At 45.9% G+C, this 71,657-nt stretch overlaps 4 protein-coding genes across 6 annotated transcripts; all 4 read left to right on the plus strand.

The window, feature by feature from the left end:
- The first annotated feature begins 19,761 nt into the window (after window positions 1-19,761).
- LOC123419062 (putative clathrin assembly protein At4g40080) lies at window positions 19,762-21,674 on the plus strand. Of its 2 annotated transcripts, XM_045107124.1 has the most exons (3): window positions 19,762-20,551; window positions 20,806-21,363; window positions 21,526-21,674. In XM_045107124.1, exon 1 carries the CDS (start codon window positions 19,762-19,764, stop codon window positions 20,368-20,370), a length of 609 nt encoding a protein of 202 aa, XP_044963059.1. In that variant the 3' UTR covers window positions 20,371-20,551; window positions 20,806-21,363; window positions 21,526-21,674. The 2 variants fall into 2 exon arrangements, with proteins under 2 accessions (XP_044963059.1, XP_044963054.1); XM_045107119.1 differs by having other exon boundaries at window positions 20,806-21,674.
- LOC123402045 (UDP-sugar pyrophosphorylase-like) lies at window positions 21,587-23,497 on the plus strand (the record flags this gene model as incomplete). Its single annotated transcript, XM_045095907.1, has 3 exons — window positions 21,587-21,814; window positions 22,590-22,686; window positions 23,331-23,497. Coding segments are annotated over 3 exons (492 nt in total), but the record flags the coding sequence as incomplete, so codon positions are not given.
- On the plus strand, window positions 23,380-25,267 carry LOC123419082 (UDP-sugar pyrophosphorylase-like). Of its 2 annotated transcripts, XM_045107132.1 has the most exons (6): window positions 23,414-23,458; window positions 23,548-23,609; window positions 23,713-23,777; window positions 24,142-24,259; window positions 24,594-24,718; window positions 25,038-25,267. In XM_045107132.1, exons 3-6 carry the CDS (start codon window positions 23,775-23,777, stop codon window positions 25,074-25,076), a joined length of 285 nt encoding a protein of 94 aa, XP_044963067.1. In that variant the 5' UTR covers window positions 23,414-23,458; window positions 23,548-23,609; window positions 23,713-23,774; the 3' UTR covers window positions 25,077-25,267. The 2 variants fall into 2 exon arrangements, with proteins under 2 accessions (XP_044963068.1, XP_044963067.1); XM_045107133.1 differs by lacking the exon at window positions 24,142-24,259 and having other exon boundaries at window positions 23,380-23,458.
- Window positions 25,268-42,347: 17,080 nt separating this feature from the next.
- LOC123419107 (endoglucanase 15-like) lies at window positions 42,348-44,945 on the plus strand. Its single transcript, XM_045107134.1, has 4 exons — window positions 42,348-42,618; window positions 42,873-43,286; window positions 43,403-43,492; window positions 43,596-44,945. The coding sequence occupies exons 1-4, from the start codon at window positions 42,397-42,399 to the stop codon at window positions 44,742-44,744; spliced, it is 1,875 nt and encodes a 624-aa protein (XP_044963069.1). The 5' UTR covers window positions 42,348-42,396; the 3' UTR covers window positions 44,745-44,945.
- The last annotated feature ends 26,712 nt before the right edge of the window (window positions 44,946-71,657 follow it).

The raw sequence follows: 71,657 nt of genomic DNA on the forward strand, positions 1-71,657 counted from the left end.
GGTTTTGGGTTCTGCCATGTGGTGACCTTTCCCAGTGACAGTAGGGGCAGCACGGCACACATCAAGTAGTTGCCATCAAGGGTAAAAAGATGGGGGTTTTATCATTGGTTTGAGATTATCCCTCTACATCATGGCATCTTGCCTAAGGCGTTACTCTGTTCTTATGGACTTAATACACTAGATGCATGCTGGATAGCGGTCGACGTGTGGAGTAATAGTAGTAGATGCAGAAAGTATCGGTCTACTTGTTTTGGATGTGATGCCTATAGATATAATCATTGCATAGATATCGTCACGACTTTGCGCGGTTCTATCAATTGCTCGACAGTAATTTGTTCACCCACCGTCTACTTGCTTTCATGAGAGAAGCCACTAGTAAACACTACGGTCCCCGGGTCTATTCACATCCATCGTTTACACCTCCGCTTTTACTTTGCTTTGTTACTTTGTTGCTTTCACTTCTCACTTGGCAAACAATCTATAAGGGATTGACAACCCCTTCATAGCTTTGGGAGCAAGTTTTTGTGTTTGTGCAGGATCTTGAGATACTCCTCCACTGGATTGATACCTTGGTTCTCAAACTGAGGGAAATACTTACCACCGCTGTGCTACATCACCCTTTCCGCTTCGAGGGAACACCAACGCAAGGCTCCAAGGCCACGGGGGAAATCCTTTGCATACTTGCCTAGGATGTCCCTTAAGGCGTAGCCGCAGCTGAAGGATTCATGGTGCCGTCGACACGACAATTTCTGGCGCCGTTGCAAGGGAAGCACAGCTGACATCAGAAGTATTTCTGGCGCTGTCGCCGGGGATCTTTTTGTGGTAGCAGAAGTATTTCTCGCGCCGTTGCCGGCGAGGAGAAATCAAGATCTATACAAGTAGGTCTCACAAACTCTTCTCTTGCATTTAATTTTGTTGCCAGTTGCCTCTCGTTTTCCTCTCCCTCACTTCACATTTGCCGTTTTCATTTGCCTTTCTCCTTCGCCATTTTCTTTTGCCTTTTTGCTGTTTTCTTTTGCTCGTTTCACTCTCTCTTTCTACTCGTTTGTGTGTGAGATAGTCCATCAATGGCTAGACCCACCACTCCAAACGACACCCCTGAAAATGAAGTTCTCAATTTCAGGCAGAATGAGGAAGAAAATTTGAAGGACGCTTGGTACAGGATTTGCAATGCTCAAAGTAGATCTACTCGTAAGCAATCAACTATCGTCCTCCTTCGCGGTTTCTATGTTGGAATTTCTCCTTGGAATAGGTATATCCTTGATACCATTTTAGGCGGGAACTTTTTGGGGAGCCATACTGCTGACTCCTATAGAGCTATCATTAATTTGGTAGGCTCACCCCCGCTCATGGTTAATGGAACTATCTTGACCTTGGAACACGTGATTCAAAGGCTTGACGCTACTCTCAAAAAGTCCGTCAAGCCTGTTTTTGTTCCTAAAGCTAGTGGTGAGTCATCTAATAAAGACGAAAACCTTAAGATGATAAATGATCACACTACCTATGGTTTGAGCACCAAAGATGACTATACGTGATTCCATCACTTTCGCCTAGCTAAGGGTGTTAAACAAAAGCGTTTGTTGGGAGGCAACCCAACGAATCTATCCTTTTTCTTTATTTTTTGTGTTTTCCACACTTTCATAATTCTGTTATGATTGTGTTTTTTGTGTTTCTTTTTGCGTTTGTGCCAAGCAAAACCGTTATGATTAGTCTTGGGGATGATCGTTTGGACATGCTGGAAAAGACAGAAACTTTCTGCTCACGAAAAGAATTTTCATTTTTTTTAGTAAGAGCTTTTGAGTTGATTCTTTTTGCTGCTGATTTCTATGCAAATACTTCAGTCTATCGTAATTGTTTAGAATTTTTGAAGTACCATAGGTATACAAAATATACAGATTGCTACAGACTGGTCTGTTGTTAACAGATTATGTTTTTGTTGTGTTGGTTGCTTATTTTGATGAAACTATGGATAGTATCGGGGGGTATTAGCCATGGAAGATTGAAAGTACAGTAACCCAACATCAGCACAAGTAGAATTTAAGTTTGCTACAGTACCTAAGGAAGTGGTGGTTTGGTTTCTTGTACTAATGTTATCACGAGTTTCTGCTTAAGTTTCGTGTTGTGAAGTTTTCAAGTTTTGGGTGAAGTTCTTATGGACAAAGAGATAAAGAGTGGCAAGAGCTCAAGCTTGGGGATGCCCAAGGCACCCCAAGATATTCAAGGATGCCGTAAAAGCCTAAGCTTGGGGATGCCCCGGGAAGGCATCCCCTCTCTCGTCTTCAATCCATCGGTAACGTTACTTGGGGCTATATTTTTATTCACCACATGTTATGTGTTTTTGCTTGGAGCGTCTTGTATCGTAGGAGTCTTTTATTTTTGTTGTGTCACAATCATCCTTGCTGCACACCTAGAGAGAGAGACATGCACTCACCATGATTTTGTCGAGCTTCACTTATATCTTTTGCTAGACAATTCAGCTCACATGTGCTTCACTTATATCTTTTGAGCTAGATACTTTTGCTCTATGTGCTTCACTTATATCTTCTAGAGCACAGCGGTGCGTGGCTTCGTAGTTGATCTATGCTTTGAAAGTAGTCTCAAAAGGGGTAGTTATCCAAAGGGATACAAAAACTTCCACCTTCATGTGCATTGAATAGTTAGAGAAGTTTGATTCATCTCAATTAGTTTTGAGTTGTGGTTATGGTAATATTAAAGTCATGCTAGTAAGGTGTTGTGGATCTAATAATACTTGTGTTGAAGTTAGTGATTCCCGTAGCATGCACGTATGGTGAACCGCTATGTGATGAAATCTGAGCATGATTGGTATATTGATTGTCATCCTTTGCGTGGCAGTCGGGATCGCGCGATGGTTTATACCTACCAACCCTTCCCCTAGGAGTATGCGTTGAATGCTTTGTTTCGATTACTAATAAAACTTTTGCAACAAGTATATGAGTTCTTCATGACTAATGTTGAGTCCATGGTTTAGATGCACTTTCACCTTCCACCATCACTATTTTCTTAGTGTCGTGCAACTTTCGCCGGTGCACAAAACCCACCATTAGCCTCCCTCAAAACAGCCACCATACCTACCTACTATGGCTTTTTCAAAGTCACTCCGAGATATATTGCCATGCAACTACCACCATGACATGTGCCACCACGTCTACATTGCCATTGCATGATCTTAAGATAGCTAGCATGATGTTTCCATTGATGTCTATGCCATGCTAGATCATTGCCACGGTACACTACCGAAGGCATTCCATATAGAGTCATAGTTGCTCTAGGTTTTGAGTTTAAAGTGTGATGATCATCATTAATGGAGCATTGTCCCATGTGAGGAAATTAAAGAAGCCAAAGAAGCCCACCAAAATAAAGAGGCCAAAGAGCCCACCAAAAAAATGAGAGAAAAAGAGAGAAGGGACAATGCTACCACTTTTTCACACTTGTGCATATTAAGCACCATGATCTTCATGATTGAGAGTATCTCGTTTTGTCACCACCATATAGCTAGTGGGAAATCTTCATTATATAACTTGGCTTGTATATTCCAATGATAGGCTTCCTCAAAATTGCCTTAGGTCTTCGTGAGAAAGCAAGTTGGATGCACACCCACTAGTTTTCTTTAAGAGCTTTCACATACTCATAGCTCTAGTGCATCAATTGTATGGAAATCCCTACTCATTCACATTGATATCTATTGATGAGCATCTCCACAGCTCATTGATATGCCTAGTTAATGTGACTATCTTCTCCTTTTTTGTCTTGCAACCTCCACCACATTCCACACCATCTATAGTGCTATAACCATGGCTCACGCTCATGTATTGCCTGAGAGTTGAAAATGTTTGAGAAAGTAAAGGTGTGAAACAATTACTTGACCAATACCGGGGTTGTGCATGATTTAAATTCGTTGTGCAATGATGATAGAGCATAGCGAGACTATATGCTTTTGTAGGGATAACTTTCTTTTGGCCTTGTTATTTTGAAAGTTCATGATTACTTTGCTAGTGCTTAAATTATTATTGTTTCCACGTCAATAGCAAACTATTGTTTTGAATCTAACGGATCTGAACATTCATGTCACATAAGAAGAATTACAAAGGACACCTATGCTAGGTAGCGTGAAAGCATCAAAAATTCATTCTTATCACTTCCCTACTCGAGGATGAGCAGGAGTTAAGCTTGGGGATGCTTGATACGTCTCAAACGTGTCTATAATTTTTGATGGTTTCACGCTGTTATCTTACCTTCTTAGTATGTTTTATGTACCTTTTTATATCTTTTTGGGACTAACTTATTAATTCATTGCCAAGTGCCAGTTCCTGTTTTTTCCGTGTTTTTGACTCTTTTCATATCTGATTTTGGAACGGAGTCAAACGGAATAAAAACCCTGAAATGATTTTTTCCCGAACAAAAGAAGATTAGGGAGCCTTTGGGCCAAGCCAGGTGGGCCCCAGGAGCCCACAAGCTCCCACCACGCCACCAGGGGGGAGGCGGCGGTGGGCAAGTTTGTGGCTTCCCTGGCCGCCCCCTGACCTAGGTCTTGCACCTATATATTCCCAAATATTCTGCAAAAAATCAGGGAAGCCTCGAAAATACTTTTCCGCCGCCGCAAGCTTCCCTTTCCGTGAGATCTCATCTGGAGACCCTTCCCGGCGCCCTGCCGGAGGGGACTTTGGAGGTGGAGGGCTTCTTCATCATCATCATCGCCCCTCCAATGACTCATGAGTAGTTCACTTCAGACCTACGGGTCCGTAGTTAGTAGCTAGATGGCTTCTTCTCTCTCTTGGATCTTCAATACAAAGTTCTCCATGATCTTCATGGAGATCTATCCGATGTAATCTTCTTTGGCTGTGTGTTTGTCGAGATCCGATGAATTGTGGACTTGTGATCAGATTATCTATGATATATATTTGAGTCTTTGCTGATTTCTTATATGCATGATTTGATATCCTTGTAAGTCTCTCCGAGTCTTGGGTTTTGTTTGGCCAACTAGATCTATGATTCTTGCAATGGGAGAAGTGCTTGGTTTTAGGTTCTGCCATGTGGTGACCTTTCCCAGTGACAGTAGGGGCAGCAAGGCACACATCAAGCAGTTGCCATCAAGGGTAAAAAGATGGGGATTTTATCATTGGTTTGATATTATCCCTCTACATCATGTCATTTTGCTTAAGGTGTTACTCTGTTCTTATGGACTTAATACACTAGATGCATGCTGGATAGCGGTCGACGTGTGGAGTAATAGTAGTAGATGCAGAAAGTATCGGTCTACTTGTTTCGGACGTGATGCCTATAGAAATAATCATTGCATAGATATCGTCACGACTCTGCATATTTCTATCAATTGCTCAACAGTAATTTGTTCACCCACCGTCTACTTGCTTTTATGAGAGAAGCCACTAGTAAACACTTTGGCCCCCGGGTCTATTCACATCCATCGTTTACATCTCCGCTTTTACTTTGCTTTGTTACTTTGTTGCTTTCAGTTCTCACTTGGCAAACAATCTATAAGGGATTGACAACCCCTTCATAGCGTTGGGTGCAAGCTTATGTGTTTGTGCAGGATCTTGAGATACTCTTCCGCCGGATTGATACCTTGGTTCTCAAACTGAGGGAAATACTTACCGTCGCTGTGCTACATCACCCTTTCCGCTTCGAGGGAACACCAACGCAATGCTCCAAGGCCACGGGGGGAATCCTTTGCATACTTGCCTAGGAAGTCCCTTAAGGCGTAGCCGTTGCTGAAGGATTCCTGGTGTCGTCGAGGTAACTACTTCCTGGCGCCGTTGCAAGGGATACAGAGCAAAACAATCACCTACCTATGTGCGGTATCTACCTGCCGTTCCAAGTGAATTTGGATGTGCCACTCTCTAAATCTTCAAGAAATAATCTGTTTTGCATGCCCGAACCGCTCATGTGGTGACAGGGGGCTATTGGTATCTTCCATGCTAGGCGGGTTATCCTCGATATGTGTTTATTCAATATCATTCACGAGAAAGGGGCCGGTAATTGGAATTCCTAGTTCCATGCTCAAATCGAAAAGATAATTGCAAACAAAACTCCCCCAGGATTGTTGTTGGTATGGACGGTACTCGAGGATTCGGCTAGCCGTGGAGTGTGATTGATTGGTTGTGGGGTAGTCAAAACTTTACTTTTCTATGTGGGAACCGCCTATAGCATGTGTAGCGTGAAAGATATTGAGAACTCTTAATCATTGCGTTGACAGTGAAAGCATGCCACCCAAAATTATTATCTCTGTTTTCAAAGCTTGAGCTCTGGCACCTCTGCAAATGAATGCTTCCCTCTGCGAAGGGCCTGTCTATTTATGTTCCTGTTGAGTCATCCTCCTCTTACAAAAGCACCAATTAGAGAGCACCTCTGTCATTTTTATGCTTTGCATTTAACTGTGTTGAGTATGACTATGACTAGATCTTCATTGCCATGAATTACAATGTTTAGTCAGCCCTTGGTCTTTGAAGGTGCTCTGCATTTACGTTTTGCAGTCTCAGCAAGATCTAGCGAGATACCATCTATTCGTGCTGCTTCATGTTCTTTTGATTGAAGTGTTGACACTTGAGGCTTATTATTATTTGCTCGCTAGTTGATTATGCCATTGATATGAGTTTACCGTGAGACCTAGATATCATTTGCTTAAGTGGTTTGCTTGTGATCTTGCTGAAATTCTGGTTATGAGTTAGACATAGTAGAAACAACAAGATCAAAAAGAGTTCGTCAAAGTTTTTCTTTTGTCTCCCTCAGTTTGTCAACTGAGTTGCTTGAGGACAAGCAAGGCTTTAAGCTTGGGGGAATTGATACCCGTCGTATCTACTTTTCTGAACTCTTTTGCCCTTGTTTTGGACTCTAATCTGCATGATTTGAATGGAACTAACTCGGACTGACGTTGTTTTCAGCAGAATTGCCATGGTGTTGTTTTTGTGCACAAATAAAAGTTCTCGGAATGTCCTAAAAATTCACGAAGGTTTTTTACTGGAACAAATGAAAAATACCTGCGCAAAGATCCACCGAAGGGGGCGTGCCAGTGGGACAGAAGCCCACATGTCGCGGCCACCCCCTACGGTCGCGCCACGCAGGCTTGTGGGGCCCACGTGGAACTCTTAGTAACGTAGCAAGGATCAGTAGTAAAAGACTCGTAGGCAGTGGATCGGTGATGGATGATTATGCCGGATGTGATTCATCATGTAACAGCTACAACACGGAGAGATAAGTAGCTAGCTCCCGTTCGTCAATCTAATGTAGGCATGTATTCCGTATGTAGTATTACGTGCTTAGGGAAAAGAACTTGCATGACATCTATTGTCCATCCCTCCCGTGGCAGCGGGGTCCTAATGGAAACTACGAGATATTAAGGTTCTCCTTTTAATAAAGAACCGGACCAACGCATTAACACTTGGTGAATACATGAACTCCTCATACTATAGTCATCTCCGGGAGTGGTTCCGGCTATTGTCACTCCGGGGTTGTCGGTTCATAACACATAGTAGGTGACTACAACTTGCAAGATAGGATCAAAAACACACATATATTGGCGACAACATAATAGGTTCAGATCTGAAATCATGGCACTCGGGGCCTAGTGACAAGCATTAAGCATGGCAAAGTAGTAGCAACATCAATCTCAGAACATAGTGGATACTAGGGATCAATCCCCGTCAAAACTAACTCGATTACATGATAGATCTCATCCAACTCATCACCGTCCAGTAAGCCTACGATGAGATTACTCACGAACGGTGAAGAGCATCATGGAATTGGCGATGGAGGAAGGTTGAAGATGACTATGGCGACGATTTCCCCTCTCCGGAGCCCAGAATTGACTCCAGATCTGCCCTCCAGATGAAGAACAGGAGGTGGCGGCGCCTCCGTATCATAAAATGCGATGAATCCTTCTCCCTGATATTTTCGGGCAAAACAGAATATATAGAGCTGAGTTTGGAGGCGGTGGAGCTCTGTGGGCCCCACAAGCCTGGTTGGTGCGGCCTGGGGGGTGGCTGCGGCCAGTGGGCTTGTGGCCCACTGGCTCACCCCCTCTGGTAGATCTTTGCGCAGGTATTTTTCATTAATTCCAGAAAAATTCTACGTAAATTTTCAGGTCATTCCGAGAACTTTTATTTCTGCACAAAAACAACACCATGGCAATTCTGCTGAAAACAGTGTTAGTCCGGGTTAGTACCATTCAAATCATGCAAATTAGAGTCCAAAACAAGGGCAAAAGAGTTTGGAAAAGTAGATGTGACGGAGACATATCAATGACCGGCAGTTTTCTTTTATTTTTTACGGCCAGGTGGCGATGGAGCACAGGGAGCACCGACGGGCCGCAGGCGGCAGTGAAGGCGACGACGATGGAGGAGGGACATGCGTGTTGTTCCTATTTGATAGGAGAGATGAGTCGACGGCGGAGGCGTCTGTGCTGGCAGCCAGCAACACCAGCACCAGAGGCGTCCCCATCAGCAGTCCTAGACTGAGGCGTCGGGGGCATGCTTCTGCCCCGCTACGAACCAAAAAATCGGAGGGCGGCAAGCCATGGTCGGCCGACGTCGGGGGCGTATGCAGCCTCTGCTCACCGCGGCCTCGCCATTGCATTCGATGTGGCACCTCCTCGGTGTCGAGGAGCGGGGTGCTCGGCGGGCGTGGCCGGGTAAATCGTGTGGCGGAGTGAAGGGGCAGCGGGGTGGGGGTTCGGGCGGAGCACTCTGCGGCAAGATGGGGCGATGGGGCTGAGTAGCGGGTGCGAGGGAGAGAAGGAGCGAGCGGGGCTGAGCAATTAGTGACAGCGACAGCGACAGAGGACGTGCGGGAGGGGATTAATGTTTCGTAGGGACATGCGGGAGGGGATCAGGGTTTCGTAAGTGCGATCACTTTCGTTAACGGAGATCTTAGACCACTGATTGTGTGATTAGACGACTGAGATTGCGATTTGGATATGCCCGCTCTTCCTTTTTTAATGCTAGTAGGTAGTAGATGAGAGGAGTTAAGATAGATGCGGAACAGACTTGGGTCACGACTCAGACTTTTTTCTGTGTTAGACTGAGCCGTCTCCGTACCACTCATCAGAGCAATTTCAACCGAACAATTGATTTTGTTTACGCGTGTCTGTATGGATCACATGGACACAAATCTCAGCTCAACTCGTCGATCTAATATGAACGTGTGTTCGTTTTTTATCTGCACGCGGCCCATTTTAGGTTTAAATTCGGGCTAGATTTGTGTTCGTGCGGACACAGGACGAACGTGCATGACGCTCGACCTTCTCCTCCTCCAGGCCTGCTCGTCGATGGCACAACGTCACCATTTCCCTCTAATTTTCCCAAACACCTCCGGCCCACTCGCGCGAGCGCCATGGATGAGGACGCGCCGACCCTCGATGCCGTTGTCGGCCTTGCCTCCATCGGTCCCATCTTCGCCAAAGTAGCCAATCCCCACGGCGCACACAAAGGGTCGGGGCCGACCAAGCAGAAGAAGGTTGTGACGTCTGAGCAGCGCGTCATCCAATTGTTGAGAAGGAAGAACCGTCGGCATGAGCAAGAAGCCAGGAACGAGGCCGCGCCCGCGTCCACCCTCGCCGCCACTGCACATCGAGAGGCCGAAGCCGCAAAGACCAGCCGACTCATCCGCAAGGCCACGAGACACACCCTATTGATTATAGGGTCAAACCTAGGCCAACAATGGCACATTGCTACCATTGTGGCCACGACCAGCACCGACTCATCGCGGTCATTGTCAATGTGCAAGTCCACCATGTCGCAGGCGCACGGCTTCTAGCGGCAGCACTCGCAAACCTCCCGTTTGTCCAGATCTTCAGACTCTGGTTCATCAGAGGTGAGCGTGGTCTCGCGTGCCATGCCAGCGCCAATGGGCATCGATCTCAAAGCGATACCTATGGGCGATGGATAGTCCTACGAGGGTGCACACAAACGGCATTGCGAGCTCCCAGTCGACACCATAGGGAATGCCTGCAACATTTTCGACAGAATGTCGACTATCACTACTAAGGTACCTTAGTAGTAGCGTGGGTAAAAGACATAACAATAGCGTGGGGTGCCGTTCTACCGCTATCTTGCTACAGCTAACTTTTAGTAGTGGCGCGGGTTGACCCATGCTACTTCTATATGTAGCTAGCAGGAGTGGGTTTTAAGCTAGCAGGAGTGGGTTTTACGAAACCGCATTGCTGCTAATAGCTGCAGCGCCCCAATTTGAGGCGCGCTACTAATAAGAGCTCGTTGTTGCTAAAACATACCCCGCGCTATTGTTATTAGTTTCAGAATTTATTTTTGCTCCTGCACATTTCCTTTTTTATTTGAACAGGTTTTATACAATAATCTCATAAAATCTAATCATACACATACAAATCTAATAATATCATACACATACAAATAGTCTCATAAAATCTTGTCATCATCCAACACAAATGATGTCTCCCGCCATCATCTTGAAATAGTGATACAAAATATGACATGTCTCGAATACTTGCAACTACATCGTCATCCAGCTAAACAATGATGTAAAAGAGAAGAGCTATCACTAGGAGCGGATGCAGATTATTGTCTGCATCGATGACATCTGGAAGACGGAACGTGTTCTGGGTTCGTGGTTCGTGGATGGCAGGTATGGTTTCCTACTTCGACGTCATAGTTGTGGTGGGATGCTAGATTTGGAGTTCGATGGAGTGTCTGGGTGCTGCCCCGGTCTGATTCGTTCAATGAAAAGGGCTTCACTTTTGGTGAGCCACCTTGGAGGTCCACAAAGCTGCATATCAGCGATGGAGCCGCGTCGAGCTTAGATGAGAAGGTTATTCGTTATTCTTTTATTTGGTGGCTGCTTTGAGGGTGCCGGAGATAGGTGACGGACGTTGGTGTCAAACTCAGAGATGTTCTTCTATCTTTTCAGTTTTGCCATGTCGATCTTTACTCGACTTGTACTTTGACATTTATGATATAAACGAGACACATATTACCAAGCAGAAAAAATATCACTATGAGTGAGAGCGGAACTATGCAGTACATGAGGTGGCGTTTTTGATTCCTCTCTTGCGCTAGCGTCCACCTCAAGTAACTAACTTCTGCTTGTTGTCTGCTATCGAATCCTTTATGGCTGGCGCCCGAGAACCCATCCACTTGAGCCTGACACTCGGGCCATTCATTGTACACCCCGGAACCCTCCCTATGTGCACGACATAGCACTTCTTCGCCATCAAGGATCTATGTACATGTCATAGATGCATCTTCATCAAGGGAATCAACGAAATATGCAACATAATATAATTGAGCAACACAAAAAATAAAGGGTGTTAGCAAATAGATGCAATATATAGTAAACATAATTAATCAACGCAAGTTCATCGTACCCAAACTAATTAACTAGAGGTAGGTAGGTCACCGTGTATCCAAACTAACAAACTATATAGTGTTACGCAAGTTCGGCAGGTGCTACAACAACAAAAGACCTTCCCCGGCAACGGCGTCAGAGGTCCTTCTACTGCTGGCTACTCCTACAGGGACTTCCTTGGAAAATATGCAAAGGATTCCCCCGCAGCCTTGGAGCCTTGCGTTGGTGTTCCCTTGAAGAGGAAAGGGTGATGTAGCACTACGACAGTAGGTATTTCCCTCAGTTTGAGAACCAAGGTATCGATCTAGTAGGAGGATCGCGTCAAGTCACAAGTACTTGCACAAACACAAAGAGCTTGCACCCAACGCTATGAAGGGGTTGTCAATCCCTTATAGATTGTTTGCAAAGTGAGAACTGGAAGCAAAAAGTAAACAAAGCAAAGTAAAAGTAAAAGTGGAGACGATAGTTGTGAATAGACCCGGGGGCCGTAGTGTTCACTAGTGGCTTCTCTCATGAAAGCAAGTAGACGGAGGGTGAACTAATTACTGTCGAGCAATTGATAGAACCGCGCAAAGTCATGACGTTATCTATGGCAATGATCATCATATAGGCATCACGTCCAAAACAAGTAGACCGATACTTTCTTCATCTACTACTATTACTCCACACGTCGACCGCTATCCAGCATGCATCTAGTGTATTGAGTTCATAAGAACAGAGTAACGTCTTAAGCAAGATGACATGATGTAGATGGACAATCTCAAATCTATGATGAAAGCCCATCTTGTTACCCTTGATGGCAACAACACGATGCGTGCCTTGCCGCCCCTTCTGTCACTGGGAAAGGTCATCGCACGGTATGAACCCAAAACCAAGCACTTCTCCCATTGCAAGAATCATAGATCTAGTTGGCCTAACAGAACCCAAGACTCGAAGAGACTTACAAGGATATCAAATCATGCATATAAGAAATCAGCAAAGACTCAAATATAATTCATAGATAATCTGATCACAAATCCACAATTCATCGGATCTCGACAAACACACCGCCAAAGAGGATTACATCGGATAGATCTCCATGAAGATCATGGAGAACTTTGTATTGAAGATCCAAGAGAGAGAATAAGCCATCTAGCTACTAACTACGGAACCGTAGGTCTGAAGTAGACTACTCACGAGTCATTGGAGAGGCGATGATGTTGATGTAGAAGCCCTACAGCTCCAAAGTCCCCTCCGGCAAGGCACCGGGAAGGGTCTCCAGATGAGAACTCGCGGAAATGGAAGCTTGCGGTGGCGGAAAAGTGGTTTCATGGACGCCCTGATTTTTTCTGGGATTTTAGGAAATATATAGGCGAAAGAGCTAGGGTAGGGGAGCGCCAGGGAGGCCACAAGCCTGGTCGCCGCGGCCCCCCTGGTCGCCGCGGCCCCCCTGGCCGCGGCGTCAGGGCTTGTGGGCTCCCTGTGGGCCTCCTGCCTTGGCCCTCAAGTCCCCCGATCTTCTTCTGTTCTGGAAAAAATTATTTCGGGGATTTTATTCCGTTTGGACTCTGTTCCAAAATCAGATCTAAAAAGAGTCAAAAACACAGAAAAAACAGGAACTAGCACTTGGCACTGAATTAATAAGTTAGTCCCAAAAAAGGTATAAAAGGTAAATAAAACATCCAAAGTTGACAAGATAACAGCATGAAACCATCAAAAATTATAGATACGTTTGAGACGTATCAAGCATCCCCAAGCTTAACTCCTGCTCGTCCTCGAGTAGGGAAGTGATAAAGAATGATTTTTTGATGCTTTCATGCTACCTAGCATAGATCTCCTTTGTAACTCCTCTCATGTGACGTGAATGTTCAGATCCATTAGATTCAAAAAAATAGTTTGCTACTGACGTGGAGACAATAATACTTCAAGCAAACTAGCAAGGTAATCATGAACTTTCAAAATAACAAGGCCAAAAGAAAGTTATCCCTACAAAATCATATAGTCTGGCTATGCTCTATCATCCTTGCACAACGAATTTAAATCATGCACAACCTCGGTATTGGCCAAGTAATTGTTTTCACACCTTTACTTTCTCAAACCTTTTCAACTCTCACACAGTACATGAGCGTGAGCCATGGTTTTAGCACTATAAGTGGAATGGAGTGTGGTGGAGGTTGTAAGGCAAACAAGGAGAAGATGGTCACATTGACTAGGCATATCAATGAGCTATGGAGATGCTCATAAATAGATATCAATGTGAATGAGTAGGGATTGCCATACAAATGATGCACTAGAGCTAAGAGTATGTGAAAGCTCTTAAACTAGTGGGTGTGCATCCAACTTGCTTGCTCACGAAGACCTAAGGCAATTTTGAGGAAGCCTATCATTGGAATATACAAGCCAAGTCATATAATGAAAATTTCCCACTAGCTATATGGTGGTGACAAAACGAGAGACTCTCAATCATGAAGATCATGGTGCTTAATATGAAGCACAAGTGTGGAAAGGAGATAGTAGCATTGTCCCTTCTCTCTTTTTCTCTCATTTTTTTGGTGAGCTCTTTGGCCTCTCTTTTTTTGTGGGCATCTTTGGCCTCTTTTTGTAAATGGGCTTCACTGGCCTCTTTTATTTCCTCACATGGTACAATGCTCCATCAATGATGATCATCACACTTACAACTCAAAACTTAGAGCAATGATGAGTATATGAAATGCCTTCGGTAGTGTACCGTGACAATGATCTAGCATGGCATAGACATCAATGGAAACATCATGCTAGCTATCTTATGGTCATGCAATGGCAATGTAGAAGTGGTGGCACATGTCATGGTGGTAGTTGCATGGCAATATATCTCGGAATGGCTTTGAAAAAGCCATAGTAGGTAGGTATGGTGGCTGTTTTGAGGGAGGCTAATGGTGGGTTGTATGCACCGGCGAAAGTTGCACGGCACTAAAGAAGATAGTGATGGTGGAAGGTGAAAGTGCATCTAAACCATGAACTCAACATTAGTCATGAAGAACTCATATACTTGTTGCAAAAGTTTTAGTAGTAATCGAAACAAAGCATTCAACGCATACTCCTAGGGGAAGGGTTGGTAGGTATAAACCATCGCGTGATCCCGACCGCCACACAAAGGATGACAATCAATAGACTAATCGTGCTCAGACTTCATCACATAGCGGTTCACCATACGTGCATGCTATGGGAATCACTAACTTCAACACAAGTATTTCTAGATCCACAACACCTTACTAGTATAACTTCAATATTACCACAACCACAACTCAAAACTAATTGAGATGAATCAAACTTCTCTAACTACTCAATGCACATGAAGGTGGAAGTTTTCATATCCCTTTGGATAACTACCCCTTTTGAGACTACTTTCATGGCATAGATCAACTACCACGCCACATGCTTCCATGCTATAAAAGATAGAAGTGAAACACATAGAGCAAAATCAACTAGCTCAAAAGATATAAGTGAAACACATGTGAGCTGAATTGTCTAACCAAAAGATATATGTGAACCTCGACAAAATCACGGTGAGTGCATGTCTCTCTCTCCAGGTGTGCAGCAAGGAAGATTGTGACACAACAAAAAATAAAAGACTCCTATGATACAAGACGCTCCAAGCAAAACACATAACATGTGGTGAATAAAAATATAGCCCCAAGTAACGTTACCGATGGATTGAAGACGAAAGAGGGGATGCCTTCCCGGGGCATCCCCAAGATTAGGATTTTTCGGCATCCTTGAATCAACTTGGGGTGCCTTTGGCATCCCCAAGCTTGAGCTCTTGCCACTCTTTATCTCTTTGTCCATAAGAACTTCACCCAAAACTTCAAAACTTCACAACACGAAACTTAAACAGAAACTCGTGATATCATTAGTATAAGAAAGCAAATCACCACTTTCTTAGGTACTATAGCAAACTTAAATTCTACTTATGTTGATGTTGGGTTACTGTATTTTCAATCTTCCATGGCTAATACCCCCGATACTATCCATAGTTTCATCAAAATAAGCAACCAACTCAACAAAAACAGAATCTGTTAACAGCAGACCAGTCTGTACAATCTGTATACTTCGTATACTTCTGGTACTTAAAACATTCTGAAAATTATGACAGTCTGAAGAATTTGCGTAGCAATCATAAACAAAAATAATCAACTCAAAAGTTCTCACAGAAAAAAAATGAAAATTCGTTTCGTGAGCAGAAAGTTTCTGTCTTTTCCAGCATGATCAAACGATCATACCCAAGGCTAATCATAACGGTTTTACTTGGCACAAAGGCAAAAGAAACACAAAAAACACAATCATAACAGAATTATGAAAGTGTTGACGCAACAAAACAGAAAGAAAAAGATAAATTCATTGGGTTGCCTCCCAACAAGCGCTATTGTTTAACGCCCTTAGCTAGGCATTGATAATTCAATGATGCTCACACAAAAGACAAGAATTGAAGCACAACGAGAGCATCATAAAGCATGTGAAAATCACATCTAAGTCTAACATACTTCCTATGCATAGGCATTTTATAGAAGAACAAATTGGCAAGACAACCAATAGTTATCAAATGCAAGGAAGAAGAAAGAGACAATAGCAATCTCCACATAATGAGAGGTGACTTAGTGATATGAAAGTTTCTACCATCATATTTTCCTCTCTCGTAATAATTACATGTGGGATCATATTCGAATTCAACAATATAACTATCACATAGGATATTCTTTTCATGATCCACATGCATGCAAAGTTGAAGCTCTTCAAAAATAGTGGGATTATCATCAACTAAAGTCATGACTTCTCCAAACCCACTTTCAATAATATTGCAAATATCATATTCATCATGAGGCTTAAACAAATTTTCAAGATCATAAGAAAAATCATAGCCCCACTCATGATCATTGCAACAAGTAGCGGACAAAGCAAAAATAGCATCCCCAAGCTTAGGGTTTTGCATATTTTTAGCATGATTGTCACTAATAGAATTTATAGTGAAACCATTGCAATCATGCTTTTCATCCAAGGAGCCCTCGTGAATCAATTCATAAATTTCTTCCTCACAATTTTCAGATTCACGCATCTCAAGCAAAACTCCATAAAGATAGTCAAGTGCACTCAATTCACTAGCAATTGGATCAACATAATTGGATCTCTTAAAGAGATTAGCAAGTGGATGAGGATCCATATCACTAGATTTTCAGCAAGCGCAGATGCAAGCATATTGAAGGCACATGTCACACAAGCAAACAGAAAGCAAGCGAGAGGAAAGGGCGAACGAAAAAGGCAAACAAAAAAGGCAAATGAAAACGGCAAAGGAGAAAGGCAAATGAAAACGGCAAATGTGAAGTGGGGGAGAGGAAAACGAGAGGCAACTGGCAAAAAAGGTAAATGCAAGAGATGAGTTTGTGACACTTACTTGGATAGATCTTGACTTGATCTCTCCTCCCCGGCAACAGCGCCAGAAATCCTTCTGCTACGGCAACACAAGACCTTCCCCGGCAACGGCGTCAGAGGTCCTTCTGCTGCTGGCTACGCCTACAGGGACTTCCTTGGCAAATATGCAAAGGATTCCCCCGCGGCCTTGGAGCCTTGCGTTGGTGTTCCCTTGAAGAGGAAAGGGTGATGTAGCACTGCGGCAGTAAGTATTTCCCTTAGTTTGAGACCAAGGTATCGATCCAGTAGGAGGATCGCGTCAAGTCACAAGTACCTGCACAAACACAAAGAGCTTGAACCCAACGCTATGAAGGGGTTGTCAATCCCTTATAGATTGTTTGCAAAGTGAGAACTGAAAGCAAAAAGTAAACAAAGCAAAGTAAAAGTAAAAGTGGAGACGATAGTTGTGAATAGACCCGGGGGCCGTAGTGTTCACTAGTGGCTTCTCTCATGAAAGCAAGTAGACGGAGGGTGAACGAATTACTGTCGAGCAATTGATAGAACCGTGCAAAGTCATGATGTTATCTATGGCAATGATCATCATAGAGGCATCATGTCCAAAACAAGTAGACCGATACTTTCTTCATCTACTACTATTACTCCACACGTCGACCGCTATCCAGCATGCATCTAGTGTATTAAGTTCATAAGAATAGAGTAACGCCTTAAGCAAGATGACATGATGTAGATGGACAATCTCAAATCTATGATGAAAGCCCATCTTGTTATCCTTGATGGCAACAACATGATGCGTGCCTTGTTGCCCCTTCTATCACTGGGAAGGTCACCGCACGGTATGAACCCAAAACCAAGCACTTCTCCCATTGCAAGAATCATAGATCTAGTTGGCCAAACAAAACCCAAGACTCGGAGAGACTTACAAGGATATGAAATCATGCATATAAGAAATCAGCAAAGACTCAAATATAATTCATAGATAATTTGATCACAAATCCACAATTCATCGGATCTCGACAAACACACCGCCAAACAGGATTACATCGGATAGATCTCCATGAAGATCTTGGAGAACTTTGTATTGAAGATCCAAGAGAGAGAAGAAGCCATATAGCTACTAACTACGGACCCGTAGGTCGGAAGTAGACTACTCACGGGTCATTGGAGAGGCGATGATGTTGATGTAGAAGCCCTCTAGCTCCAAAGTCCCCTCCGACAGGGCAGCGGGAAGGGTCTCCAGATGAGATCTCGCGGAAACGGAAGCTTGCGGCGGCGGAAAAGTGGTTTCGTGGACGCCCTGATTTTTTTGGGGATTTTAGGGAATATATAGGCGAAAGAGCTGGGGCAGGGGAGCGCCAGGGAGGCCGCAAGCCTGGTCGCCGCGGGCCCCACCTGGCCGCGGTGTCAGGGCTTGTGGGCTCCCTGTGGGCCTCCTTCCTTGGCCCTCAAGTCCCCCGATCTTCTTCTGTTCTGGAAAAAATTATTTCGGGGATTTTATTCCGTTTGGACTCCGTTCCAAAATCAGATCTGAAAAAAGTCAAAAACATAGAAAAAACAGGAACTGGCACTTGGCACTGAATTAATAATTTAGTCCCAAAAAAGGTATAAAAGGTAAATAAAACATCCAAAGTTGACAAGATAACAACATGAAAGCATCAAAAATTATAGATACGTTTGAGACGCATCAGCAGGACCGTTGACATCACAAAGAGTTTCATCACTACATAAAGTACGAGTTCAACCAACACATCATCATCATCGACATCGACAGTCATTATTGCAGGTTGTAATACAGACAAACGTGCAGACGCTCGGAACAAATACAGTTCAACAGCAGGAGGATTTGGGTTCTGACCTATTTGTCCAACCAGGGCCTCGGGGTTGACTGTGCCGACCGGATCAGAGAAGCATCTGGACGCCGGTGCACTCCCCCTTATCAAGGCCATTGCCGCCGATCTGTTGCCCGCAACCAGACCCGACATTTGAGTCCACAGGGACAACACGGTTGGCTTCGCTTCTTGGCAACAAGGCCAGAGGAACCGGATCTGTCCACGAAATCCTCGTGGACACCGAATCAGAGAGGCTCCTAGTCAACGCCCTGGACGCGGCCTGAGCAGGGGCGGGGCATAGAGCGCGGCGGCCGCAGCCAGAGCCTCCGCGTCATGTCGAGCAGCCCGTCGCGATCGATGGCGCGTGCTCGAGCAGGCCAACGGGGGTGGGTCGATGTGGCGGTGCGGGGGCGAGCGGCGGCTGCGCGAGGCGGGGGTAGGCCGAGCGGCCGAGCGAGCGATGCTGGAGGAGCCGCGTCATGTTGAGCAGCCCGTCGCGGTCGATGGCGCGCGCTCGAGCAGGACGACGGGGGCGGGCCGATGTGGCGGTGCGGGGGCGAGCGGCGGCTGCGCGAGGCGGGGGCAGGCCGAGCGACTGAGCGAGCGATGCGGGAGGAGGCGAGTGGCGACGGGCCGAGCGGGGGTGCGGACGAGGGCGCGTGTAGGCGGATGCGAGCGGTGAGGGCAAGGGCGGTTGCGCGAGGCCGAGGCGGGCCGAGCGGCCGAGTTCGCGTGTGTGGGAGTGGTTCGCGTGCGTGCGTGGATGTTGTTAGCGACGGATTAGGGTGGGGTTTCGTTAACGAGGCCAACAATTTCGTTAACGAAGATTTTAAGCCCTTGATTACGTGATTAGACGGCTTAGATTATAAGTTGGATCTGTCCTCTCATGCTTTTAATAGTACAGATAAAAGCACGAGAGGGCAGATCCAAATCACAATCTCAGTCGTGTAATCACTTAATCAACGGCCTGATTATGTTGTTAACGAAACTTCGTCGCTAACGAAAACTCCTGGTCGCTAACAAAAACTCCCGATCGATCTCTCTCGAACTGCTCCCGCAAACCCCCGCTCACCCGATCGCCCGCCGGCCCCGCGCCACTCCTGCCCGCGCGCCGCTGCCGCTCCCACTCGCCCCGCTCGGCTGGCGCTCGCCCCCGCGCGCCGCTCCCAGCACCTCCTCGCGCGGCGCGCCGGCGCCAATCGCCATGGGCCTCAAGCTCCTACGGCTCGCGGCGACGCTCCTTTCCCCGGGGGCCTCCGGCGCTGACGCGCAGAGCGCGGTCCTGCGGGCGACGACGCACCACCCGTCGACGGCCCCGCTGTACGCGCACCACCTGAACGCGCTCCTCGCCTTCGGCCGCGGCTCGCGCCTCTCCGCCGCAGCGCTCGAGGAGGCGTTCACGGACCGCCTGCGCGCCGCCGCCTCCGGCAGCGGCGACGCCGCCGTGGCCCTCAAGTGCCTCGTGGCGCTCAGGGTCCTGCTCGCCCACGGCGCCTTCATCCTCCGCGACCAGCTCCTCGTCGCCCTCCTCCGCCACCCGGCCTCCGGACGCAACCCGCTCGCGCTCACCGCCTTCCCGCTGGGCCGCTCCTTCGCCGCGGCCTCCTGGGTCAGGTTCTCCGCGCGCCTGCTCGAGGTCCTCCTCCTCCTGCCGGACGCCTCCTGCGACGCCGAGTACCTCACCGCGCTCCCCAACCCGCACCTCGTCTCCGAGCTCGCCGCCTTCGCCTCCGTCGCCTGGGCCCCCGCGCGTCGCTCCCGCTCGCCCCTCACGCGGCGTGGGGCGCGCTCAAGTACTTCGTGCCGGCGCTAGAGTGGGTGCCCCACTACGGCCTCGACAAGTTCAAGTTCGACCTCCTCTCCGGCCTCACCATCGCCAGCCTCACCTCCCCCCGCCACCGCGCCTCCTCCCGCCGCTCAACGGACCTCCTCCTCCACCCTAAACGAAGGGACAGCGGCGACGGCGGTTCCAGACCGAACGGCGTCGCGGTCAGGTATGTCCTGCTCCCTCTCCCCTCACTTCTCACCATCATAAGAGTCTGGGACAGGGAGTTATCTTCTGCAATGGGTATTACCTCAACTAGCGATTTCATTAGTAAATTTAGATATCCCAGAGGCAATTTTAAGGAAACAGAAAAGTTAAATGTTATGTGCCAATTTTAGGCGTTTACACCACCATTCCCCCAGAGTATATCGCACTGTTGCAAGCTAAAGACAAAAACTGACATGAGATTTATTTAACATGCAGAGATTGGATGGTACTTCAAATGCAGAGTCTGAAGCTCTGCTCAAATCTCTATCGATGTTTGGAAGAGCAGCTGAATATATATGTATGTTTTCTGTACGAAAACAAGCCATGATCCACTCTCTCAAGTTCTTCACAATTCAATACTCAACATGGGTGTGCCGACAGGAGCATGTAAAGTCGTCAAAATGCGCTCTAAAAGATGCCATCTGTTTGCACATTGACAAGATAGTTGTGTCTTCAGCAGACTCCTTGTGCAGTGGGTTGATGCTATAAAGATCCATCGTGCAAGACATCAGGAATGCAAACGCAAGGAGCCATCATAACTGGATAATCGAAAACGAGTAATTCCTACTGCTAATCTGAGGCCTCTTTGCGATTCCGGTTGCATTTTACCAGCCTATTGTTCCTTTGATGCTGGAAAAGCAAGGGAGAGAGACAGAGCGCCTGACATATCAGTAGGCGGTGTATCTCCTTTATTCCACTTTTCTTCAACCATCGGTTTTCTAGAAGATGTGTTGTCCCCCAGTGCTGGCTTGAGATCCTGTGTGTTCTGTTCAGGTAAATCTTCAGACTGAACGGTCATGCTATTTCCAGTCGCTGCATCATCCACCGAGTTTATATCTGCATCATCCACCACGTTTAGATCTAGCGGAAATGTGCACTTTCCATTACTCTTTGAGATTCCTGCCATGGTCTTATTGTCAGTGCAATCATGAACAGGTAAAGCTGCTAGAGGGTGTACCTTGGATGATAGCCTTCCATCTCTGATCCTCCACCCTAAACGAAGGGACAGCGGCGACGGCGGTTCCAGACCGGACGGCGTCGCGGTCAGGTATGTCCTGCTCCCTCTCCCCTCACTTATCCCGACCGGACAGCATCAGATTCTAGGAGAGTACAATCAGCGTCATTGACATTCAGAAAAGCAGTTGGGGTAAAAGAAGCACACAATGCTGCATTTGTTCTTGTAGCTGGTGGTCTCGGTGAAAGACTTGGTTACAAAGGAATTAAGGTAATGTGGTTTGAGTTCCTAATAGTGTATTTACAACCAAGAATTGGAAAGACTGTCGTGTTGACGTATCACAGTTAAAATTTTGTATTCATAATTTGCAATGGTAACAGGTATATACATCAATTTGCTCGACAAAATCATGCTTTAGAGCATCCATATCCCTAGGTGGTAAGCAGACGCTAAGGGCGGAGGAACTGGCTAGCACCAGTGCTAAGGGATGTGAGAATAGGTGCTAGGAATTTTTTTTAGCATCAATGCTACGCCAAATAAATTACTTTTAATTAGCTTATGTATATGAAATTGCAATTTAAATGACAAAACTGAAGAACATAGCATCTATAGTTGGTGCTAAGGGATGTGGTAGAAAATACTTAAAGAAGTGTATATATAGAAATCGGATTTATCCACCTTGGCACTCGATTTTTAGAGACAATTGGGATGTGGATGCTCTTGGCAGATTTATTTATTTTTTTGCTGTCATGCAGCTGTGGTACTGTTTTGTGTTATTTTATTAGAATATTTTTACTTTCACACACTGTGCTACAATACATTTTCAACACTTGTTGGATAGCAGTATTGCACATCATGCCAAACACAGAACTTTTTAGACTGCACCGCAGGAAATTTGTGTAGGTCTTATTTCATATGTAATTCACAATATAAACACGGAACTTATTCCCCACGGAAATCTATTGTTCTCTTGGGTGACCTTGATATCTAGCAAAACTTCTGAAAGTATCATGTCACAGATTTTGTTAACTATTTCATCGCGCAGGTAGCACTCCCCATGGAGACAGCCACTGGGAAATGTTTTCTTCAACATTACATAAAGTCTATTCTGTCTTTACAAGAGGCGAGCTACAAAATGGAGGGTATGTAGACTATGATGCTTGTCATTATTGATTAGTTTTCTCACCAGTATGACAGTATTTGTATACTTCCTATGATACCTGCCACTTTTGATCATTTCAGTTTAGTTTAAAATTTTCTTGAAATGAACTACCATTCTGTACAATGATGTTCTTGGTACAGTTTCTGTTGGTTGGTGTGGCTGCCCGAATGAGCTACCGTCAGCCCGTAGAAGTACCTTGAATGGCTATCATTAGTATGTAAAAAAAAGATGTCGTTCAAATATATATCACTTAGTATGTGAGGTTGAGGTACACCATTGGATTAGTACTGTTAATTTGATATTATTTACTTATATAGACTAGACCAACATGATTTTAGGCCAAATTAAAGACCTGAATCAGATAAGTTAAACCAGTTCTGTTTGGTCTCCAGTTTCTGAATTCAGTCTGCACATTGATAGAGTGCAATTCTACCTCTCCTTTTCCCAACCTGATAGAACTTTAGAGAACATGTTGAATATAGAAACGTAATTTTTTGTTTCCTGTGAATGGCTCATCCAGCATGATTTTAACTGTTTATCTTCATTATGTCAAAATCCTCTTATCCAGGGCCTCAAGAAAATCCAGGCATTGCTTTAATTGATCAAATTTTCATTCTTTGGTAGGTGAATGCCATACGAAGATCACATTTGCTATTATGACTTCTGATGATACAAATGCACTGACCATCAAGCTTTTGGAATCAAACTCCTATTTTGGAATGGAACCATCACAAGTGAAAATTCTAAAGCAGGTGGCTTTTTATTTTGCCTTTTTTCCATGTGTTTCTTAAGGCGCCAAAAACATACACAGCTGTTGCTTTTTGTGCTGACTAATGCTTAGCATGTCTAGCTGACAACGATGCAAGGCTTGCATTAGATCCAAATGACAAGTACAAGATCCAGGTTGATAATTTCATATGATGGCTTATACCAGGAGTATTAAGTATTGTTGTTTTCATCTTTTTGAGTTTGCACTTCTCTTACTTCTGGTTTTGTGTTTCGGCAGACAAAGCCACATGGGCATGGAGATGTTCATTCTCTTCTTTATTCAAGTGGATTACTTGAGCAATGGTATGCATGTTGGTTAAGGAACTGGGTGTATTCTTTTTGTTGACTTCCTGAATCAGACAACTTTACCTTTTTGAAGGCAGTTAACTGTTATCATTGATTTATTTGAAATAGTTTAGTAAAGTAATCAATCAAACTTCAGTTCTGCACACAAAATCTTAGGATATACTCCATAAATAATATTTATGGGTATATATTTTATAATACTTCACATTCTTTTGACAGGAAGAGTACAGGACGGAGATGGGTTCTCTTTTTCCAGGACACAAATGGATTGCTCTTTAAAGTTTGTAAACCACCTTCTCTACGTATTATAATTAGGAATACTGTAGGGGGCCAGGAACTTATTTATACCATCTTTTTATAGGCAATACCATCGGCATTAGGTGTCAGTGCCACCAAGGGCTACAATGTTAATTCTCTTGCAGTTCCTCGAAAGGCAAAGGAAGCCATTGGTGGAATAACCAAGCTTACTCATGTTGATGGTAAATTCGCCACTTTCACCACATTCCATAGGAGCTATTTATGGGTATACATACACGGTAATTTTGATGCTTTTCTGACTGTGGGGTTAATAATATTATAAATCAATTGTGATTACAGAGTACATCAGTACTGCTGGAATCAACAAAAAACATCATTATTTGTCTAAAAAGATCTATGTGAACCCTATTCTTCAGCTTGTTCTGTACTGCCAGTGCCATCTAACCTATCAATTCTGATGGAAGAATGCATTTTCACGTGTATTTTTTTACTTCTGTACAACTGTTTTGTACTTCCGGTCTGTCAAATTTGACTTGGATCCGTTCTTATATGTAGGTAGAACAATGGTTATCAATGTTGAGTACAATCAGCTTGATCCACTCCTTCGTGCAACTGGGCATCCTGATGGAGATGCAAATTGTGAAACAGGCTATTCTCCATACCCTGGAAATATAAACCAGGTAATGTAGCAAACAGATAAGTTAGAACACTAATGATTTGTCAACCTCCAAATAATCCTTTGCTTCAATGGGTCTCAAATACTGAAAACATGGTGCTTAACATGACCTGTTTATTTAATATGATCAGTGTGAAAGCATCTCATTTGGTTTTGTTCCTTCTCAACCTAATGATTGCAACTTCGGGAACAGGTATAGCTTATGTATACTCTTGGGGGTTTAATCACTCTAATCAACTATTATAATAGAGCACAGCTAAGGTACTAAATCATGCATGGTTATATGCATATTTGGTTGCCATTAAATGATGTATGTACGACAGGCGGCTCCGGCGAGTCGGATGGACTGCGGCGGTTGCTGAGCTTCTCCATGGCGTGTTGCAGTGTCAAGGAGACACAACTTCGAAGGTGAGGAGGAGATATATAGAAGAACAGAAGGAAGGGAGAGGAGGAAGGGCAGGGGCGTGGCGGCCTTGACGAGCATTGTTGTGGTTAATATGATATTAAATTTTTCCTTGTATTATGTTATGTTTGATTAGTATATACTGGCATACACGTGCGTTGCACGTGCCCGTGTAGTAGTGAAAAGAAAGTCAAGGTGTCCATATTACTTACTCCCTCCGTTCCTAAATATAAGTCTTTTTAAAGATTTCACAAGAAGACCACATAGGAAGTAAAATGAGTGAAACTATACTTTAAAATACGTCTATATGCATCCGTATATAGTTCTCTAGTGAAAACTCTAAAAAAAACTTATATTTAGGAACGGAGGGAGTATATAACTATAGAACATCGATGTTTTATTTTGTTCATATAACGTCTTGGGGCCGCTATTGGAGGCCGTATTAGTTCGGATATGAGAGTGGAGTTGTTCCACCCGTGGATAAGGTATCTTTACACGTTTCAGCCTCTGTGTCAGCCAGTAGCGGTTGCGTGAGCCCTTTGTGAACCCGAACACATGTTACATGCTAAAACCATGGAATTGCTCCTATAATACTTACATAGGTCGGCCCATGAAGCTCTCCCTCGCGTAGATTGGATCCTTGCTCCTCACGCTCGGTTAGCTTTCTTTTGCTGCTCGTTCCACTAGCTCAAGAAAAATCGACTGTCGTTTTCTTATGAGAAAACTTCTCTGAATCAGGAGTTTCCACTATTTTTGTTTTTAGTTTTTGAAAATGCTTAAAATTAAGAAACCATATATTTTTAAAAAATCATAGATTTACAAAATATTAATTGATTTCAAAAGTGTTTGGAAGGTCCACAGACTTTAAAATGTCTTGCAATGTAACAACAGTCACAACTTTTCATGAATTTGAATTATTTATGGATTTTTGGAAATGTTAAAGATTTTCTAAATTTTCAATAAATTTACTTAATTATCATGTATTAAAATGTGAAAAAGGAAATAAAAAGGAGAAGGGAAAATGAAAGAATAATAGTTTTTAGCAAAAAGTGAATAATAATAACAATAAGCAGGTAAAACATTTTTTATTAGAAGTAATAGAGGAACTATAGGAAAAAAAAGAAAAATAGGCAATAACTTCTAGAAACTTTTCAGAAGCAAGAAAATTTATGGGTGCATTACTACTTTGTACTCCCTCTGTTCCTAAATATAAGTCTTTTAAGCGATTTCACTAAGGGTCTACATATGAAGCAAAATGATTGAATCTATACTCTAAAGTATGTCTATATACATCCGTATGTAGTCCATTAGTGAAATCCCTAGAAAGACTTATATTTAGGAACGGAGGGAGTAGATTGTAGGTGTACATTACTCTAAGCAGGAACTCACACCCTTGCAAGTTAGGCCATCGCCCTCCACAACTCAGGACGCACTAGGACACTTCAAAACGAAGGAGCTTATTATGTAAATAAATAGATTTGTAGATATATAGTCATGTTACTACCACTTACACTAGTAGAGTGTAATCCTTTTGTCAATAATGTCGAAGTTGTAACGCTGAAAGAAAGACGTCCTAGGCACAACAAAGATGATGGGTGGGGCAAATAGTAACACCTACACCGCACAGAGAGGGCACCTCCTCGACGTTTAAGGCACAATGACGCTTAATGGGTCCACCCCATTAAGCGTTGCTTCCTCGCTCAATCGCTCCACGGACCACTCACACGATCGTTCGTTGACAACCTGCTCATTGACAGTTTAACCCCTTCGACCATTTGAACCTGTTGACCATTGGCTTTTATAAAATAAATTGAAAAAGGTTCATGCATGAAAAACATCATGAATTTTTGAGAAGTTTGTAAATTTTTAAAAGTTCCTGAATTCCGAAAAAAGTTCACAAATCAGAAAAATTACAAGCTCGAAAAATGTTCTAAATTAAAAAAAAGATCATGACTTGAAAAAGGTTTGTGAATTTCCAAAAAAATCCTGGATTTAGAAAATTTCAAGAATTTTAAAGTTTGTGAATCTGTATAAGTTCATGAATTTAACAAAAGTTCACGGATTTAAAAAATAAATCAAGAATTTGTTTTTGTGTGAATTCAGAAAACATCACACATCCATTTGTTCCTTAAGCTTGTTTTTGTTTTGCATTTGAAAAAGGTCCGCACATTTATAAAAAAAATAAAAAAGAAGAAAAACAGACAAACAAAATGCCAAAAAACACGGACAGAAGCTTCCCAAAACTGGTTGGAAGCTTCACAATACTGCCTGTTTTTTAGAAATGCTTCACAAAACCTGCTGGAAGCTTCACAAAACTTCATGGGGAGACTTTCGACAAACAAATTAGCGATCCGGTACATGGGCCGCCCCATTATGGACCACAAGTGACGGCTGGTTTGTGAAATGGAGTAAAACCAGCGCCGGAAGCTCCAAACTATCATAGTGTCAAAAACTGATTTTACATGTGTCTAACAAACGATTTTACATCTTGGGATGGAGGGAGTAGTATTTTGCATTGTTTGATTTCATTAGGGTACGTAATACAACAAACTAGCCATGACATACATACCATTCCTTAAAAGTTACTCCGTCCGTTCATAAATATAAGGTGTTTTAACATTTTCTATATCGGATGTATATAGACATATTTCAGTGTGCTGGGTCGCTCATTTCAATCTATACGTAGTCCATGCTCAAATATCCAAAACATTTTATATTTTGTACTTCCTCCGTTCCTAAATATAAGTCTTTTTAAAGATTCCACTAATAGACTACATATGGATGTATGTAGACATACTTTAGAGTGTATATTCATTCATTTTGCTTCGTATGTAGACTTTTAGTGAAATCACTTAAAAGACTTATATTTAGGAACGGAGGGAGTATAAACGAAGCGAGTACTAAGAATTAGCCATGACGGCAAGCTTTCCCCATTTTGAGCCAAAAAGAAGGATGCGCCTGCGGCTTTAACCCTCTGGGAACATGGTGCCATGAGTACTGCCTCGCGTCCACTTTGCGGCTAAGCTCCTGCATGCTGCACTTCACATCGGACCGACACCGGCCGGAGATGTCGGAAAGCACCCGAGAGTGGTCTTCAGCCCTTTCATTTCGTGCAAACGAGGTGGCCGAAATCGCTTCTTCTCTCTTTATTTCTAGACTAATAATAATTTGATTAATTCCGTTTCTCTGTTCCTCTTCGCTGGGCCAGTTCGTTTGTTTGGCTGGCTAATAATAATAATAATTGTGATCCATAACAACAAAACCATGCGCCGGTCGTGGGTTCCTCCCACCATATCCGTGCTTTCGACTTTATTTTTGTTCGTCTTTTTTTGGCCTTTTCGTGCCCTGCATCTCTCTACGTAGACATGATCCCAACCGGGAACTTTTGCTTTCGTTCCTCTCTTTTTCCAGCCGGAGTCTTGGTGATCACGGCCTATCTGCTTGTGGTTTATCGCTCCTGAAACGAAATGAGTGAGTCACTTGCATAGGCATGCTCGAGGTGAGATGCATTTTGGTTATCTTTTTGTACTACATATCAACATTACCCCCCACACACGGACAGACATGCGTGTGTGACAATTCCTTGGAAGTAGATATAGTGCTGTTTACTCCGATTTATATAACTTGTCATAAATTTGTCTAAATATGCATGTATCTAGACACTAATACGGTTAGAAGGAAGTACTAAGCAAAATGATCGAAGAATTCTATTTCGCACACCAGCGTTGCAGTGCTCGATTTCCGACAAAAACACATTTTTTTAAACGAGTCAAAAGACTTTGACATTTTTATTGTTAATAAGAAAAGAATTGTCCGGTAAATTAACGGAAAACCAAGCTAAAACCAATACAATCCAATCAAATGACATGGGTAGAACACAGAGTTGCAAAGAAGAAAAACATCCGTCGAGTAGTCGCAAGCGTCATCGTCATCACCGGTTGCCACCAAACGGGCGACTCCGACTTCACCATAAAGCTTCATCATCGAAGCCAACCCGCAAACAGCTGCATCATGGCGGCACATGCTAAGTTGCTAACAGAAGGCCACACGCGCGAACAACCGACATCTCCGACTTGATGACGAGCCTCGCAAGGGAAATATGCAGGACCTGCGCCGACCGTGCCTCCGCATCCAACCACCTAGTGTTTGTCACGCCCCACAGCAGCTTCGACTTCAAAGCAACCAAGCAACCCACAAAAGAGCACCTTGGACACATCGAAAAGAACCGACTACCGAAACACATGTAACTCAACGTCCCTTTTTTTACGGATACTTAACTTTCCTTTTAGGCATGTATGTGTGAGATATTGAAGGACGCACCTGGCCCCACCCCCGTTGAATTAGGGGCAGAGAGATAAGGACCATAAGTCCCCATCAAAAAACATGATCATAAGCAAAGAAGGCTTTTCTACAGAAAATAATAATAATAACAATAATAACAGGACCATTAGAGCGCACATGCTGACAACTGAAAGGAACGTAACAAAGTGAGGCACCAAGAACCCCTCATACCCGTTCCTCGGTCGATCCCACGAGCGGGCAAGAGAGAACCCTAGCCATCGCCGCGGGCGCACCCCACTCCGCCCCTCCTTGCCCCCCCCCCCGCTGTCAGCACGCGTCGCTAGGCTAACCCCGTGTTGCGCGGCGACGACGGGGCCTTTTCCTCCCGCTTAGGGTGGCATGGCACGGGACGGCCACTCTGGCGGGCCCACGCAGGGGAGCCACGAGCGCGGCGAGGTTGCACTGGGGCGACGCTTGGAGGTGCTCCGAGGGCGCGCGGGGCTCTCGACCTGCGCGAATCTGGTGCGCGTGGTGGCTCGCGGGCGCGGCCGATATGCGGCCTGGGATGGCAACGACGCAAGAGGGCGGTGCAGATGCACGACGGTGATGCGGGGTGTCCCAGCCGGGGTGGCCCAGCCGGGGCGGATCTGCCGGTTGTGCCGCGCTTCACGGCGTGGGGAGGTGGTCGGCGGCGCTCGGTGCGCGGGAAGGTGCGCACGCGGTGCGGTGGTGGTGTGGCTACGCAGGGGCGTGCACAGGGCGCGTCGTGGGCGCGAGGGGGCTTCAAGCGGCGTGGATGTGGTGCTTAGGGGTGCAGCTCGGAGGCCCAGGATGGCGCGATAAGGTGGCCTGCTGCGACATGATGGAGGACTGCCGTAGTTGTGATGCTCACGAGGCGTTGCTGCCCTGGTTGAGCTCATGGTGGAGGGGTTTGAGCAGCCAGTACGGCGCTCAAGCGGCGGCTTCGGCCGCGAGGGGGGTGTCTGCACGGTCCAGCATCGCGTGGATGTCCCTCGGGTGTGTAGATCAGATGCCCATGGTGACAGGGAAGTGCGCTCTGGCGACGTGTTTGATGACCCACAAATATAGGGGATCAATCGTAGTCCTTTCGATAAGTAAGAGTGTCGAACCCAACGAGGAGTAGAAGGATCTGACAAGTGGTTTTCAGCAAGGAAATATGTGCAAGCACTAAAATTATCGGTAACAAGTGATTGTGTGGTGAGATGATTCGTAGCAAGCAACAAGTAACAAAAGTAGCAACGGTGCAGCAAAGTGGCCCAATCCCTTTTGTAGCAAGGGACAAGCCTGGACAAAGTCTTATAGGAGGAAAAACGCTCCCGAGGACACACGGGAATTTCTGTCATGCTAGTTTTCATCATGTTCATATGATTCACATTCGTTACTTTGATAGTTTGATATGTGGGTGGACCGGCGCTTGGGTACTGCCTTTACTTGGACAAGCATCCCACTTATGATTAACCCCTCTCGCAAGCATCCGCAACTACGAAAGAAGAATTAAAACAAGGTCTAACCATAGCATTAAACTAGTGGATCCAAATCAGCCCCTTACGAAGCAACGCATAAACTAGGGTTTAAGCTTTTGTCACTCTAGCAACCCATCATCTACTTACTACTTCCCAATGCCTTCCTCTAGGCCCAAATAATGGTGAAGTGTTATGTAGTCGACGTTCACATAACACCACTAGAGGAAAAACAACACACAACACATCAAAATATCGAACGAATACCAAATTCACATGACTACTATTAGCATGACTTATCCCATGTCCTCACGAACAAAAGTAACTATTCACAAAGCATAATCATATTCATGACCAGAGAGGTAATGAGTAGCTTCAAGGATCTGAACATAAACTCTTCCACCAAGTAATCCAACTAGCATCAACTACAAAGAGTAATTAACACTGCTAGCAACCTTACAAGTACCAATCGGAGTCGCGAGACGGAGATTGGTTACAAGTGATGAACTAGGGTTTGGAGATGAGATGGTGCTGATGAAGATGGTGATGGTGACGAGTCCCCTCCGATGAGAGGAGTGTTGGTGATGACGATGGCGACGGTTTCCCCCCCTGGGAGGGAAGTTTCCCCGGCACGATCATCCTGCCGGAGCTCTAGATTGGTTCTGCTCAAGTTTCGCCTCGTGGCGGCGGCAAATCCACGAAAAAGATCCTCCCTGGTTTTTTTCTGGACGAAACCCTTCATATAGAAGAAGAGGGGGGGCAGTGGGCCAGCAGGCTGCCCACAAGCCCCCTTGGCGCGGCGAGGGGGTGGCCGCGCCAAGCAGGCTTGTGGCCACCTGCTGGCGCCCCTTTGGCGCTTCTTCGGCCCAGTATTTTTTATAAATCCGAAAAAAATCCTCGTTGATTTTTACGGCGTTTGGAGTTGCGCACAATAGGTATCTCAACTTTGCTCCTCTTTCAGGCCAGAATTCCAACTGTCGGCATTCTCCCTCTTCATGTAAACCTTGCAAAATAAGAGAGAAAAGGCATAAGTATTGTACCGTGAAGTGAAATAACAGCCCAAGAAGCGATAAATATCAACATGAAAACATGATGCAAAATGGACGTATCAACTCCCCCAAGCTTAGACCTCGCTTGTCCTCAAGCGAACGCCTAGCTCAATAAATATGTCAACATGTTTAAGGAGAGAGGTGTCGACAAAACAAGATACGAACATGCATGCATCATGATCATGATCAGAACAACCATATCAACATATAATCTCTCATGCTAAAGTGATAATTCATTCACAAAGTAAAGCATGGATCAAGAACCTTACCGAGAAGTAACAACTGATAGCCTTTAGTCATTGAAGCAATTGCAATTTATCACAACACCAGAAAGAGTCAAATAAGAGCTTGTAAAGCAAATCCACATACTCAATCATTCTTTCGTTCTCTACAATTGCTACAACTCACGTGGTACTCATGAGATCAAAGTTTCAGCTAGACACAGAGAAAGATAGGGGCTTACGGTTTTGCCTCGCAACTGCTTACCTCAAGGGTAATGTCAACAATAATAATTCATGAATACTTACTTCCAAGTTGACATATTAATATAGATCTTTCCCAAGCATATGGCGTTAGCCAAGATAAAGGCGAAATAAGGAATTGGTGAAGATCACCATGACTCTTTCAAGGGCAAAAAGTAAAGGTACAAGATAGTCACTTCGTAGAGGGAAGCATAGGTTGTCATGCGCTTTTGAGGTTTGGATGCGTGTCCTCTTAGTGCGGAGGAACGTCACTTTATATTGCCTCCTGTGATAAAGAAATTTATTATGCAGTCTGTCGCTTTTATGTCTTCCTCATCACCGGTTCGTATAAAGCTTATTTTCCACACACTAATAGATCATACATATTAGAGAGCAATTTTTATTGCTTGCACCGATGACAACTTACTTGAGGGATCTTATTCAATCCATAGGTAGGTATGGTGGACTCACATGGTAAAACTGGGTTGATGGTTTATGGATGCACAAGTAGTATCTCTACTTAGTGCGGGAGGTTTGGCTAATGTGAGGTGGAAGCAATCGTCACATGCTAAGGGATCTCTAGTCATATAATATTGTTCGGAGCCAAGCAAACACAATTCATTATGTTGTCTTCCTTGTCCAACATCTACTTCTAGGCATGCAATAGTTTAGTGAGTGTTCACAATCATAGATGGTGTTAGAGATGATATATTTATATGTGAACCTCTCCTTCCTTATCACTTCCTATTAATAGCAACAATGACCAAGGTCTATGTTTGTCTACCCTCAACAAGTTTCAATCATCATTCTTTTTATATGTGAAGCCATCACTTCCCATAAGATCATTACATGATATTTCATGCTTTTGTTCTTTGCTCAATCTATTGATCATGGCAAGAGGTAAAGCCCTTCAACTAAGACACTCTTTATTATATGGCTCACGAGCTCGAATACATCGGGGGTGACACAAGGCAAAACTCAAGACTAAAACACTAAGACTTTTAAACTACTAGAGAAAAAGAAAGAAAACTGAAAAGGAACAAACTAAAAGAAAGGTAAAGTCAAAAGATGTGAAGGTGATACAATACCGGGGAAACTCCCCCAAGCTTGGCACAAGCCAAGGGGATTGCCCATACCCATGCTTAGTTGTCTTCCTTTGGTGGTGATGGTGGAGGAGTTGTTGCAACATAGGCTTGATCCTCCGTCTTCCAAGGCATAGGTGCTCCATCATGGAAAGATGAACGAGTCTCCGGAATCCTCAAATCTACAGCCAACCGTATTGATTTAAATCTATACTCATACTCACAGTTTTGGTTCTGCAGGTCATAAATCTGGGCCTCGAGTTGATCAATCCTGTCATAGAGCCTGGAGAGGTGCTTCCCAATATCATTGGCATCAATCCTGTGCTTGTTGGTGAACTCCGCGATCATCATGTGGTTGGCGTTGAGTCCACGCTCCACCATCCCTTGGCACTTGAAGACTTGTTGCTCCATTGCTTCGAGCCTCGTCTCCACGCTTCCGGTCTCCTTGGGCCCCTCAACATCACGGATGTGCAACATCCCCTCACGCATCTCGATAGATTGAGGGTATTGCAGCACTCCCGTGATTTTTTCCAATAGAGGAAATTGCATGATACAAGGGTCAGACCAAACGGGAGAATATATATTGATTTTTTCCAGACCAGAAGGAGTACTCCGCAAGAAAACGGAGTCTGGGAGGCGCACGAGGTGGCCACAAGCCCTCCCGGCGCGGTCAGGGGGGTGGGCCCGCGTCGGGCAGGCTTGTCGCCTCCTCGCGCACTTTCCAGACTACTTCCAATCTTTCTATTTTTTCAAATATTCCAAAACGGAGAAAATTTCCTACTGGAAAAGTTTTGGACTCTGTTTTCTTACCGAATCACATACCTCTTCCTTTTCGGAGTCTGAAACAGGCTGATAAATGTCCCTTAGGTATTCTTCCGGAGTTATGCTATTGATGATATTGCTTTCAACATTTATGGGAGTACCTGAGATATAATGCTTGATTCTCTGTCCATTTACAACTCTCGGACAATTACCTTCCGTGTTGTTGATCTTGATAGCACCAGAACGATATACTTCCTCAACAACATAGGGACCTTCCCATTTAGAGAGAAGCTTGCCTGCAAAGAATCTTAAACGAGAGTTATATAGCTAGACATAATCTCCTACATTGAACTCACGCTTTTGTATCTCTTATCATGCCATCTCTTAACCTTCTCTTTGAACAACTTGGCATTCTCATATGCCTGAGTGCTCCATTCATCAAGCGAGCTAATATCAAATAACCTATTCTCACCGGCAAGTTTGAAATCAAAGTTGAGCTCTTTAATTGCCCAATAAGCTTTATGCTCTAGCTCAAGAGGTAAATGACATGCTTTACCGTACACCATTTTGTATGGAGACATGCCCATGGGATTCTTATAGGCAGTCCTATAAGCCCACAGTGCATCATCGAGCTTGTTAGACCAATTCTTTCTAGACCTGTTGATAGTCTTTTGCAGAATTAGTTTAATCTCCCTATTGCTTAGCTCTACTTGACCACTAGACCGAGGGTGATAGGGAGACACAATTCTATGATTGACATCGTACTTAGCAAGCGTTTTACGGAAAGCACCATGAATGAAGTGTGAACCACCGTTGGTCATTAGATATCTAGGGACTCCAAATCTAGGGAAAATAACTTCTTGAAGCATCCTGATAGAGGTGTTGTGATCAGCACTATTAGTGGGGATAGCTTCTACCCACTTAGTGACGTAATCAACAGCAACTAGGATATGAGTATACCCATTGGATTTTGGAAAAGGTCCTATATAATCAAAGCCCCAAACATCAAATGGTTCAATGACCAGTGAATAGTTCATAGGCATTTCCTGACGTTTACCGATATTACCTATTCTTTGACATTCGTCACAAGACAAGACAAACTTACGGGCATCCTTGAAGAGAGTAGGCCAATAGCAACCTGATTGCAATACCTCGTGTGCAGTTCTATCTGCCGCATGGTGTCCTCCGTAGGCCTCGGAGTGACACTTCTGTAGGATATGTCCCTGTTCATGTTCAGGTACACAACGTCTAATAACACCATCTACTCCTTCCTTATAAAGGTGAGGATCATCCCAAAAGTAGTGTCTCAAGTCAAAGAAGAATTTCTTCTTTTGCTGGTATGTGAAACTAGGTGGTATATATTTGGCAACGATATAGTTTGCATAATCGGCATACCATGGTGCACTACGTGAAGCATTGATGACATTCAATTTCTCATCGGGAAAGCTATCATCAATAGGTTGTGGGTCATCAAGAACGTTCTCCAACCTAGACAAGTTATCTGTTTCTGGGTTATCAGCACCCTTCCTGTCAACAACGTGCAAATCAAATTCTTGTAGCAAGAGAACCCATCTGATAAGTCTAGGTTTAGCGTCCTTCTTCTCCATTAGGTACTTAATAGCAGCGTGATCAGTGTAAATAGTGACTTTGGAATCAACTATGTAAGACCTGAACTTTTCACATGCGAACACGACTGCTAGAAACTCCTTTTCCGTAGTGGCATAGTTTCTCTGGGCACTGTCTAGAGTTTTACTAGCGTAGTGAATAACATTCAACTTCTTATCGACTCTTTGCCCTAGGACAGCACCAACAGCATAATCACTAGCGTCACACATGATCTCAAAAGGCAAGTTCCAATCAGGTGGTTGAACAATAGGTGCAGTTATCAAAGCCCTCTTAAGTATTTCAAAGGCTTCCTCAGAATCATCGTCAAAGACAAAAGTAATATCCTTTTGCAAGAGATTGGTAAGAGGCCTAGAAATCTTAGAGAAGTCTTTAATGAACCTTCTATAGAAACCAGCATGACCAAGGAAACTTCTTATGCCTTTGATATCTGTGGGGTATGGCATTTTCTCGATTGCATCAACCTTAGCCTTATCGACTTCAATACCTCTTTCAGAAATTTTATGTCCTAAGACGATGCCTTCATTAACCGTAAAGTGGCACTTCTCCCAATTCAAGACAAGATTGGTGTCTTTACATCTCTGCAAGACTCGATCGAGGTTGCTGAGGCAATCATCAAAGGAAGACCCGTAAACGGAGAAGTCATCGATGAAAACCTCAACAATCTTTTCACAAAAGTCAGAGAATATAGCCATCATACATCTTTGAAAGGTGGCACGTGCATTACATAAGCCAAAAGGCATACGTCTATAAGCAAAGGTACCGAAAGGGCAGGTAAAAGTGGTTTTCTCCTGATCAGATTGTGCAACTGGTATTTGGGAGAAACCAGAATAACCGTCTAGAAAGCAGAAATGTGTGTGTGTGTTTAGACAACCTTTCTAGCATTTGGTCGATAAAAGGCACAGGGTAATGATCTTTCCTAGTGGCCTTATTCAATTTCCTGAAGTCGATCACCATCCTATAGCCAGTAATAATCCTCTGAGGGATCAATTCATCCTTATCATTAGGGACAACGGTAATGCCTCCCTTCTTAGGGACACAATGCACCGGACTCACCCAATCACTATGAGCAACATGATAGATGATACCTGCTTCTAGGAGCTTTAGTATTTCTTTTCTCGCTACTTCTTTCATCTTAGGATTTAATCTCCTTTGATGATCAGCAACTGGTTTGAAGACAGGATCAGTTTTAATCTTGTGTTGCCATAGAGTAGGACTAATGCCCTTAAGATCATCAAGAGTATATCCAATAGCAGCACGGTGCTTCCTCGGAGTTTTTAGTAACTTCTTTTCTTCATGCTCTGAGAGGCTAGCACTAATAATAACACGATATATCTATTTTTCATCAAGATAAGCATACTTAAGAGTATCGGGCAACTGTTTAAGCTCGAACACAGGATCACCCTTTGGTGGGGGTGGATCCCCAAGCAGTTCAACACGCAAGTTATTCTTAAGGATAGGATATTGTTCTAATACAACTCTATCTATCTCATCCCTTTCATCCATATGCATATCATTTTTGTGCTCAAGGAAGTATTGCTCTAAGGGATCAGTAGGAGGCACAGCAATAGAGGCTAAGGCAATAGTTTCATCCTTACTAGGCAACTCCTTTTCATGAGGTTGTCTACCAAACTTAGAGAAATTGAACTCATGTGACACACCTTCAAAGCCAACAATGACAGTTTGCTTCTCATAGTCAATATGAGCATTGACGGTATTGAGAAAAGGTCTACCAAATATGATGGCACAAAAGCTATCTTGTGCAGTAGCAAGAACGAGGAAATCAGCAGGATACTTCGTTTTACCACACAAGACGTCAACATCCCTAACAATTCCCACATGACAGATAGTATCTCTATTGGCAAGATGAATAGTGACATCAATAGGCTCTATCTCAATAGGTGCAATCTCGTCTTTGATTTCATCGTATAAGGATTGAGGTATTGCACTAACACTAGCACCCACGTCACATAAGCCATGATAACAACGATCTCCTATCTTAACTGAAACAACAGGCATGACAACAACAGTCCTATGTTTGTCTCTAGCATGAGGTTTAGCAATTCTAGCAGCATCTTCATAGAAGTGAATATTATGTCCCTCAACATCGTCGGACAAAAGATCTTTGATGATAGCAATGCTAGGTTCAACTCTAATTTTCTCAGGAGTGTAGGTGTTCTAATATAGCCTCTACGTATCACAGTTGAAGCTTTAGAATGATCCTTTATCCTAACAGGGAAAGGTGGTTTCTCAATGTAAGCACTGGGAACAATAGGATCATTATAGGCAATGACTTTCTCTTCAACTGGATTGGGTTTAACTACATTGACTTCTAAAGGAGGATGATATTTAACACTTCTCTTTGGGGAGATCAATATGAGCAGCAAAAGATTCACACAATGAAGCTACTATCTCAGAGTCAAGTCCATACTTATAATTAGCGCTAAAATCACTAAAGGTATTTGTCTCAACAAAGGATTTAACGCAATCGAACGTGAAATTCATACCTGACTCCTTACCTTCTTCCAGCTCCCATTCTTCAGAGTTGTGTTTAATTCTCTCCAATAAATTCTATTTGAAGTCAATATCTCTCTTCATAAAAGAACCGGTACAAGAAGTGTCAAGCATGGTGCGATCATCATGAGAAAGCCGAGCATAGAAGTTCTGACTGATAATTTCTCTCGAGAGCTCATGATTGGGGCATGAATATAGCATTGATTTAAGCCTCCCCTAAGCTTGAGCGATGCTTCCTCTGTCACGAGGCCAAAAATTATAAATATAATTCCGATCACGATGTACTAAATGCATAGGATAAAACTTTTGATAAAATTCCAATTTCAACCGATTGTAGTTCCATGATCCAGTATCATCACATAGCCTATACCATGTCAACGCCTTATTCTTCAAAGATAAAGGAAAGACCTTCTTCTTGACCTCATCCTCGGGAAAACCTGCAAGCTTAAATAAACCACAAACTTCATCTACATAGATTAGATGCAAGTCTGGATGTGATGTTCCATCTCCTGTAAAAGAAGTAGCCAGCAGTTTCTCCAGCATACCCGAAGGAAATTCAAAGCAAATATTTTCAGTAGGTGCAGCAGGTTGAGGAGCAACTATTTGTACTTCCGTTCGAGGTGAAGATACCCCGAACAAGCCCCTCAAAGGATTAGTATCCATAGTGACAAGTGATAATAAATTTCAGCACACTATATGAATGTTTCCTTACCAAGTTCCACTTACCAAAGGCGCTTCACTCCCTGGCAACGGCGCCAGAAAAGAGTCTTGATGACCCACAAGTATATGGGATCAATCATAGTCCTTTCGATAAGTAAGAGTGTCGAACCCAACGAGGAGCAGAAGGACCTCACAAGTGGTTTTCAGCAAGGAAATATCTGCAAGCATTGAAATTATCGGTAACAAGTGATTGTGTGGTGAGATGATTCGTAGCAAGCAACAAGTAACAAAAGTAGCAACGGTGCAGCAAAGTGGTCCAATCCCTTTTATAGCAAGGGACAAGCCTGGACAAAGTCTTATAGGAGGAAAAACGCTCCCGAGGACACACGAGAATTTTTGTCATGCTAGTTTTCATCATGTTCATATTATTCGCGTTCGTTACTTTGATAGTTTGATATGTGGGTGGACCGGCGCTTGGGTACTGCCCTTACTTGGACAAGCATCCCACTTATGATTAACCCCTCTCGCAAGCATCCAGAACTATGAAAGAAGAATTAAGACAAGGTCTAACCATAGCATTAAACTAGTGGATCCAAATCAGCCCCTTACGAAGCAACGCATAAACTAGGGTTTAAGCTTCTGTCACTCTAGCAACCCATCACCTACTTACTACTTCTCAATGCCTTTCTCTAGGCCCAAATAATGGTGAAGTGTTATGTAGTCGACGTTCACATAACACCACTAGAGGAAAAACAACATACAACACATCAAAATATTGAACGGATACCAAATTCACATGACTACTATTAGCATGACTTATCCCATGTCCTTAGGAACAAAAGTAACTACTCACAAAGCATAATCATATTCATGACCAGAGAGGTAATGAGTAGCTTCAAGGATCTGAACATAAACTCTTCCGCCAAGTAATCCAACCTGCATCAACTATAAAGAGTAATTAACACTACTAGCAACCTTACAAGTACCAATCGGAGTCGCGAGACGGAGATTGGTTACAAGTGATGAACTAGGGTTTGGAGATGAGATGGTGCCGATGAAGATGTTGATGGTGACGAGTCCCCTCCGATGAGAGGAGTGTTGGTGATGACGATGGCGACGATTTCCCCCTCCGGAAGGTAAGTTTCCCCGGCACGATCGTCCTGCTGGAGCTCTAGATTGATTCTGCTCAAGTTCCGCCTCGTGGCGGCGACGAATCCACGAAAAAGCTCCTTCCTGATTTTTTTCCTGGACGAAACCCTTCATATAGCAGAAGAAGGGGGGCCAGTGGGCCAGCAGGCTGCCTACAAGCCCCTTGGCGCGGCCAGGGGTGGCCGCGCCAAGCAGGCTTGGGGCCACCTGTTGGCGCCCTTATGGCGCTTCTTCGGCCCAGTATTTTTTATAAATCCGGGAAACAATCCTCGTTGATTTTTATGGTGTTTGGAGTTGCGCAGAATAGGTATCTCTACTTTGCTCCTCTTTCGGGCCAGAATTCCAGCTGCCGACATTCTCCCTCTTCATGTAAAACTTGCAAAATAAGAGAGAAAAGGCATAAGTATTGTACCGTGAAGTGAAATAACAGCCCAAGAAGCGATAAATATCAACATAAAAACATGATGCAAAATGGACGTATCAGTGTTATGCGGATCTGGTCTCCGGTTGTCGCTGGTCTCCGTGAGGTGCGGTTGGCTGCGGCGGATCTCGGTCCTTCTTCATCGATGGACAACTTTGATGGTGGTGATGTTTGGTGGGCTTGTCGATGCCAATGCAGGATGATGTGTAGCCGAGGTGGTGTGGAGCTTGGTGAAAACCATCTCTTGCCTCATGCCATGACCAGGGATGGCGATGATTGTGGCCGTAGTTGACCTTCATGGAGGCATCACTGCTTTGTTCTCCCATCCCTCTTGTTGCGGATCTCGCCATTTAGGCCTCTTTAGGGGAAACCTTGATCTGTGGTCGGACGATGGCGACGCTTCGGTGTCGTATTCCCTCTTGGGGGCTTCGTCTTGGGAGCTTGGTGTCAGCGAGCGGGACCGGTGGATGGTGGTTGGCGACGGGTGTGGCGTCCATGCTTTTGTGGCAATGACGATGATGTGAGCGATGTCGGCGACGCGACAATGGTTGTGGTAGTCGGCTCTTCTTCGGCGTGTCCATGAGTTTGCCTCGGTTTGTTTGCTGCTATGGAGTATAAGCTGCTGTGACAGGGCCCTGTGGTACATGATTACTGGTTGCAGGTGGTCCGTTCGACGATCTTCCTTGACGCTAGTCATGCCTGGTTTTGTCCTACAGTGTTCTCCGTCAGAGTCGGAGTTGCGTCGTCTGGCCGTAGGTGGTTGAGATATTGGCATAGATTTTCATGCAGCTTCACGTGTCCACTACAGTGTGGGTTGAGTCGACAATCGCCTATGACGGAGTAGGAGTCGTTTGCTTGGAGTGCAGGAATGACGATGACCCCTCCAGGGGAAGAGTGATGACGACGACGCGTACGTGCTGTCTCGTCGAGACCCTTTTCGAAATGGTGTGCGTGGACTTTTCATGTGTATGGTTGTAACGGTTTTCATCCAGTTTCTCATTATTAACTGGACAATCTGGTTTTCTCTAATTAACTAAACAACTTTTTTTTTAATGAATGCAGGATAATCGTCATTTAAAAAAAAAACATGACCATTTACCCAGGTATTCAGCAACGACGATCGACGACAGTGTGCATGCGTCTATTCCGGCCGGCCGTCCCCATTCCCGGCGCATCCTACGCTAGTGCACACAAAAGGTTGCGGCGCGCGGACTCGGTGCCGGATGGAAGGAACCTCTGCTAGTGCTGCCAAGATCAGCGGCCTGATTAACTGAGCCCGCCGCGCCGCGCCGTCTAACTTTTTTGTTTACACACATGATGATCCAGGAAAAGGGGAAATGGTGAGAGCTTAAGGTAAAAAGTAAACTGAACCACACGATTTCCAAGCTAAATCAGAGAACATGCAAACAAGAATTGGGCAAAATCATGTGTAAAACCGTGTATCCCCACCGCGTCTCTGCTGCCGTGCATTGCATTTTCAATTCAATTCCTCCTGCCCCCCATGCATGCATGCATGTCCGACGTGCTTGTAAAGCACAGCCACTCTAAATTCCTGTAGCCTTGGTCAGTCACATGACCATCTTTTATGCACATCCCAATGCCACTCTCAAGCTTTATCCCAAAGAAAAAGAGTACGTAGTAGTGAGACCGTGGAGAGATGATAAAGGTGTACCTGCGGCAGTATGTCGCTCATGTCGTGGGTGTGTATATATAAGGCTCCCTTTTGAGCTATTCCCTCCAGGCCAATCAACCAACTATATTCCCTGCCGTGTCATACACCTTCTTGGTGCACTGCAATGGCCAGGAACGGCAGTGCCGCTCATGTCGCTGCTGCTGCTGCCATCATCGGTCTCATGGCACTCGCGTCAATGGCGAAGCTCGTTTCTGGACACGACTACGCCATGGCGTTGAAGAAGAGCCTCCTCTACTTCGAGGCGCAGAGGTCCGGCGCGCTCCCCCCTGACCAGAGGGTCACCTGGAGAGCCAGCTCCGGCCTCTTCGACGGCAAGGCCAACGGAGTACGTATATAGTTCCTCTGTTCCTAAATATAATTTTTTCAGAGATTTTATTAAAAATTACATACGGATGCATATATACATATTTTAGAGTGTGGTTTCACTTATTTTGCTTCGTATGTAGTCTGTAGTACAATCTTTACAAATACTTATATTTAGGAACGGAGGGATTATATTTTCTTTACCTACATTGCACTGATCAAACATATAATGTCAATTGTTTACGTTTCTTGGGTCTGATGGAGTTGTCATTTTAGGTGGATCTTGTGGGAGGCTACTACGACGCAGGCGACAACGTCAAGTTCGGGCTGCCCATGGCGTTCACGGTGACCATGATGTCCTGGAGCATCCTCGAGTACGGCAAGCAGATGGCCGCCTCCGGCGAGCTCAAGAACGCCATGGACGCCGTCAAGTGGGGCACGGACTACTTCATCAAGGCGCACCCCGAGCCCGACGTGCTCTACGGCGAGGTTGGCGACGGCGACACGGATCACGGCTGCTGGCAGCGGCCCGAGGACATGACGACGAGCCGCCAGGCGTTCCGCATTGATCCCCAGAACCCCGGGTCGGACCTGGCCGGAGAGACGGCCGCTGCAATGGCCGCCGCGTCGATGGTCTTCCGCACCACTTATCCGGGCTATGCCAACCTGCTCCTCGAACATTCTAAGCAGGTAATGTATATTTTGGCCCGATCCCGCAGCCTGACTGAACTTGAAGAAATCTGACAAGAACTGGATGTATAAGTTTACAATTACTTTGTCTGATCCTTTGATATGCTTTTGTTCAGCTGTTCGAATTCGCCGACAAGTACCGTGGGAAGTACGACGCCAGCATCACCGTGGCGCGGAATTACTACGGGTCCTTCAGCGGATACGGGGTAATAAGCAACTCTGAAACCAGACGTCGATATCTATGAGTTCAGATGGTGAGACGCATTCTGACATTGTTTTCAACCATGTGGGATCGATGGTGCGGTGCAGGATGAGCTGCTATGGGCGGCGGCGTGGCTGTTCGAGGCGACGGAGGAGCGATTCTACCTCGAGTACCTGGCGCGCAACGGCGACGCTCTGGGCGGCACGGGCTGGTCCATCAACCAGTTCGGCTGGGACGTCAAGTACCCCGGCGTGCAAGTGCTGGCAGCCAAGTTCCTGCTTCAGGGCAGAGCCGGCGAGCACGCGGCGGCGCTGCAGAGGTACCGGCAGAACGCCGAGTTCTTCGTGTGCTCGTGCGTCGGCAAGGGCGCCGTCAACGTCCCGAGGACCCCCGGCGGCGTCATGTACCACCAGCGGTGGAACAACCTCCAGTTCGTCACCAGCGCCTCCTTCCTGCTCACGGCGTACGCCGACTACGCGACGGTGGCCGGCGGGGGCGCCGTGCGGTGCCCCGGCGGCGCCGCGCGGCCCTACGAGATCCTCGCGTTCGTCAGGTCCCAGGTGAACTACATCCTGGGGGACAACCCGAGGGCGACGAGCTACATGGTCGGGTACGGGCTCAACTACCCGCGGCAGGTGCACCACCGGGGCGCCTCCATCGTGTCGGTGAGGACGGACCCGTCGTTCGTGAGCTGCCAGGAGGGCTACGCGAGCTGGTACAGCAAGCAGGCTGTCAACCCCAACACGCTGGACGGCGCCGTCGTCGGGGGCCCCGACGAGTACGACGACTTCGCCGACGAGAGGAACAACTACGAGCAGACCGAGGCGGCCACCTACAACAGCGCGCCGCTGCTCGGCGTCCTCGCCCGCCTCGCCGGCGCCTGCGGCGGGCTGGACGAGTACCGGACGTCGCTCCCGGAGGCGGCCGGGAACCGCACGGCGAGGTTGGCGGCGGCTCGTCGGCGGCATCCTCACCTTGAGGTGGAGCAGAACGTGACGGGGACATGGGCGGTCAGGCGCAGGACGTACCACAGGTACTCAGTGACGGTGACCAACAGGTCCCGGAAGACGGTGCGGGGGCTCCACCTCCGCGTGTCGGAGCTCGCCGGCAGGCTGTGGGGGCTCGACAAGGCGCGGTACGGGTACGTTCCCCGGAGGTGGCTGCGGGCGCTGCGCCCCGGGAGGAGCGTCAGGTTTGGGTACGTGCAGCCCGGCCCTCCGGCCAATGTGTGGGTCACCGGATACAAGCTGGTGTGAGTGAGTGAGTGAGTGAACTCTTTCCATGCATGTTTGAGGTCCTAGCTAGGATAATCCAGGGTTTTTTGGTGAGTGATGGGTTCATTGGGATGGGAGGAAGGAGCGAAGAGATTAAGAATGGCGTTGTGCTCATCCTCTTCCTCCCGAGAGTGTTCGGTTAGGCCAGAGAGGGATTTGGATTTCAGGGAGATGGAGATGTAATGTTGATCCTTCTTACCTTTTCAAGTTTTGTTTGAAAAATACAAGGCATTGCCTCAGTTTAAGTTAATAATTAAAGCTCCAAAAGCCAAACCTATACAAGGTGCCGACTGCCGAAGAGAAGAATATGAGAAGACCTAGGAGTGCTGTTTCAGAGCTGAGAAGGATAAGAAGCTAAGAAGGCACATCATGTGAGCTGAGGCAGTTTCAGAGCTAAAGAAAATGTGCAGTTTGTACTTTAGAATTAGAAAAACTGCTCAGCTACGACACTGACTGCTGTCCAGAAAGATGCTTGATCTCTCCGTCCCACGATGTAAGACGTTTTTGCAAACTGTTTTACTTGCAAAAACAGACCGGGGACCAGATCCCAACTATGTGTGCTGCAGTTTTCAGATCTAATGACAATCAGCAGCTTGAACAGATTGGTCCATCATTTTGATCATACTAAACAAGGACTAATGATTTGAAAGGGAATAGTAACAAACAAGCTACAAAAAATAAAAATAAAAGAGTGCAACCAAATGAGACATGACTGAAAAAGGAGATGACTAACCAACTGGCAATGAAGAAAAAGAGGGAGAAGCAGGAGCAGTGCCTCTTCGATGATAGAGCCATACGGGTCATATCCTTGATGCTGCTCATCACCTGGGTCCTGGGGGGCAATCCGATTCAACATCGACATGTTCGATATCCAGTCAGTAGCATGCGATCAGCAACCTTACTCCACAATCCACATTGTCCATTTGAAATAAGTATTTTGGCCATGTTCACTTTCGTCACATCCTGAAAAAGAATTTGCTTGGAGAGGGGCACGAGGCGGGGCGTATCGCACGAGTTGCTTCCCTATAATTACCTAAAATGAAACCTCATGTTCTATAAAAATGGAAAATTATCTTGTGCAGATGAAGAATATAGATACAATGAGCTTTTTTGTTGTTGTTGTTGTTCTGTCTTCATATTCTGAATAGATCATGTTGCTCAGATTGCCACTCGTAATTACCGTCTTGGTAATCTTCATAGGCTCCACCACCACCGTCGTCAACATAGCCATCATCAGCGGCGGAGGCAGTAGGGGGGCGAGCAGGGGCCAAACCCCCCCCCCCCCCCCACCCATGGCTCGGCCGCCCCTAAAAAATTGCAGCAGGGGTCAGTGTTATTTTTCAGCAGTCTTTATCCTAATTATGATTACTTTCACCTATTAGATTAGATTTCTAGCTGCCAGGCCCAATAAAAATTACCGCAAGAATATACGTAAGGTGGTTTCTCTCTAAAATGAACGTGGGGTTGGCCTCAAGCGATGGATTTGCATACAAATACAACTCAATTCCACTACGAGTTGAATAACCAGATTGGCAGCTAGGGCATTGCGCCGTCAGCCATCTCTATCTACAGATTTGCTGCCTTTCATCAATAGACAACATCACCATGATGGTTGGTTTGTCCGCCTCCGGTGGTCCTTTCTTCTGTTGGGTACATGGTGATGCTGTAGCAACCGCGGCTGATTGTTACTGCCGTTGAATTGTTGATCGTTCGAACACGGGAACCCAAGCTATTTACTAATCTGATTTGTTTGATGCAGTTATGCCTAATGAATTGATTGGTAATTTTATTCAGGAGGTAATATTATTTAATTATATGTTCTTAGATGAGAGATGCATATCTAATTCATCTTCTAGCACGTCAACTTGGGATATCGCCAATCTGTTTAATTTGTTTGATCCACTTATGCCCAATGAATTATTGGTAAATTTACCATACTTCTAAATAAACGGAAAAATGAAACATATTGCTTTTGCTAGGAAGTTATATTCAACTCTTGATTAATAACCAGTAAACCATGTAGGTAATCTTAGTGCTAAGTTTGAATAGAGAGTTATCTAAACATGTGTTATTGTGCTTATATATATTTTTAAACAACATTTGTAACGATTTTGGAAATTTTGTTTAGCTATGTGGTGTTATGCGGTGCTAGATCGTTGTCTCTTCGCCCCCCTATGATCAAATCCTGGCTCCGCCCCTGTAGCTATCGTTGTTGTAATCAGCATCATAACCATAATCATAACTAGCATCAAATGTTTCACCATAACCAGTATCCTCTTCATAATGCTCGTCGAAGTGCATGCCATCTTCATCTTCAGTCTGCACACAGAATCTCAGTAAGCATTTGAATGGCAGGAAATATAATAAGTAAATAAGATATTCCTCTTATTAGTTTGGATGAGATGGGGAAATCGTTGGGCTCGATAAAAAGAAGAACGTTTGCATGAAATTTTTAGGATAAAGGAATGACGCTGCCCTTGTCACGCCTAAGATGCGACACTATCCTCAATTTGGCACGAAGGCCTCGTCAGGGATAGAAGTGCATCTCGTCGTGTTGCAAGAATGGATATAGTTACAAGTGTACATGTACTGAAAAGAAGAGATATATATATAGAATTGGCTTACACTCGCCACAAGCTACATCAGAGTCACATCAATACATTACATAATCATCAAGAGTAAGAGCAGGGTCCGACTACGGACGAAAACAAACGACAAAAGAAGAACGACGTCCATCCTTGCTATCCCAGGCTGCCGGCCTGGAACCCATCCTAGATCGATGAAGAAGAAGAAGAAGCAACTCCAAATGAACAATCAACGCGCTCGCGTCAAGTAACCTTTACCTGTACCTGCAACTGGTGTTGTAGTAATCTATGAGCCACAGGGGACTCAGTAATCCCATTTCCAAAGGTATCAAGACTAGCAAAGCTTAATGGGTGAGGCATGGTTAAGTGGTGAGGTTGCAACAGCGGCTAAGCATATATTTGGTGGCTAACTTACGAGTACAAGAAATAAGAGGGGGAAGATCTACGCATAACGGACGTGACTACGGTTGATCAAATGAATGATCCTGAACACCTACCTACGTCAGACATAACCCCACCGTGTCCTCGATCGGAGAAGGAACTCACGAAAGAGAGAGTCACGGTTACGCACATAGTTGGCATATTTTAATTAAGTTAACTTCAAGTTATCTAGAACCAGTGTTAAACAAAGTTTCCACGTTGCCACATAACCGCGGGCACGGCTTTCCGAAAAGATTTAACCCTGCAGGGATGCTCCAACTAGTCCATCACAAATTACCACAAGCCGCATAGAAATCCTCAATCACGAAGCTCGCGATCTCGTCGGATTCCCTAGTGGAAAACCTCAACTCTGAGATTACCCAAAGCATCACCGGAATCCCGATGCACAAGATATTCCGTCAAAGGTAAAACTAATCCAGCAAGGCCGCCCGACGTGTCGACGATCCCGATAGGAGTCGCGTACCTCGTTCTCAGGACACGGCGGATGGAAAAGCCTACAGGTACCAAACCTCGAGTTGCCCCGTGGTGGCCTAGCAGTCTGTCCATTTTGGACCAACACTCATGAGGAGCACTGGCCCGGGGGTTGATTATGTTGGGTAACATAGCATAAATTCAAAAAATTTCCTACGCATGCTCAGATCTTCCTATGGAGAGACCAGCAACGAGAGAGGGGTAAGAGCATCTTCGTACCTTTGAAGATCGCTAAGCGGAAGCGTTGCTAGAACGCGGTTGATGGAGTCGTACTCACAGCGATTCCGATCTAGTGCCGAACAACGGCACCTCCGCGTTCAACACACGTGCAGCCCGGTGACGTCTCCCGCACCTTGATCCAGCAAGGAGGAGGGAGAGGTTGGGGAAGAAGACCAGCAACACGACGGCGTGGTGTTGGTGGAGAGATGAGGTCTCCCGGCAGGGCTTCGCCAAGCGCCGGCAGAGAGGAGGAGGAAGAAGTGCAGGGCTGCGCCGAGGGAGAGGGAAAACCGTGTCCTCCAAAGGCCAAAAGTGCCCACTATATATAGGGGAAGGGGAGAGGGGGTGCCACCCCTAGGGTTCCCACCCTAGGGGGTGCGGCAGCCCTCCCAGATGGGGTTTGTGGCGGCCAGATGGGGAGGAGGGGGTGGCGCACCCCTCTGGTGGGCCTAAGGCCCACCTAAGTTAGGGTTCCCCCCCCCCCTCTTTTTCTTTCCCCTGCGCCATGGGCTGAGTGGGGAGGCGCACCAGCCCAACTAGGGGCTGGTTCCCACCCCCACTTGGCCCATCTTACCTCTTGGGGTTGCAGCCCCCCTTCGGTGGTCCCCCGGGACCACCTCCGGTGGTCCCGGTACGTTACCGGTGATGCCCGAAACACTTCCGGTGTCCGAAACCATCCGTCCTATATATCAATCTTTACCTCCGGACCATTCCGGAGCTCCTCGTGACGTCCGGGATCTCATCCGGGACTCCGAACAACTTTTGGTAACCTCGTACAACAATTCCCTATAACCCTAGCGTCACCGAACCTTAAGTGTGTAGACCCTACGGGTTCGGGAGACAGGCAGACATGACCGAGACACCTCTCTGGCCAATAACCATCAGCGGGGTCTGGATACCCATGGTGGCTCCCACTAGCTCCACGATGATCTCATCGGATGAACCACGATGTCAAGGATTCAATCAATCCCGTATATGATTCCCTTTGTCTGTCGGTATAGAACTTGCCCGAGATTCGATCGTCGGTATACCTATACCTTGTTCAATCTCGTTACCGGCAAGTCTCTTTACTCGTTCCGTAGCACGTCATCGTGTGACTAACTCCTTAGTCACATTGAGCTCATGATGATGTTCTACCGAGTGGGCCCAGAGATACCTCTCCGTCACACGGAGTGACAAATCCCGATCTCGATTCGCGCCAACCCAACAGACACTTTCGGAGGTACCCGTAGTGCACCTTTATAGTCACCCAGTTACGTTGTGACGTTTGATACACCCAAAGCACTCCTACGGTATCCGGGAGTTGCACAATCTCACGGTCGAAGGAAAAGATACTTGACATTAGAAAAGCTTTAGCATACGAACAATACGATCTAGTGCTAGGCTTAGGATTGGGTCTTGTCCACCACATCATTCTCCCAATGATGTGATCCCGTTATCAATGACATCTAATGTCCATGATCAGGAAACCATGATCATCTATTGACTAACGAGCTAGCCAACTAGAGGCTTGCTAGGGACACATTGTGATCTATTCATTCACACATGTATTACTGTTTCCTGTTAATACAATTATAGCATGAACGATAGACGATTATCATGAACAAGGAAATATGATAATAACCATTTTATTATTGCCTCTAGGGCATATTTCCAACAGTCTCCCACTTGCACTAGAGTCAATAATCTAGTTACATTGTGATGTATCGAACACCCATAGCATCATGGTGTTGATCATGTTTTGCTCGTGGAAGAGGTTTAGTCAACGGGTCTGCAATATTCAGATCCGTGTGTACTTTACAAATATCTATCACTCCACTCTGGACATGGTCCTGGATGGAGTTGTAGCGGCGCTTGATGTGCTTCGTCTTCCGGTGAAACCTGGGCTCTTTGGCTATGGCAATGGCTCCAGTGTTATCACAGAAGAGTGTCATAGGACCCGATGCGCTTGGAACCACTCGAAGGTCGGTGATGAGCTCCTTCATCCAAATTCCTTCATGAGCCGCTTCTGAAGCAGCTATGTACTCCGCTTCACATGTAGATGCTGCCACGACTTCTTGCTTGCTGCTGCACCAGCTCACTGCCCCACCATTCAACACATATACGTATCCGGTTTGTGACTTAGAGTCATCCGGATCTGTGTCGAAGCTAGCGTCGACGTAACCCTTTACGACGAGCTCTTCGTCACCTCCATAAACGAGAAACATTTCCTTAGTCCTTTTCAGGTACTTGAGGATATTCTTGACTGATGTCCAGTGTTCCGCACCGGGATTACTTTGGTACCTCCCTACCAAGCTTATCGCAAGGTTTATATCAGGTCTGGTACACAACATGGCATACATTAGAGAGCCCACGGCTGAAGCGTAGGGGACAGAACTCATCTTCTCTCTATCTGCTGCCGTGGTCGGCGACTGAGTCTTACTCAATCTCATACCTTGCAAAACTGGCAAGAACCCTTTCTTTGAGTTTTCCATATTGAACTTCTTCAATATCTTGTCAAGGTATGTACTTTGCGAAAGACCTATGAGGCGTCTCGATCTATCTCTATAGATCTTGATGCCTAATATGTATGCAGCTTCTCCAAGGTCCTTCATTGAAAAACTCTTGTTCAAATAGGCCTTTATGCTCTCCAACATCTCTATATCATTCCCCATCAACAATATGTCATCCACATATAGTACGAGGAAAGCTACAGAGCTCCCACTCACTTTCTTGTACGGACAGGCTTCTCCGTAAACCTGTATGAACCCAAACGCCTTAATCACCTCATTAAAGCGAATGTTCCAACTCCGAGATGCTTGCACCAGCCCATAGATGGAGCGCTGGAGCTTGCATACTTTGTTAGCACCTTTAGGATCGACAAAACCTTCTGGTTGCATCATATACAACTCTTCCTTAAGATTCCCGTTAAGGAACGCTGTTTTGACGTCCATTTGCCAAATTTCATAATCATAAAAGGCGGCAATTGCTAACATGATTCGGACTGATTTCAGCTTCGCTACGGGAGAGAAAGTCTCTTCGTAGTCAACTCCTTGAATTTGTCGAAAACCCTTTGCGACAAGTCGAGCTTTGTAAACGGTTACATTACCGTTTGCATCAGTCTTCTTCTTGAAGATCCATTTATTTTCTATGGCTCGCCGTTCATCGGGCAAGTCCACCAAAGTTCATACGTTGTTCTCATACATGGATCCTATCTCGGATTTCATGGCCTCAAGCCATTTGTTGGAATCCGGGCCCACCATCGCTTCTTCATAGTTCGAAGGTTCACCGTTGTCTAACAACATGATTTCCATCACTGGGTTGCCGTACCACTCTGGTGCGGAGCGTACCCTTGTGGACCTTCGTGGTTCAGTAGTAACTTGATCCGAAGCTTCATGATCATCATCATTAACTTCCTCTTCAGTCGGTGTAGGCACCACAGGAACAACTTCTTGCGCTGCGCTACTTTCCTGTTCGAGAGGGGGTGTAATTACCTCATCAAGTTCTACCTTCCTCCCACTTACTTCTTTCGAGAGAAACTCTTTCTCTAGAAAGGATCCGTTCTTGGCAACAAAGGTTTTACCTTCGGATCTAAGATAGAAGGTATACCCAATAGTTTCCTTAGGGTATCCTATGAATACGCATTTCTCCGCTTTGGGTTCGAGCTTTTCTGGTTGAAGTTTCTTCACATAAGCATCGCAGCCCCAAACTTTAATAAACGACAACTTAGGTTTCTTGCCAAACCACAGTTCATACGGTGTCGTCTCAACGGATTTAGACGGTGCCCTATTTAAAGTGAATGCTGCAGTTTCTAATGCGTAACCCCAAAATGATAGCGGTAAGTCGGTGAGAGACATCATAGATCGCACCATATCTAATAAGGTGCGATTACGACGTTCAGACACTCCGTTGCGCTGCGGTGTGCCAGGCGGCGTCAGTTGTGAAACGATTCCACACTTCCTTAGGTGTGTGCCAAATTCGTGACTCAAATATTCTCCTCCACGATTAGATCGTAGACATTTAATTTTTCTGTCACGTTGATTCTCAACCTCACTCTGAAATTCCTTGAACTTTTCAAACGTCTCAGATTTGTGCTTCATCAAGTAAATATACCCATACCTACTCAAATCATCAGTGAGAGTGAGAACATAACGATAACCACCGCGAGCTTCAACGTTCATTGGACCACACACATCAGTATGTATTATTTCCAATAAGTCGGTGGCTCTCTCCATTATTCCTGAGAATGGAGTCTTAGTCATCTTGCCCATGAGGCACGGTTCGCATGTGTCAAATGATTCAAAGTCAAGAGACTCTAGCAGTCCATCAGTATGGAGCTTCTTCATGCGCTTAACGCCGATATGACCAAGGCGGCAGTGCCACAAGTATGTGGGACTATCATTATCAACTTTGCATCTTTTGGTACTCACACTATGAATATGTGTAACATCACGATCGAGATTCATCAAGAATAAACCATTCACCAGCGGAGCATGACCATAAAACATATCACTCATATAAATAGAACAACCATTATTCTCTGACTTAAATGAGTAGCCGTCTCGCATTAAGCAAGACCCTGATACAATGTTCATGCTTAAAGCTGGTACTAAATAACAATTATCGAGGTTCAAAACTAATCCCGACGGTAGATGTAGAGGTAGTGTGCCGACGGCGATCACATCGACTTTTGAACCATTCCCGACGCGCATCGTCACCTCGTCCTTGGCCAGTCTCCGCTTATTCCGCAGTTCCTGCTTTGAGTTGCAAATGTGAGCAACAGCACCGGTATCAAATACCTAGGAGCTACTACGAGCGCTGGTAAGGTACACATCAATAACATGTATATCACATATACCTTTAACGTTGCCGGCCTTCTTGTCCGCTAAGTATTTGGGGCAGTTCCGCTTCCAGTGACCTTTTCCCTTGCAGTAGAAGCTCTCAGTCTCAGGCTTGGGTCCGTTCTTTTTCTTCTTCCCGGCATCTGGCTTACCGGGCGCGGCAACAGCTTTGCCGTCTTTCTTGAAGTTCTTCTTACCCCTGCCTTTCTTGAAACTAGTGGTCTTGTTGACCATCAACACTTGATGCTCCTTCTTGATTTCTACTTCTGCAGACTTGAGCATCGAGTACAACTCGGGAATGGTTTTCTCCATCCCTTGCATGTTGTAGTTAAGCACAAAGCCTTTGTAGCTTGGTGGGAGAGACTGGAGGATTCTGTCAATGATAGCATCATCCGGAAGTTCGACTCCAAGTGAAGTCAGACGACCGTGTAACCCAGACATTTTGAGTATGTGCTCACTGACAGAACTGTTCTCCTCCATCTTACAGCTGAAGAACTTGTCGGAGACTTCATATCTCTCGACACGGGCATGAGCTTGAAAAACTAGCCTCAGCTCTTGGAACATCTCATATGCCCCGTGTTGCTCAAAACGTCTTTGGAGCCCCGTTTCTAAACTGTATAACATGCCACACCTGACCAGAGAGTAGTCATCACTCCACGCTTGCCAGACGTTTAGAACGTCCTGGGCTGCTGCGGGAGCGGGAGGGTCACCTAGCGGCGCGTTAAGGACATAAGCCTTTTTAGCTGCTTCAAGGATGAGCTTCAGGTTGCGAACCCAGTCCGCATAGTTGCTACCATCATCTTTCAGCTTGTTTTTGTCTAGGAATGCGTTGAAGTTGAGGTTGATGTTGGACATCTACAATATTTATAAAGACAAATTTTAGACTGTGTTCATGACAATTAAGTTCATTTAATCAAATTAAGTATGAACTCCCACTTAAATCGACATCCCTCTAGTCATCTAAGTGATACATGATCCATGTTGAATAACCCGTGTCCGATCATCACGTGAGACGGACTAGTCACCATGGTGAGCAACTTCATGCTGATCGTATTCAACCATACGACTCATGTTCGACCTTTCGGTCTCTTGTATTCGAGGTCATGTCTGTACATGCTAAGCTCGTCGAGCCAACCTAAGTGTTTTGCGTGTGTAAATCTGGCTTACACCCGTTGTATGCGAACGTTAGAATCTATCACACCCGATCATCACGTGGTGCTTCGAGACAACGAACCTTCGCAACGGTGCACACTTAGGGGAATACGTTCTCGAAATTTTAGGAGGGATCATCTTATTATGCTACCGTCGTTTTAAGCAATAAGATGTAAAACATGATAAACATCACAATGCAATCATATAGTGACATGATATGGCCATTATCATCTTTGCTCATTCGATCTCCATCTTCAGGCATCGCATGGTCATCATCGTCACCGGCGTGACACCATGATCTCCATCATCATGATCTCCATCATCGTGTCTCCGTGAAGTCGTCACGCCAACTACTACTATCACTACTACTATGGCTAACCGTTAGCAATGAAGTAAAAGTAGCAAGCACATGGCGTTGCATCTCATACAATAAATTAAGACAACTCCTATGGCTCCTGCCGGTTGTCATACTCATCGACATGCAAGTCGTGAAACCTATTACAATTACATGATCATCTCATACATCATACATGCAACATCACAACTTTGGCCATATCACATCACATGTCAAACCCTGCAAAAACAAGTTAGACGTCCTCTAATTGTTGTTGCAAGTTTTACGTGGCTGATTTGGGTTTCTAGCAAGAACGCCTTCTTACCTACGTGACAGCCACAACGATGATATGCAAAAGCTATTTACCCTTCATAAGGACCCTTTTCATCAAATCCAATCCGACTAGAGTAGGAGAGACAGACACCCGCTAGCCACCTTTATGCACGATGTGCATGTCTGTCGGTGGAACCAGTCTCACGTAAGCGTACGTGTAAGGTCGGTCCGGGCCGCTTCATCCCACAATACCGCCGGAAAAGAATAAGACTAGTAACGGCAAGCAAATTGACAAACCATCGCCCACAACTTTTGTGTTCTACTCGTGCATAGAATCTACGCATAGAAAACCTGGCTCTGATGCCACTGTTGGGTAACGTAGCATAAATTCAAAAAAATTCCTACGCATGCTCAGATCTTCCTATGGAGAGACCAGCAACGAGAGAGGGGTAAGAGCATCTTCGTACCTTTGAAGATCGCTAAGCGGAAGCGTTGCTAGAACGCGGTTGATGGAGTCGTACTCGCAGCGATTCCGATCTAGTGCCGAACAACGGCACCTCCGCGTTCAACACACGTGCAGCCCGGTGACGTCTCCCGCACCTTGATCCAGCAAGGAGGAGGGAGAGGTTGGGGAAGAAGACCAGCAACACGACGGCGTGGTGTTAGTGGAGAGACGAGGTCTCCCGGCAGTACTTCGCCAAGCGCCGGCAGAGAGGAGGAGGAAGAAGTGCAGGGCTGCGCCGAGGGAGAGGGAAAACCGTGTCCTCCAAAGGCCAAAAGTGCCCACTATATATAGGGGAAGGGGAGAGGGGATGCCACCCCTAGGGTTCCCACCCTAGGGGGTGCGGCAGCCCTCCCAGATGGGGTTTGTGGCGGCCAGATGGGGAGGAGGGGGTGGCGCACCCCTCTGGTGGGCCTAAGGCCCACCTAAGTTAGGGTTCCCCCCTCTTTTTCTTTCCCCTGCGCCATGGGCTGAGTGGGGAGGCGCACCAGCCCAACTAGGGGCTGGTTCCCACCCCCACTTGGCCCATCTTACCTCTGGGGGTCGCAGCCCCCCTTCGGTGGTCCCGGTGGTCCCGGTGGTCCCGATACGTTATCGGTGATGCCCGAAACACTTCCGGTGTCCGAAACCATCCGTCCTATATATCAATCTTTACCTCCGGACCATTCCGGAGCTCCTCGTGACGTCCTGGATCTCATCCGGGACTCCGAACAACTTTCAGTAATCTCGTATAACAATTCCCTATAACCCTAGCGTCATCGAACCTTAAGTGTGTAGACCCTACGGGTTCGGGAGACAGGCAGACATGACCGAGACATCTCTCTGGCCAATAACCATAAGCGGGGTCTGGATACCCATGGTGGCTCCCACTAGCTCCACGATGATCTCATCGGATGAACCACGATGTCAAGGATTCAATCAACCCGTATACGATTCCCTTTGTCTGTTGGTATAGAACTTGCCCGAGATTCGATCGTCGGTATACCTATACCTTGTTCAATCTCGTTACCGGTAAGTCTCTTTACTCGTTCCGTAGCACGTCATTGTGTGACTAACTCCTTAGTCACATTGAGCTCATGATGATGTTCTACCGAGTGGGCCCAGAGATACTTCTCCGTCACACGGAGTGACAAATCCCGATCTCGATTCGTGCCAACCCAACAGACACTTTCGGAGGTACCCGTAGTGCACCTTTATAGTCACCCAGTTACGTTGTGACGTTTGATACACCCAAAGCACTCCTACGGTATCCGGGAGTTGCACAATCTCACGGTCGAAGGAAAAGATACTTGACATTAGAAAAGCATTAGCATACGAACAATACGATCTAGCGCTAGGCTTAGGATTGGGTCTTGTCCACCACATCATTCTCCCAATGATGTGATCCCGTTATCAATGACATCCAATGTCCATGATCAGGAAACCATGATCATCTATTGACTAACGAACTAGCCAACTAGAGGCTTGCTAGGGACACATTGTGATCTATTCATTCACACATGTATTACTGTTTCCTGTTAATACAATTATAGCATGAACGATAGATGATTATCATGAACAAGGAAATATGATAATAACCATTTTATTATTGCCTCTAGGGCATATTTCCAACAGATTAAATTTCCTCGGGTTAATTACTCCCTATGCAGTTCATTAGTTATTAGGCGAATGTAGTACCAAAGTTGGGCCTTGCCAGACCAGCTTTAATCTAAAACGAATTATCAAGGGGGTCCCCATAACAACCCCGATCGTGTTAGGAGCGCTCAATTAAGGAACATAACACCGGTAGCCGAAAACTAAGGGGGGCAAAAGTGGAACAAAACACCAGGCTAGAAAAGGGCCGAGCCTTCCACCTTTTACCAAGTATATAGGTGCATTAAATTAAATAGTATTTAAATATGGTGATAAGACAAGGAACCCATGTTATCACATGGAAGCAACTACACCTGCAACTAGCAACGCTAACAACAGGGTTAAGCAAGCAGTAACATAGCCAATCAGTGGTTTGCTAGGTCGAACAGGTTGAAGGTAATCATGGCATTATTGAGAGGCTGAAATTTAACATGTGGTAGGCAACGAGACAGAAACGATAGAAGCGGTAAACTAGCATGACAATGATAGTAATGGTATCTGGGGAAATGGTCATCTTGCCTGAGATCCCGCTTGGAAGAAGTACAACTCCATGAAGTCGGCGAACCAACATAGTCGAACGGGTCCTCACATTCCGACACGCTTGCGGAACTCTATTGAGACGGAGCAAACCGGAAACAAACATCAACACAGATATTCACCACATGATGCACCACATGATGCACAACCTACTATGATGCAGGATCAGTTCAATGATGCAAGGGATGGCCTGGCAATTCACCTCACGCAAACTCTACACATTAAGTGAAGCTCGATATGCAACGAGTTGCATATCTCGTTGCATATCGACGAAACTCCACGATTAATTATTTAATTCACTCCCGATTATTTAACACACTATATTAAATGTTGTTAACATGGCAAGGGGTGAAGCGATGATCCTACAAGTCATCCTAGTCGGTTAACACGCGGAGCATAGAACGGAGCTACGACACAAGAAACATGCAATACAAGATATATATGCCATGAATGCGTCATGCATGCGAGTTCATAACACGGGCAAGAAGGGAAAGAAACACGTGTCGCCACGGTGAGCGAGAGGGAACAATGGCGGCAAATCGGAAACGATGCCACGGCAACGTTCCTATCCCGATAACTCATCGAGATAACGTGCCAACGAATAGGGAGCGTGTGCGGGAACGCTAAATAAAGATGGGGTTATCCCGGTTACCGGGTTCCCATGTGTCGAGGCGCGATGGGAAGAAGACAACGTGCAACGGGCTAATATACGGCGCAAACATACATTCATCTCATACATCACAACATTACGGTACACGACACGTCCCATCGGTATACCTTCGAGGCATGCGAATCGGAGCGGTTCGGTTCGGTGAAGGGGAACAACGGTCATCGTGGACGTCGTGGTACCTGTCTCGTCAACGGTAGTCGTTCGCTCGGCGTCGTGGTTCACGGTCTTCGGCGACTGTAGTCAAACTCGTTTCGGGGGTCGTCGAGGACGACGTGGTACTCGTGAACTCGTGATGACCCTCGGTGGCGGGGAGAGTACTTGCGAACTTCGGCGACGGAAACAGCGACACCACAACAACACCGGCGGCAGCAACTATCATCGGCACACTACGGCAAGCAGGCAAACACCTACCTCAGACTACGCTAGCCGCAACAGCTATCAACACCAACAGTAGCCAGCTATGTAATAGCACTAGCATCAAAGCAGCTAAGCAGCACAAGCAGCAAGCACAACGATAGCTAGCTCGACAGCAGCAACAACAAGCATCAGCAGCACTACAACAAGCGGTAGCAACAGCCAACAGCGATAGCAAGCCGCGACGGCAGCAAGCAACGCAACAACAACTAGACTCAGCGGCAGCAGGCACAACAAGAGCAGCAAGGCAGCAAGCGGCAAGCAAGCGCAACAGCAACAACTAGCATCAACGGCGACATAGCAACAACAGCAAGCTTCGGCAACAGCAAAACGCAGTAGCACGTCGGGCACAGCACGGGACAGCCACAACAACAACATTAGCAAGGAAGCAGGCAGCTACGGTAGGCAGCAACTACAGCAGAACGGCGACAGCCACAGCAGGCGACGGTGAGGGGAACCAGGAGGCGTGCTCGGGCTCGGCATGGGATCGCGGCTCCTGCAGCAGGCAACAACAACCGACGCAGGACGAGCAACGAGGCGGTGCCGGCGGAGGGCCTCGGGCCGGCCGGGAGCGAGACGGGCGGCGAACTCCGGTCGGTCCTGGCATGGGCACAGGGGCGGCGGCGGAGGGCTCCGAAGAGAACGGTCGTGGCCATGGCGGAGGTCGCACAGAGGAGAGGGAGACCGTGCACAGGGGCAAGCCGGCGGCGGTGCAGGCGGGCGCGGCGACCTGCTGCTGGCGGCGGGCATGGCGTCGGCACGCGGCTACAGGCGGCGGGGCCGGAGCTGGCGCGCGGGGGCTAGGCCTAGGGGTCCCGAGGGGAGGAGGAGGGAGATGGGCTCGAGAGGAGGAACGAGAGGGGGGAGGACGACGACGCACGCGAGGAATGGGGATCAGGGGTTGCATCGCTAGGGCTGGGGGGAGTTGGGCCTGCTCCCTCCCTGTGGCAGCCCGATGCCGACGTTCCAGAAGATTCCCCTTCTATTATGTTTTCGTTGTGTGTCTATTTTCTTTTGTCACATCATCATCGCTTCATGCGCATCATCAGCATTGCATCGGCATCCCGTTGCCGCCAGTTTTCAAAATTTGCATCCATTAGTAGTTGCCGGTTCTCGACGTTGTCCGTTCTGAGCCCGACCTCACACGCACGCGCCCGCAGCATTGTCGAGACCTTGTTTTAAAAGTGTGCGTAAAACTTTCTCTGATCGGGGTGAAACTTGGCATGCGGTCGTGATTTGTTATAGGTAGGCCGCCTGTCGAATTTCGTCACAATCGGAGACCGTCTAGTACCCGAGCGGTCGTCCGTAGCGGCACCGTATTCGGTCTACCGTCGGACGTGTTCCGGTGTTTTAAATTGCGTTGCCGCGCCGCCCGTTTTCCCTCTCGTCTCTGGATAACCACTCTACATAGCTAACCCTAGCCCGCCTCTCCGATCAGACCGCACGATCGCGATCGGAGGGTCAAAAAACCCCGAGATACCCTCTAACCTAGCCCCTCTTCCCTATTTAAACACCCCTAAACTGCCCCTAAGGGAAACCCTAGCCACTGCCTCGGTTTCCATGCCACCCCACCAGACAGCCGCTACCTGAGCCTGTTCCTCCTCCCACCTCGAGCCAGGCCCGCTCGGCCCGAGAGAGGCCTGCCCAAGCCCATCTGGACCCGGGACAGCCGCCACCAGCCTCTGCCTAGCCCCCATGGCGCGCCGCCTCGCCTTCGGTGCTCCTCCCGCGCGCAGCCCCGCCCTGCAGTCCCCGCTGGCCGCCGAATCCCGCTGCCCCAGAGCTCCGAGTCACCCCTTGCCCCGTCGCCGGCAGCCGCTCGCCGGTGTGTCGCACAGTTCTTCCCGGCCGGCCCCAGTAACTCCCCTGGCCCGAGAAGCTTCCGCCGCCATGGAGCCCTCTCCGTCACCCAGTGCCTCCGATGCCCGGATCCGGTGGATTCCGGCCGGATCCGACCTCCCTTGCCCCGCCGCCGGGTTCCCGTGCTCCCGATGCCGCCGTCCCAGCTGCAGGCTTCGGCCGCCGCCTCAGGCACGACGAGAACGAGGTGACGATGAGATCGCGAGCGCTTGGCCCGTGCTGGGCCTCCCAACGCTCCAGCCGGCCGAGCAACCAGCTCGGCTCCGCCTGCTGCGCGCCGCCCAGGCCGGCCCAGCTGGCCCCCGAGCGAGGCCACCTTCGGCCAGCTCGGCCTCCCTCCAACCGTCGGCCCAAGAGGCCCCCCCCGAGGTGAGCCTCTATACTTCCTTCCCCCTGTGCACGATTTTTAATCTTGCGCCCACCTGCTAGGCCCGTTAGTAATTGTTAGGAGTTCTCGGAATTAGACAAATTTCAGGAAAATAGACGATTATTCTTTTGCTCGTAACTTTCTAACCGTGTGTCGGAACGAGGCGTGTAGCGTGTGGATTTCGTGTAGTTTCTCGTGTAGAATACGATTTCACAACTTGAATAATTGTTTGGCGTAGTTTGAGCCGCCATATGCCTAGGTTTACGTGCTGTCTAGATAGGATAGTGCCCGTATTTATTTTTCGCGCAAGTCCGGATTGATCGTATGTCGTAGATAAAATGCCCATGTTTTAGGAACCACTTTTCCATGTATTTTAGAGTAGCCGTTGGTATTTTTGCGTGTAGGGATTGGCGCTAGTTTATTTTTCTGTGTACAGGGTTTTATCTCGCATTTTCGTGTGGTAATAATTTTGAGTTGCAACCCGACATATAGGATTTTTCTGTGCAATTAGATTTAGCTTCTGAGCAAGTTAGTTCGCGCGATATTTTGCCGTGATGCCCTTTTGTTTATTTTGTAGGATTTATTCCGTGATTCGTTTGACGGAGTTGTCAACTAGGGAGTTGTTCTTGGGTGTTTAGACTAGCCGCTGGTATTTTTGGTTGCAATAGAAATGCATGTTTAGGTGTGGTTTGCTTGCTCTCAAGTTGCTAGAAATTAGTGCTGATTTGGAGGTGCTGAAATATTTCTAAGTCTGAGATCTGTTATATTTTGTTGCTGTCTTATCTTGTTTCTATCTTGTGATCCGTAGCTCTTTTGAGGTTGGTGCAATGGAGTTAGTTGTAGCCCTTGTGTTTCTCTAGCATGCTGTGAATTTTCATGCCATTTGGAGTCCTGTAGCTTATGGTTTTGCTACTGTTAATATGGCTTCAGATCGAAAAACTGCACTTTCATGAAATTTTATTTTCACTAAGTCTGGAATAGGGTGTGAGATGCCATTTTGTGTCTTCTCTTCCTAGTGTTCCTTTCTGCCATGCTAGTTGTTGTTAGTTGTTTGTTGTAGTGCTTCTTTCCTCTTTCGTGTCATGCCTTGTGTGAGTATATTGGAGTTGTGTAGCTCGTAGTTGTGGGGTGTAGAAAATGCTATGTGGCTGATTTTGGCAGTTTGTAGTGATTTCTTGTTTTTCTCGTAGTTGTTGAACCGTAGCTCCGATTTGATCGTGTCCTAGATGAAACTTGCTTAGAATCTCGTGTAGTTTCATTTTCTCTTGTTGGTTGTATGTTTTGAAGTGCTCTTGACCATCTTTGCACACATATTGCATTCATGCCATCATATCTTGCGGTGTCCGAATCTTTTGAACCGTAGCTCCGTTGGAGATGATCTCTATGTGTAAATTGCTTGTAACGACGCGTAGAATCAGGTGAACCTATTTGTTTTGCTGTTTAACAACTAATTAAATTTGTTTGTTCAGATCTGGACCGAATTGTAAATTAACATGTGAGGTCGTCTCGGAGGTGCTATATGCCATTTCCGACCTCATTTAAAATGCCTAGATAGGTAATTTAATTACGCTTCACCTCTTGCCATGTGTAAGCACATTTAATATTGCCGTGTACATAATCGGGATAGAACTAAATAACTAACGTGGAGTTTCGTCAATATGCAACGCGTTGCATATTGAACTTCACTTAATGTGTAGTGTCTGTTTGTGTGAATTGTCATGCCGTGACTTGCATGTAATCAGCTGCTGATGCATCATTCGGTTTGTGCATCGTTTGGTGAATTCCGTGTGTTGATTTGTGCTTCCGGTTTGCTTCGTCTCGATAGAGTTCTGCGGCGTGCCGGATTGTGAGGACCCGTTCGACTACGTCGGTTCGTCTGCTTCACGGAGTCATACTTCTTTCAAGCGGGATCTCAGGCAAGATGACAATTTCCCCAGTTACCATTACTATCATTGCCATGCTAGTTTTACCGTTCCTGCCGTTTATGTCTCGTCGCCTACCACATGTTAAATATTAGCCTCTCAACAATGTCATGAAAACCTTCAACCTGTTCAACCTAGCAAACCACTGATTGTCAATGTTACCGCTTGCTTAACTCTGTTTAGCGTTGCTAGTTGCAGGTGTAGTTGCTTCCATGTGAAAACATGGGTTCCTTGTTATATCACCATATTTTAATGCTAATTAATCTAATGCACCTATATACTTGGTAAAAGGTGGAAGGCTCGGCCTTTCTAGCCTGGTGTTTTGTTCCACCTTTGCCCCCTTAGTTTCTGCTACCGGTGTTATGTTCCATAATTGAGCGCTCCTAACACGATCGGGGTTGTTATGGGGACCCCCTTGATAATTCGTTTTAGATTAAAGCTGGTCTGACAAGGCCCAACTTTGGTACTACATTTGCCTAATAATCTAATAATAATGCATAGGGACCCGCCGGCACCCGCGGAGTAATTTAATCAACCCCCGAGCCAGTTCTCCTCATGAGTGTTGGTCCCACCTGAGCGATGTCCGGCGCCCCTCTGGTCACCCGGAGGTTTAGCGATCCCGACGTCTAGCTCATCTGTCGTGTCCTGAGAACGAGATACGCGGCTCCTATCGGGATCGTCGACACGTCGGGCGGCCTTGCTGGATTAGTTTTACCTTTGACGAAATATCTTGTGCATCGGGATTCCGGTGATGCTTTGGATAATCTCAAAGTTGAGGTTTTCCACTAGGGAATCCGACGAGATCGCGAGCTTCGTGATTGAGGATTTCTATGCGGCTTGTGGTAATTTGTGATGGACTAGTTGGAACACCCCTGCAGGGTTAAATCTTTCGGAAAGCTGTGCCCGCGGTTATGTGGCAACGTGGAAACTTTGCTTAACACTGGTTCTAGATAACTTGAAGTTAACTTAATTAAAATATGTCAACTGTGTGTGTAACCGTGACTGTCTCTTTCGTGAGTTCCTTCTCCGATCGAGGACACGGTGGGGTTATGTCTGACATAGGTAGGTGTTCAGGATCATTCATTTGATAACCAGTAGTCACGTCCGCTATGCGTAGATCTTCCCCCTCTTATTTCTTGTACTCGTAAGTTTAGCCAGCAAATATATGCTTAGCCGCTGCTGCAACCTCACCACTTAACCTTACCTCACCCATTAAGCTTTGCTAGTCTTGATACCTTTGGAAATGAGATTGCTGAGTCCCCTGTGGCTCACAGATTACTACAACACCAGTTGCAGGTACAGGTAAAGGTTACTTGACGCGAGCGCGTTGATTGTTCATTTGGAGTTGCTTCTTCTTCTTCTTCATCGATCTAGGATGGGCTCCAGGACGGCAGCCTGGGATAGCAAGGATGGACGTCGTTCTTCGTTTTTTCTCATTTGTTTTCGTCCATAGTCGGACCCTGCTCTTACTCTTGATGATTGTGTAATGTACTGATGTGACTCTGATGTAGCTTGTGGCGAGTGTAAGCCAACTCTATATATATCTCTTCTTTTCAGTACATGTACTTGTAATGATATCCATTCTTGCGACACGACGAGATGCGCTTCTATCCCTGACGAGGCCCTCGTGCCAAATTGAGGATAGGATCGCATCTTGGCGTGAGAAGTTGGTAATAGAGCAGTACCGACCTAGGAGCCCCCGATCGAACTTGGCCGAGTCGAGTCTAGTGAAAACTGCTTTGAGTCTAGTTATATATCGGAGAGTAGGATTCTTTTTTCTCCTCTGCTATGCTCTGGTGAGTAATCTTGACGTAATAATTTACTCTACTCCTCTGATCACTAAAAAAATTAGGATCACGCGTATATTTTCGGAATCTATATGATGCCGTTGTGACGGAGTTCTGTCTTGGTGCCTCCTATCTGCTTTGAGTTTCAGGGGAGTTGAGCTCCAGGGGATTCTTGAGCACATCGTTATCATTCAGATTTCTTAGTATCTCAGAACGAAGGATGTTCGTAATTGCTTCAATACTAGTAGTGGCGAGATAACCCCGATGTCCCCAGTACTGGTGCAGATTGTTCGGGAGTACTGCCATACTTTGTATCGTTGTGATCACGAGGGTCTGTTGTAGATGAAGGTCCGAGATTCTGATTGTGTGTTGACGGATGTGATACAGGTGACGGGTTAGTATAGGAGTTGTGTGATATTACTCCTTGTATCCGTGTACCAAATTGCATGACCAGATATTTCGGGAATTCGTAGGTGGGAATTCAAGTAGTTGCTTATAGGACAATCTTCCAACAAATGCATGATGTTAGGTTGGGGTTCGACATCTAGTGGATTCGTTTGTTCACGGTCGACTTACAGCGGTACACGTTGTGTCTTAAAGAGTCCTTGTAGCTTGCTACGACTCGGGGACGCTTCGTATGTCGGGTGCACTGCCTTGCACTTGATGGCTACTGTAAAATCGAGCCCGTGCGATCCTGTCCACGAAAATATCGGACGAAATCTTTCTCATGACTTTGTTCTGGCTTGTTTCATAAGCCTCACCCTTTGTTTTGTTGGAATATGGTAATTCAAGTTGCTTCGATGTCAAGTGGTGATTTCAGACCTTTCCAAGAGGTGTTCTCATATTTTTATGTGAATGCTAATCCTTTTGCTTAATCAATTGTCATATCAATTCTTGTCAACCGAAGTCATCGTATCAATTCTTTTCAACCGGTGTGCTTCTCTTCAACTGAATTCAATCCTCTCTAAATTTTTGCCAATCATTCTCTGAATTCTTTCCGGAGTTTGTCTCATCTGTCACAAGTTGTCTTTGTTTTTCCCCGCCCTCCCACCCTTTTCTTCAGTGATTCAATTTTCATCCAAGAGTTTTCTCTTCTTTGTGCTTCCGCTATCTGTTCTTTTTTCTCTTACCCGGTGATTCATTGTGAAGATTCTCAGGAGCTTCGTGTCATATTTATTCATTCTTGTCATCTTTTCCGGTGAATTCAGTTCAAGCTATCCGTGTTCACTATATCCTATTCATCCCTGTAATTCTTTCCTATGTTGGAAATTCTTGCGAGTCTTCTTGTTATTCATTCCTCTCTTTTCTATCCGGAGCGTTGAAGCTATCTTAGAAGTTCTTGTTTCCAATCTTTTAATTATTTCGAGGTGCTCAACCTCATCTAGTTCTCTTCATACCAGTGCAATGTCTCTCTTCTAAGCAATCTCTTCTAAAGGTGGTTTCTTTGAGTGGGCCCATAACCCACAGGTTTTCCCAGGATTTTTCCTGGCTCTTTTAATCTTTTTCGGAGATCATTAAATTCTTTTCAGCTATGATGTAAGTATGATTTCATCAGTCATATTCCTTTTTCAGGATCTATTTGAATTAATTCTCATATTGGCTCAGCCTTGCATTCTTCTTTATTCCGGAGTGTCTCATTATCCTTGGTGTTGTTTCTCGTCATGTTTTTCAACTTGGTAGACCGAATGAGTGTTCCTCATAAATCTTGGTCCATTTCTTTCATCATTCTTCGTTTCAGCCTTCTGGCATCGTCTTGAATTATTCCAATCATGAGAATCCATTTCTTGCTATCCGGTGTAGTACTGAGTTGTTTTTATTTCTCGTTCCTTCGAAGGCCATCATTTCAGAAGATTCTTCGTTCTCAGCTTTCAGCTTTCATCCTCTAATCTTCTCAATTGTTGCCTCTTCGTTCGTCTCTCGGTTATTCCGACGCCTTGTTCAAGTTTTCTGTTAGGTGGCTCATGATCTTTTCATTCTCTTCTATCTCCATTAATTCTTGGTTTTCCCATTCAATTGTGAATTCTTACCGGTGCTTCCTTCAATTATGATTCAAGTGGTGCTTACCTATCTCTCTCTTCAAGTTTCTTTCAAGAAGAATAAGTTGTATGCTAAATCCGTTGCTTGTCATCAATTTAACTTGATGAAGGATGAGCATAACATAATTCTTATTCTTGTTCTTACTTCTTCCAAGAGATTTCAATTCTTATTCTGGAGTGGCTCATAATATCAATTCCTTTTTCTCAAGTGTTTTTATCTTTCTTTTCCGGAGTTCCAAGTTTTATCAACTATTTCTTTGTGAAGCTTCACCTAAACCCTCGCAAGGTCATAATCTTATTCTTTCTACCTTGATATCTTTGCATCATTCATTCGTATACGGAGGTCCTTCTTGGTGGTTCATCAAGGTTTCAATCCTTTCTTAAGTGTTCTTCAAGATTCTTGTTGGAGAACCTCAAGTATCATTTCTCTTGCATTTATATGTGCAATTGTTCTTCCTTTATCCTTTGAGGTGGTATTATAGCATTCTTGTTAGTGTAGGAGCCTCGAAGAGTTTTCCTTTCAACAATGAGATAACTAAAACCACCATTTCTATGATCATGAGATATTTTCAACCCATGATTTCTTCATTGAGCTATCTTGGTTTGGATTTCACCTAAAGCTTTTCCTATGGATTGTTACTATCATGGTGCTTGTCATTAATCCAAGTTCTCAATGTATCCTCTTGGTGTAAGAAATTGTTCATATCTTGTTTCTCCCAATCAATCCTTGTTTCTGTTAGTGGCTGGTTGTCACTTCATTAGTTTGAAAAGGTTTCCATAAGCCCACTACTATCTTGTTCTTTTCGTTGTTGTTTTTCCAACAACTCCGTCCAATTATTCTTGCAAGGATGCTTGCCAAGTTCATTGGAGTTAGTAGTTGTCATTCTCTCTTCATTCTCTTCTTCCGTATGAGCTAGTTCATATTCTCTTCTTCCGGAGGCATTGTGATGTTGATCTTTTGGGTATATTATGTTGTTCTATCAAGATCATAGTGTTCCCTTGCTCTATTTACTTGTTTGTTGTGAATATTGTCTATTTCTTCCACCTTTTCAAAAAAAATTGTCCCATTTTCCTACCGAAGTGCTGCCGAAATTTTCCGTGAATTCTTGCTTCTTTCTCATATCATTCCTCATCGCCTTGCAACTTTCAAGGATCATTGGTTTCACTCGTTTGTCAAAGAAGCGACTAAGTTTTTTACCTCTTGTTCTTTCTCATCCTCTCCCCCTTTCATTCTTGGATCTCGGGGCGAGATCCTCTTGTAGTGTAGGAGAGTTGTGGCAGCCCGATGCCGACGTTCCAGAAGATTCCCCTTCTATTCCGTTTTTGTCGTGTGTCTATTTTCTTTTGTCGCATCATCATCGCTTCATGCGCATCATCAGCATTGCATCGGCATCCCGTTGCCGCCAGTTTTCAAAACTTGCATCCGTTAGTAGTTGCCGGTTCTCGTCGTTGTCCGTTCTGAGCCCGACCTCACACGCACGCGCCCGCGGCATCGTCGAGACCTTGTTTTAAAAGTGTGCATAAAACTTTCTCTGGTCGGGGTGAAACTTGGCATGTGGTCGTGATGAGTTATAGGTAGGCCGCCTGTCGAATTTCGTTGCAATCGGAGACCGTCTGGTACCCGAACGGTCGTCCGTAGCGGCACCGTATTCGGTCTACCGTCGGACGTGTTCCGGTGTTTTAAATTGCGTTGCCGCGCCGCCCGTTTTCCCTCTCGTCTCCGGATAACCACTCTACACAGCTAACCCTAGCCCGCCTCTCTGATCGGACCGCACGATCGCGATCGGAGGGTCGAAAAACCCCGAGATACCCTCTAACCTAGCCCCTCTTCCCTATTTAAACACCCCTAAACTGCCCCTAAAGGAAACCCTAGCCATTGCCTCGGTTTCCGTGCCACCCCACCAGACAGCCGCCACCTCAGCGTGATCCTCCTCCCACCTCGAGCCAGGCCCGCTCGGCCCAAGAGAGGCCCGCCCGAGCCCATCTGGACCCGGGACAGCCGCCACCAGCCTCTGCCTAGCCCCCATGGCGCGCCGCCTCGCCTCCGGTGCTCCTCCCGCGCGCAGCCCCGCCCAGCAGTCCCCGCTGGCCGCCGAATCCCGCTGCCCCAGAGCTCCGGGTCGCCCCGTGCCCCGCCACCGACAGCCGCTCGCCGGTGTGTCCCGCAGTTCTTCCCTGCCGTCCCCGGTAACTCCCCTGGTCGGAGAAGCTTCCGCCGCCATGGAGCCCTCTCCGCCGCCCAGTGCCTCCGATGCCCGGATCCGGTGGATCCCGGCCGGATCCGACCTCCTTTGCCCCGCCCGGTTCCCGTGCTCCCGACGCCGCCGTCCCAGCTGCAGGCTTCGGCCGCCGCCTCAGGCACGACGAGAACGAGGTGACAACGAGATCGCGAGCGCTTGGCCCGTGCGGGGCCTCCCAACGCCCCAGCCGGCCCAGCAACCAGCTCGGCTCCCCCTGCTGCGCGCCGCCCAGGCCGGCCCACCTGGCCCCCGAGCGAGGCCACCTTCGGCCAGCTCGGCCTCCCTCCAACCGTCGGCCCAAGAGCCCCCCCCCCCGAGGTGAGCCTCTATACTTCCTTCCCCCTGTGCACGATTTTTATCTTGCGCCCACCTGCTAGGCCCGTCAGTAATTGTTAGGAGTTTTCGGAATTAGACAAATTTTAGGAAAATAGACGATTATTCTTTTGCCCGTAACTTTCTAACCGTGTGTCGGAACGAGGTATGTAGCATGTGGATTTCGTGTAGTTTCTCGTGTAGAATACGATTTCACAACTTGAATAATTGTTTGGCATAGTTTGAGCCGCCATATGCCTAGGTTTACGTGCTGTCTAGATAGGATAGTGCCCGTATTTATTTTTCGCGCAAGTCCGGATTGATCGTATGCCGTAGATAAAATGTCCATGTTTTAGGAACCACTTTTCCATGTATTTTAGAGTAGACGTTGCTATTTTTGCGTGTAGGGATTGCCGCTAGTTTATTTTTCCGTGTATAGGGTTTTATCTCGCATTTTCGTGTGGTAATAATTTTGAGTTGCAACCCCACATATTTTATATGTTTTCGGGGTATAGGATTTTTCTGTGCAATTAGATTTAGCTTTTGAGCAAGTTAGTTCACGCGATATTTTGCCGTGATGCCCTTTTGTTTATTTCGTATGATTTATTCCGTGCTTCGTTTGACGGAGTTGTCAACTAGGGAGTTGTTCTTGGGTATTTAGGCTAGCCCCTTGTATTTTTGGTTGCAATAGAAATGCATGTTTAGGTGCGGTTTTCTTGCTCTCAAGTTGCTAGAAATTAGTGCTGATTTGGAGATGCTGAAATATTTCTAAGTCTGAGATCTGTTATATTTTGTTGTTGTCTTGTCTTGCTTCTATCTTGTGATCTGTAGCTCTTTTGAGGTTGGTGCAATGAAGTTAGTTGTAGCCCTTGTGTTTCTCTAGCATGCTGTGAATTTTCATGCCATTTGGAGTCCTGTAGCTTATGGTTTTGCTGTTGTCAATATGGCTTCAGATCAAAAAACTGCACTTTCATGAAGTTTTATTTTCACTAAGTCTCGAATAGTGTGTGAGATGCCATTTTGTGTCTTCTCTTCCTAGTGTTCCTTGTTGCCATGCTAGTTGTTGTTAGTTGTTTGTTGTAGTGCTTCCTTCCCTCTTTCGTGTCATGCCTTGGTTGAGTATATTGGAGTTGTGTAGCTCGTAGTTGTGGGGTGTAGACAATGCTATGTGGCTGATTTTGGCAGTTTGTAGTGATTTCTTGTTTTGCTCATAGTTGTTGAACCATAGCTCCGATTTGATCGTGTCCTAGATAAAACTTGCTTAGAATCTCGTGTAGTTTCATTTTCTCTTGTTGGTTGTATGTTTTGAAGTGCTCGTGACCGTCTTTGCACACATATTGCATTCATGCCATCATATTTTGCGGTGTCCGTATCTTTTGAACCGTAGCTCCGTTGGAGATGATCTCTATGTGTAAATTGCTTGTAACGACGCGTAGAATCACGTGAACCTATTTGTTTTGGTGTTTAACAAATAATTAAATTTGTTTGTTCAGATCTGGACCGAATTGTAAATTAACATGTGAGGTCGTCTCGGAGGTGCTATATGTCATTTCCGACCTCATTTAAAATGCCTAGATAGGTAGTTTAATTACGCTTCACCTCTTGCCATGTGTAACCACATTTAATATTCCCGTGTACCTAATCGGGATAGAACTAAATAACTAACGTGGAGTTTCGTCAATATGCAACTCGTTGCATATTGAACTTCACTTAATGTGTAGTGTCTGTTTGTGTGAATTGTCATGCCGTGACTTGCATGTAATCAGCTTCTCATGCATCATTTGTGTTGTGCATCGTTTGGTGAATTCCGTGTGTTTATTTGTGCTTTCGGTTTGCTTTGTCTCGATAGAGTTCTGCAGCGTGCCGGATTGTGTGGACCCGTTCGACTACGTCGGTTCGTCTGCTTCATGGAGTCATACTTCTTCCAAGCGCGATCTCAGGCAAGATGACCATTTCCCCAGTTACCATTACTATCATTGACATGCTAGTTTTACCGTTGCTGCCGTTTATGTCTAGTTGCCTACCACATGTTAAATATCAGCCTCTCAACAATGCCATGAAAACCTTCAACCTGTTCAACCTAGCAAACCATTTATTGGCTATGTTACCGCTTGCTTAACCCTGTGTAGCGTTGCGAGTTGCACGTGCAGTTGCTTCCATGTGAAAACATGGGTTCCTTGTTATATCACCATATTTTAATGCTAATTAATCTAATGCACCTATATACTTGGTAAAAGGTGGAAGGCTCGGCCTTTCTAGCCTGGTGTTTTGTTCCACCTTTGCCCCCTTAGTTTCTGCTACCGGTGTTATGTTCCATAATT

The sequence above is a fragment of the Hordeum vulgare genome, chromosome 1H, assembly GCF_904849725.1.
Source record: "Hordeum vulgare subsp. vulgare chromosome 1H, MorexV3_pseudomolecules_assembly, whole genome shotgun sequence".
Lineage (NCBI taxonomy): Eukaryota > Viridiplantae > Streptophyta > Magnoliopsida > Poales > Poaceae > Hordeum > Hordeum vulgare.

Excerpts from the sequence above, each read along its gene's own strand:
- LOC123419107 (XM_045107134.1), top strand. The coding sequence starts at position 42,397 with ATGGCCAGGAACGGCAGTGCCGCTCATGTCGCTGCTGCTGCTGCCATC. Across the intron at positions 42,619-42,872 it reads TCGACGGCAAGGCCAACGGA|GTGGATCTTGTGGGAGGCTA; the intron begins GTACGTATATAG and ends TTGTCATTTTAG. Across the intron at positions 43,493-43,595 it reads GGTCCTTCAGCGGATACGGG|GATGAGCTGCTATGGGCGGC; the intron begins GTAATAAGCAAC and ends GGTGCGGTGCAG.
- LOC123419062 (XM_045107119.1), top strand. The coding sequence starts at position 19,762 with ATGGGCCTCAAGCTCCTACGGCTCGCGGCGACGCTCCTTTCCCCGGGG.
- LOC123419082 (XM_045107132.1), top strand. Across the intron at positions 24,260-24,593 it reads CAAGCTTACTCATGTTGATG|GTAGAACAATGGTTATCAAT; the intron begins GTAAATTCGCCA and ends TCTTATATGTAG. Across the intron at positions 24,719-25,037 it reads ACCCTGGAAATATAAACCAG|GCGGCTCCGGCGAGTCGGAT; the intron begins GTAATGTAGCAA and ends TATGTACGACAG.